At 47.8% G+C, this 72089-nt stretch overlaps 1 pseudogene; it reads left to right on the forward strand.

Moving 5' to 3' along the window:
• The first annotated feature begins 19126 nt into the window (after nucleotides 1–19126).
• Nucleotides 19127–59967, forward strand: LOC134948138 (histo-blood group ABO system transferase-like; annotated as a pseudogene).
• Nucleotides 59968–72089: the final 12122 nt, after the last annotated feature.

Consider the following 72089-nt stretch of genomic DNA (forward strand, 5'->3'; position numbering starts at 1 on the left):
ACACCACGGGGGAAGTGAACATTGAAGAAAGGCAAATACGCAGAAGAGCTTCACAAAGAGAGTTTGCATTAGATCAAGTAGTGGCCTTGCAGGAAGAAAAATGTACACTGACAGAACAGGAGTGCTGTACTTACATATCTAGTGATGAGGAAATAAAGAATGGAATTGTCAGAGCGAGGAATGATAGAGAAATTTGGATCCCATAGTAAGAAGCGGAATGAAGTAAAGGGTTAACGCTGTTTAAATTGTAGTGATAAGATCTATGGATAGAACTTTCTGTACCTCATGGGCTCATGGTATCTCTTACTTATGTCTGCAAGTCTGTTAGAACAAATGTACTTTGAACAGGACTTGCATGGCGGTTATACAGGGGTCAGATGTATAGCAAATGATGGATGTAGTGTCCTCTTGACAGGTGACCTGTGTTTGACTACCATTTGGTCCTTCATGCTTATAATTATAAATAGTGCTGTGTCTAGATATTAGCGATAAGTCTTTTTAAGGTATACAGGCCCTCATTCCGAGTTGATCGCTCGCTGCCGTTTTTCGTAGCGCAGCGAACAGGTGAAAAAACGGCATTTATGCGCATGGTACGCAGCGCGCATGCACTAAGTACTTTCACACAAAACTTTGCAGTTTTACACAAGCTCGAGCGATGCTTTTCAGTCGCTCGAGTGGTCAGTGTTTGACAGGAAGTGGGTGTTTCTGGGCGGCAACTCAGCGTTTTCAGGGAGTGTGCTAAAAAATGCAGGCGTGCCAGGTAAAAACGCAGGAGTGGCTGGAGAAACGGGGGAGTGGCTGGCCGAACGCAGGGCGTGTTTGTGACGTCAAACCAGGAACTAAACATTCTGCAGTCTTCGCAAGCTAGGAGTAAGTATCGAGCCACTCTGAAACTGCATGACATTTTTTAGTAGCAGAACTGCTAACCTTTCGTTCGCACTTCTGCTAAGCTAAGATACACTCCCAGAGGGAGGCGGCTTAGCGTGTGCACTGCTGCTAAAAGCAGCTAGCGAGCGATCAACTCGGAGTGAGGGCCACTGTGTGATTAGTTATACTCACATATGTTACCATATGTGGATGAGAATTTGCCTATTTAAGCTCACTGTACTACGTTCAAAAGGGTCTCCTTTCATTCTGACTTTAAGAGGGACAGGACACCCATACATGTATGTAATTGTAATTCTGGATAAGTTGTTATGCTGTTTTCATTTGATCTTTGCTCAAGTCATTTATATAATAATTTCTCTTTCACAGCATAAGCTGAGGGCCCTGCTAAAGTGCCTTTATAATGCTGCAGGAGTGTTGCTTACACTTGCTTTAGTTGGAGTTTGGGTTAGCATAGCTGTAGTTGTATGGGAGACACAGCTCAAGTTAGGCCAACAACATGGTCGCTCCTCAGACCACCTTATTACTTACAAACGATCACATTTGCGAATATACTGAGTATTTGACTACGGCATCTATGGGGTATCCGTTCTCCCGTCTCCCTCCGCATGCTCAGCACACATCTCTCCCCAAATCGGGCCGTGAATACGGGCCTTAACTGTCATGTCACAGGCTATGTTTGAAAAATGACAGGAGCCGATTGGCTGGTACTTTATCTCCGTCCAACGCTTAGTAAATAGACCCCCCAGTGCCTTAACTGTGAGAGTGTGCAGTAAGAGTTGCCGGACAGTGTCTCTGTCTACGCCCTGGCTCCTGGGTGCAGGTCACAGTGGGAAGCCCATTCAGCGGGGCATACTCTCCCCCTCCCATCTTGTCATTTTGTAACATTTTTTTTTACAAAGGAAGGTGCGCTGCGATCGTCAGGTGTTTGCGCCTTTCCAATCCATGTGGTTCCGCCTTCACCAATAAAGGCAGTTTACACATGCACAGAATGGTGTACATCACACATTTGATGATACCACATGGTTTGCTGCCTGACCCTGATCCTATCTAATCTCCAACAGGTAAGTCACTTCCTGTCCTTTTTTTAAATTATCTTTCCTTTAGTGCCTGTCAGTCTCTCTCTGCCCTTTTCTCATCTATGCCAGCCTCCTTCTTGTTTCCTCTCTGTTCCAGTCTGTCTTCCCTCCCTATGTTAGCATTACTGCCCATCCTCTTTACCAACCTCTTTGCCCTTCCTCTTCACCAGCCTCTCTGCCCTTCCTCTCCACCAGCCTCTCTGCCCTTCCTCTGTCTGCACCAGCCTCTCTGCCCTGCCTCTGTCTGTGCCAACCTCTCTGCCCTTCCTCTTCACCAGCCTCTCTGCCCTTCTTCTGTCTGCACCAGCCTCTCTGCCCTTCTTCTGTCTGCACCAGCCTCTCTGCCCTGCCTCTGTCTGCACCAGCCTCTCTGCCCTTTCTCTGCCTGTACCAGCCTCTCTGCCCTTCCTCTCCACCAGCCTCTCTGCCCTTCCTTTGCCTGTACCAGCCTCTCTGCCCTTCCTCTGTCTGCACCAGCCTCTCTGCCCTTCCCCTGCCTGTACCAGCCTCTCTGCCCTTCCTCTTCACCAGCCTCTCTGCCCTTTCTCTGCCTGTACCAGCCTCTCTGCCCTTCTTCTCCACCAGCCCCTCTGCCCTTCCTCTGCCTGTACCAGCCTCTCAGCCCTTACTCTGTCTGCACCAGTCTGTCTGCCCTTCCTCTTCGCCAGCCTCTCTGCCCTTCCTCTGTCTGTGCCAGCCTCTCTGCCCTTCCTCTGTGCCAGCCTCTCTGCCCTTCTGTTTGTGCCAGCCTCTCTGCCCTTCCTCTGTCTGTACCAGCCTCTCTGCCCTTCCTCTTCACCAGCCTCTCAGCCCTTCCTCTGTCTGCACCAGCCTCTCTGCCCTTCCTCTGCACCAGCCTCTCTGCCCTTCCTCTGTGCCAGCCTCTCTGCCCTTCCTCTGCACCAGCCTCTCTGCCCTTCCTCTGCACCAGCCTCTCTGCCCTTCCTCTGCACCAGCCTCTCTGCCCTTCCTCTGTCTGCACCAGCCTCTCTGCCCTTCCTCTGCACCAGCCTCTCTGCCCTTCCTCTGTCTGCACCAGCCTCTCTGCCCTTCCTCTGCACCAGCCTCTCTGCCCTTCCTCTGCACCAGCCTCTCTGCCCTTCCTCTGTCTGTGCCAGCCTCTCTGCCCTTCCTCTCCACCAGCCTCTCTGCCCTTCCTCTGTCTGTGCCAGCCTCTCTGCCCTTCCTCTGTCTGTGCCAGCCTCTCTGCCCTTCCTCTGTCTGCCAGCTTATGCTAATCCTTCTCTGTTCTTCTCAAGTCTACACCAGCTATTTTGCTCTTTTCTGTCTGCTCTGACCTCTCTGCCTGACCCCCTACTGCGCCAGTCTCTCTGTCCTACCTCTATCTGTTCCAGCCTCTGCATTTGCCCTGTTTGCAGGACCTCTCAGCCCTTGCCCTGTCTGCGCCAACCTCTTTCCTTCTGTATATGCCTTCTACTGTGCCCTACTGTCTGTGTTGTCTCCTCCCCCCTTTCTCTGTGTCTATTTTCTCTCGATCTGTCCCCCTCTTTGTGTATTTGTCATTTTGTATGTACAGCTCTACCTGTCCACCTGTCTCTCTTTGCCTCCCTGCCATTGTGCTTGTATACCTCTGCATTGTCTGCCCTTTTTCTCCCCCCTATGTATGCCTGTCTCTGTCTCCATGTACTCCTCTTATTATATCTGCCCTCCACACCAGCTTCTGCATTTGCATAATAGCCCATTTTTACCATAGTGCCCCTCACACATTTCCTCTTCTCCTACCCTTCTTCCATCACTATCTTTCTCTTGTTCTGAAGTTAGTGGAGGGGGGGGGGGGGGGGGGAAGGGGGGTGGAGGAGGAGGAGGAGGCCTGTACTGGGCACATGCCAGACCCCTGCTCTGTCCCCTGGACATTGGTGTGTAGTAAGCAGTGGCAGCCCCAGAGGTGGGACTGCGCTACAGCGCAGTCCAAAATTCAAATAGGGGAACCACACCAACTGTCACTCCAAACTGACTCACTGGCAGTTGATGTGCCTCCCCTATTTGAAATTTGGACTGCGCTGTGACGTCATGAAGAGGAGAAGGGAGCCGGGCACCACTGTACACCCTAAGGGCACCATGAGCACTTTTTCAGGCAGCCCACAAGCTGGAGAAGGATGCCACTGGGGCAGCAACAGTGAAACCCTTCAGCATTGCTCTCAGGGCGTGCACCACTCCTTCTGCCCTGGGGCAGTGTGATCTTCTCTTTGTTGCCCTTATTTATCAATGAGTGATACATTTCACTGTGAGTGATAAATTGCACGAGCCAATCACCTCCTAACTGTCATTTTTCAAACACAGTCTGTAACATGGAAGTTAGGAGCTGATTGGCTGGTGCAATTTATCACTCACAGTGAAATGTATCACTCATTGATAAATAAGGGCATAAGTTTCATGTCAATGTGTGTAAGTAATTTGTATGACTGCCCTCTTCAATGTACAAGGAATGTACAAGGCTGAGATATATATACCTGATAAAGCTAAATATTTATCTTATATAAAACCCTTTATGAGGTCTAAGAACACTGTACGTTATTCACGTATGGAGTACCGTAAGGGTACGCTCGTTGCGTAGCAATCGCTTAGCCGTAGTCGAGACGCTCAAGCGTCACGTTCGCTCACGGCCAAGAGATCACAGGCAGGCACGCTATTGGCTGCCGTCTAACGTAATGATTCGCTATAGCGTAGCGGACGCTCGGGACCACGAGGAGATCACCAGCGGCGCTGACGCTCACAATGTTAAACCTTTATATCTAAACCATAAACAGTATATTATGCAGTAAAACCTTAGTGTAGAAATAGGGTGTAGATGCAACCTAGTGTAACCTTATTAACTCAAATGCTGTTCGAGCGTCACCGACGCTCTGAGAATACTAAACACTATAAGAAATACACAGATACCGTGCTTAGGGTCCAACGCCTAATATATATATTATGAATGATATACTTGCAAAAGAATTAACACAATACAAGTCATACACTACAATATAACATAGACTACCTAACCAGATAACTATACATGAAATACAATACAATACTATTACGTTCAAGGGATTACGAGAGAAAAAGGAGAAGAGAGAGAGAGAGAGATATGGCCCATAACAACAAGGAAAGACAATATGATTGCGGAGAAAACTTACGCACAAAGGAAACGATCACATGCGCCTCTGGACATCCAGCTCCCGATTTTCAGCAATGATAACCGTTGAAGAGTGAGCTGGATGTGATCGGCTTGTCTATTTATGCCCCACACACAATACAATTCAATGGTCCCTACAATCTCATTGTTCATTGGACACAGGAATTCGGCTTCGCATTATAACAAAAGGTCATAGGTTGATTCATACAGGTGGGCTGTGACTATTTCCAACAGCTCAGGTGGGAGGGAAACTGGGTTTCCCGCCGCATGGATAATTAAGTGCAAATAATAGTAAATGGACATAAACTTCTTATGTCCATAATTATTCGCACGAGCGATTAATCCGCTTCAAACCAACACCGGAATATTGCTAATTAGATACTCTTCCGATGGATACTAAACACCACTGTATTACTCCTGTCTGACCCTTCGTATCAAACAAAGGGGGATTTCTCTGTTCATGAACATTCTACATTAACCAAACTTTCAGAATCTATCAGAGGGACCATGATCTACAAAATACATTATATAGTGAAAATGTGTAACGATTGAGTCGCACGCTATGAACACATGAACTCTACCGTAAATGCACATACCGCGCGCCCGTGGGTGCCCGCAACAGCGAGTATGCGCACGCACGGGAGAGCGCACGCATGCGCAGCGCAGACCTGTGTGAGGTGCAAATATGGCAGTGTGCATAGAGATATTTTTCTGACTTTGACAGTCCACCCTTTGGCAGTCAACAATAACTGCCACTTCCTAAAACATTTCAAAAGGAGAAAAATATATGTCAGGGGTTAATACATTTACATGGTTGGGTAGGGGAGGAGAGGAGAAGGTAGGAAAAAGGGTATGACCTAGTGAGATAGCAGAAGCAAGTGTGTATGAATCCGTGCTTGGGGGTCATGTATCATCGTGCCGTACGTGTTTTAAATCAAGCTTCGAGGTATTGCGAAGTATACATTTGAATTCCTTCTTATCCCGTGGTACGGGTCTGTGGATGGGCTGTCAAACTTTACCGAGCTCTTTTCGGCTGTGGTTGTAACAAAATGGGGGAGCACATTTTAGTTGATGATACATGAATGGGGGAGATATGTGATTGCTGATATCTGTGCCTGTATTCCCTATCGACTATGTGTGTCATTACCTGAGGGTTGTAGAAATGAAGAAAAGACATAATTACGGTAAATGCGGTGGTATTCTATGTCAGGTAAATGTACATTCGTCGATTGAGGTCTTGTTTGGTGTCTGTTGAATGCAGTCTTCTTTGTGCTTTTGCCCATAAGGTGCGAGCAAAAGCTTTGTCAATGTCCATAGATTTACAAAAGTGTTGGGCTAGCGTAATTTTAAAATTTCTAGGGAAACTGGGGATCTATGGCAAAGTTCATCAAAAATCTGTGTATCAGGTTGTCAAAACTTCTTCTTTAATCCATCTGTTGTCTATATATCGGCTCATCAAATTCCTCGTCCAAGTGGGTCTTTTTACCTTGGAGAAAATGGAAAAACAGGTGAAAGAAACGGACCGTAGAAATCGCATTTTCATCACATCATTGTTTCTACATTTGGGTCATAAATCAGATCCATGGGAATTACAGTTTCCTCACTCCTTAAACTCATTACCTCAGGTAGTACTTTTCCAATATAACACAATCCTTCAGAGTTTGGGGCAGGCCACTTTATACGCCTTTCTCCCGCATATGAAATATGCATCATCGGGGAGAACATATGGGACGGAATAGGACATAACCATATTACACACCTTCCATGTGAAATCTCCTAACCCTAATTCTTCCATCTGCTTAGTACACGTATCAGGTTGTACGATATGTGCACAGTATCCTGGTGATACCTCTCCAACTCTCGTAATCCTATTTCCTAAGGTATACCTATACCGGAAAGATTTTCCTCTACTGGCTATGTGGCGAATAAGCTCTGTATCTGTAGGCATTCTATCTGCTCTATGCGAAAAGGTCATGGTTTGGTTACTCCATGACACTTCCCAATTTCCCGGCTTTCGGGGATTGGAGATGTTAAAACATAATAGGGACCTATCCACATGGTATTGGTGGAGCTTCAAACTAGGAGGACTGGAGATATTAAACCTCCTGTCCACCGGCCTCCCACCCTTTAGCTCAAGTACCTCCCCTACTGTTAAAGGAAATGGTACTAGCCCTGATTTGCTATGACCTTGAGGTACTTGAGAGCATACCCAACAATCTGTTTGATTTAACACACTACCCACTAAGGAGTGATAGTCACTCAATGGATGCCGGTCCATATGGATATTAAAACTGGATTGGCATTTCTTAATGCACCCATCCTCAACTACATTGTCACGGAGCCTACAGATACAGTTTTCTTCAACTAACAATCCTTCACAATGTTTACAAATAACATGGCTGCTAGATTGTTTCCGGTACTCGCCTTTGCTTGGTGGTTGTGTTGCTATTGGAAATTTACACCTCCGTCTCATTCATCGGAACCTTTCTGGATCCTTTCTCGACCTCCATGGTACTCTCGCCGGAACAGACTGCTCGGGTCAACATCATGGTCAACAGGAAAATCCATATCACAGTCTCTTTGGGCAAGTCCATCTTACAGGAGGAGAAAAGAAGAAATTTGTAATGGGGGTACAGAAAAACAGTTTGAGGGGGAGAGAAACTTGTCACGATAATTAAGTTCTCTAGTCTTGTTGTTCTTCTTGTTCTGCTGTCATCTCAAAGGTGCTGTCTCTCAGTCTTCCAAACGAACATTCCGGTGATGCAATATTCCCTCCAAACCAGCGATCTTCCTGTAAGGAGCAAAAAAAAATCTTGCATCACCATTTGTCTAACTGAGGTGTGACATACCGTCTTTAAAACATAAAACATGAGTGAGAAGAGGGAGAGGAAAAAAAACAAAAGAGAGAGAGAACAATTCATATATGTATATATAACATAACACATCAATAAACAACAGAAAAGAAAAAAAAAAGAAACATTTTTCAAACATAAACATTTTCTAAAACATTGTCAGATCATCAGGCTGTCATATCTACATGTCCAATGGTTTCCTTGCGCAGTCCCTCCCCCCCAGTACTTCCATATTCCACTGTCTGTATCTGGCCAGAATACATTGATGCGGATAGGTCATACTGGGGTTTGGTAGACTTCTGCAAAGACCAAGTATATATGCAATGTTTGAATCCTACCAATAATCGTCAGAGATGGGGAGAGAGAAAAAGAAACATTTCACAGATACATTTACAACGTTTCACCCGGTCATTCCTGTGTCTTCAGGGAATGACCTCCCAATTTTATTAACTATTAACCTCAGGCTTACCATCAGTCCTAATGATCACCTTTCCTGACTACATATCATGGGTGTGGCTCAAAATTCTTCCTATGTGATCCCTGATTGTAATTTGGTGTGTCATATTCATTGTCTAGGGGGTCTGACCTTACGTGGGATGTTACAGTTACTGGCATAATGCCCTTCTCTTTCACAATGATAACAAACCCTGGGCTTCCTCCAAGTGTCAGTGAAATGGGGTCTTGGCTGATTTGATGCCTCCTCAAACGCTTGGATGCTCATCACCATCAACCGCTTTCCCTGTACTTCCCTGCTTCCTTGGATATCATGGTTATGTTGTTGTCTAGGGGATTGATATGACTTTTGTATTTCTCTTGATCTACAATCTCTCGCAAAGTGTCCTTTTTTATGACAATTGTAACAGACTTCCACATTTAAATTTCTCGCAGGGGTTTGGGGCTTATGCTGGAGTGGTCTTGTGGTTAGGGCCTGTATACTTGCGGCCATTAATTTATCACTTTGTGACTCTCTGTATCTGGTGATATTTCGATCAATATCAATAGCGGCCTCTCTTAATGCGGCCACCGAGATATTTCTCCAGTTTGGGTTGATGGTCTGTACCCTTGTTCTCAATACCTCCTTTAAACCATTCATTAATACCTTAACCGCTATTTCTCTATGCTGTGCGCATGTTTTGATGTCTGTGATCCCAGTGTTCCTAGCCATTACTTGCAGTGCTCGATTGAAATAATTAGAAATACTTTCCCCTTTGTTTTGTCTTATGGAGAAGATTTTGTTCCACTCGGCAATGGCTGGGAAATATATTTCTAACTGTCGGTTGATCTGCTTAATACATTCCTGATTGTGTTCCTCCGTACAAGGTACTTCTGTGTCTAATTGGCAATCAGCAATGAATTTTTCAGGGTCAACACTGGAGGGCAAACATGTCCTCAGCACTGCTCGCCACTCTTTGTTGGTGGGTTCTGTGGAGTTTCCTAGTTCTTTAACAAACCTTTGACATGCTACTAGATTTTTCCTAGGATCAGGAAATTCAGACATAATTGATCTTAATTCGGTCCGGGATCAGAGACAGCGCATTGCACTGTCCTTGACGGGAATGATTCCCTGATCGTCAGTCTTCCCATTGGGGACTGCGATCACCCTGACCGGATCAAACTCAACTACATCATTTTGTGTTGATCTTACAATATGGGGTACATCTGTTTGTGCGTGATATAAAACATTGTACGTACCTGTGGACACGACCTCACCTGACCCTCCGTTAGGGGGTTTGATTATTGCCTTTACCGATTTGGTCGCGTCCACCTGGATGTCTTGTAGGATGGCTTCTGGAAGAGGTGCCGACATTGTTCTAGGCTCACTTTCTTGTTTGTATTCCTGAGGGAAGTTTGACATGGGGTGCAACTTGCATAGGTTAATAGTTGTACATTTAACAGTATTACAATTATCATTGTTACATTTATTACTCTTATTCTTATCATCTATACTACAGTTGCTAAGAGCGTTTTTATTGTTCAACCTTGTGCTTTTCTCCGCAACCATAATCCTCTCCATTGCCATGTCTCTCCTCTTAAGATAAGAGTCAGATAAGTCAATTAAATCTCTTTGCAATTCACTTTCCTGTTGCCATGACTGCAAATAATCATAATGTTTGATTCGTCTCTTTGCTGGTTTAATAAGACCTATCCTTCTCCTTAAATTCATGAACACTTCTGGGCTGAAGCTACCTATTCTTGGGAATTTCTCCCCGTCATGCATTGTCATTCTCTCCCATTCATCACATAAAATTTCTGTGTGCCTTCCGTATTTTTCACACATTACGTACCTTGCCGACCCGATTGGTCGGTTTATAGAATCAACCCGAACCGAGGTTGATCGCCCCCTTCCTGAACAACTGGCCCCCATAATTTGCAGGTGTTACGGAACCTTACAAAAAACCAAGATATTCACGATAGGTTGGCGGTGAAGTTTACCGAGCACCTCACTCACTCGCCCACGCCGACCAATACGACCTGATCACACTGATATAGTGCTGGCGTACTCGACCCAGGGCCCCTATTAACCTTTGTTTACTGGAACATGTGGGTGTGATCCGAAAAGCATTAACCCTTTCCAGTAAAGGTGTGGTTGTCAGATAGTTCCTGAGTGACCAGCGAACTTCCCTTTTTGAAAAAATAAAAAATTACACAAATCACGTTAGAATGTACAAATAGCGTTTATGACCTTCGTACACAAATAGTACCGGTCAGGTTTACTAATGCACACAATTACGTGCGGTACAATCGTTCAGCACATAAGCAACTAATCTTATGTACGGAGCGACCAGCGGAATCGAAAATTGCGGCTGCGAATTCCTTCAGCAAGAGCTTGTATGGCCTATATGGGTGTTGCACCAACCCTTTTTTTGGTGTTGTGCCTGTGGACTCTATAGCGGACTTCCTTGTCTGCTGTACCTAGACCTCCTGGTCTGTTATGACCTCCTGGTCTGCTACAGTATGACCTCCTGGTCTGCTATACTCTATTGCTCAAATTTTTATGTTTAACCAAGGATGCCTCCCTAGCCACCGTGCATGTCACTTACACGTATGTACCTCACGAGAACTCGATGATTTCTTTTGGTTCAATCCTCAAAATTGTAAAAACAAACACTCACTCACCACATATACACTTTTGTTTCTATTTCTATTTCTGCGCAGAAATTTCTCTTTAGACCAGATGTGTTACAAATTAGGAGAAGGATCTATTAATTTAAATTTCGAATTTAAAATAGATTTTCGCTATTTATCGCCTGTTTGCGCTATTTATCGCTTGTTGCGCTATTTATCGCCTGTTGCGTTACTTATCGCCTGTTGCGTTACTTAAAAATCAACACTATCGTGTGACTTGAGTTACGTGGGCGTACCCAGACGCTCCGTTGCGTAATTTACGCTGCGTGCGTCGGCCTTTGCGTACGCGAGTCTCAGCCCTTTGTTAGAGACACGTGTACACAAAACCAATGTCCACCGTAACACAACTAACACGTTTATCAATGTAGATGATCCTCGATCATCTACCGCACACCACACCAATCTCTCCTTTTACCTTTAGGTAGAGCTGTGTGTATTTCTATACCTTAACTGTATTACCTTTACTCTTTAACTATGAAATAGCGGCAAATCTCTCTTAGTACGTTTATCAATTATACAATGGCAAACAGGAGAGTGATATATGAAAATACACGAATGAAAAGAAATGCAGATATGCGTGCGTGTGTACGCAAGACAGAAATAAACAGTTTTAAAAAGACACTATCGTTTTGTTCTTACCTCCGGTCCCGGATTCCTTCAGCACCCTTTACTAAGCGAAGCAGACGCTTATCCAAACAGCACTACGAGGAATATGACCTCCCGCCCTTTGCTGCTGGATAATGTCTGCTGAAATTACCTAGTGCAGATATGTGAAGGACGGGCGAGCCGCCAATTGATAAAGCTAAATATTTATCTTATATAAAACCCTTTGAGGTCTAAGAACACTGTACATTATTCACGTATGGAGTACCGTAAGGGTACGCTCGTTGCGTAGCAATCGCTTAGCCGTAGTCGAGACGCTCAAGCATCACGTTCGCTCACGGCCAAGAGATCACAGGCAGGCACGCTATTGGCTGCCGTCTAACGTAATGATTCGCTATAGCGTAGCGGACGCTCGGGACCACGAGGAGATCACCAGCGGCGCTGACGCTCACAATGTTAAACCTTTATATCTAAACCATAAACAGTATATTATGCAGTAAAACCTTAGTGTAGAAATAGGGTGTAGATGCAACCTAGTGTAACCTTATTAACTCAAATGCTGTTCGAGCGTCACCGACGCTCTGAGAATACTAAACACTATAAGAAATACACAGATACCGTGCTTAGGGTCCAACGCCTAATATATATATTATGAATGATATACTTGCAAAAGAATTAACACAATACAAGTCATACACTACAATATAACATAGACTACCTAACCAGATAACTATACATGAAATACAATACAATACTATTACGTTCAAGGGATTACGAGAGAAAAAGGAGAAGAGAGAGAGAGATATGGCCCATAACAACAAGGAAAGACAATATGATTGCAGAGAAAACTTACGCACAAAGGAAACGATCGCATGCGCCTCTGGACATCCAGCTCCCGATTTTCAGCAATGATAACCGTTGAAGAGTGAGCTGGATGTGATCGGCTTGTCTATTTATGCCCCACACACAATACAATTCAATGGTCCCTACAATCTCATTGTTCATTGGACACAGGAATTCGGCTTCGCATTATAACAAAAGGTCATAGGTTGATTCATACAGGTGGGCTGTGACTATTTCCAACAGCTCAGGTGGGAGGGAAACTGGGTTTCCCGCTGCATGGATAATTAAGTGCAAATAATAGTAAATGGACATAAACTTCTTATGTCCATAATTATTCGCACGAGCGATTAATCCGCTTCAAACCAACACCGGAATATTGCTAATTAGATACTCTTCCGATGGATACTAAACACCACTGTATTACTCCTGTCTGACCCTTCGTATCAAACAAAGGGGGATTTCTCTGTTCATGAACATTCTACATTAACCAAACTTTCAGAATCTATCAGAGGGACCATGATCTACAAAATACATTATATAGTGAAAATGTGTAACGATTGAGTCGCACGCTATGAACACATGAACTCTACCGTAAATGCACATACCGCGCGCCCGCGGGTGCCCGCAACAGCGAGTATGCGCACGCACGGGAGAGCGCACGCATGCGCAGCGCAGACCTGTGTGAGGTGCAAATATGGCAGTGTGCATAGAGATATTTTTCTGACTTTGACATACCTGTGGTGTAACATCATGACAATGAGAGAAAAGAAACAGGTTTTTTTCATTTAATTCCAGATCATTCTCCAGGGTTCTAGACTAGATGTTTATATTTCTCATACGTCCTAGAGGATGCTGGGGTCACCATAGAACCATGGGGTATAGATGGGATTCGCAGGAGACATGGGCACTTTAAGACTTTGAAAGGGTGTGAACTGGCTCCTCCCTCTATGCCCCTCCTCCAGACTCCAGTTTTAGAATTGTGCCCAGTGAGACTGGACGCACTACAGGGAACTCTACTGAGTTTCTCTGAAAAAGACAGTCTCCGTGCTTTGTGGGACTTAGAGGAGAGAAGTATGACCCACTTCCAGTGAGTTCAAGGGCTCTGCTTCTGGCTACAGGACACCATTAGCTCCTGAGGGTGCTGATCGCTGGGTACGCTCAGACGCTTGCTCCCACAGCCGGCCATCACCCCCTTACAGAGCCAGAAGTCAGAAGACAGGTGAGTAACAGAAGAAAAGAAGACTTCTTCTTCAGTGACTGCATTTTCTGAGGTACCACGCAGTGGGCAGACGCTGTGCGCCAAGCTCCCACACACAGAACTACAGGGTGTGTGTGGGGGGGGGGGTGGGGGCACCCTGGGCAGCTAAAAAACATTCTCAATATCCACTGGCAAGAGGGGACATTAGTGCCACGGCACTGTCCTAACCCCCGCCAGTATAAATATCAGAAAGCGGGACAGAAGCGCGCCATTAAGGGGGCGGGGCTTCTTCCTCACTGCTCACGTCGCCATTTCCTCTCCACAAGCTGCAGAGACGCTGGTCCTCCTCACACTGACAAGTACCAGGGGTACAAAACGGGGGGGGGGGGGGAGGCATGTAAATTGGTGCAATATATGTAATAAAAGCGCTACAGGTCTGAGGCAATTTCTGGGTGATTTCAGACCCGTTGATTTAGCGCTGGGTTGTGAGCTGGCAAATCCCCTCTGTGTCTCTCTGACAGGCTTTACTGTCCCCTATATGCCCGGTGTGTCTGTGGGTGTTTGGTGCACGTGTGTCGACATGTCTGAGGCTGAAGGCTCTTCCCAGGAGGAGGCTGTATTAGGGACACAAACGGCTGCGGGGGTGACCATGTCGGCACCGCCGACGCCTGATTGGGTAAATGTGTTCAACGCTTTGAATGCTAATGTGGCTCTTATTAGTAAGAGGCTAGATAAGTGGGAGTCTCAGACCCAGGCATGGAAGAAATCTGTGGAAGATATGTTATTGCAAAGTCAGGTTCCCTCAGGGTCACAAAAACGTACGTTGGCCCAGTTGGCAGACACTGCTACCGACACGGACTCTGATTCCAGTGTCGACTATAGCGATTCCAGATTAGATCCAAAATTGGCAAAAAGCATTCAGTACATGATTGTGGCGGTTAAAGAGGTATTACACTGAGGACCCTGCTGTCCCTGATAAAAGGGTCTGTATGTATAAGGGAAGGAAACCTGAAATAACGTTTCCTCCCTCTCATGAACTGAACACGGTATTTGAAAAACTCTGGGAAGGTCCTGACAGAAAGTTTCAGATTCCCAAAAGAATTACGGTAGCTTATCCGTTTTCCTCGGCGGATAGGGAAAAGTGGGAGTCACCCCCCACTGTGGACAAGGCCCTGTCACGTTTGTCTAAAAAGGTGGCTCTCCCGTCACCTGACACGGCGCCCTTAAGGATCCTGCGGATCGTAAACAAGAAACTACGTTAAAGTCCATTTATACGACCACAGGTACGCTACTCAGACCTGTCATTGCGTCTGCGTGGGTAAGAAGTGCTATCGAAAAGTGGGCAGACAACTTGTCTTCTGAAATAGATACCCTAGATAGGGATAGCATCCTCTTGACGCTGGGTTATATCAAGGACGCTGCAGCATACCTTAAGGAAGCTGCGAGAGATATTGGTTTTTTGGGATCAAAGGCCAATGCCATGGCAGTCTCAGCTAGGCGAGCGTTGTGGATTCACCAATGGAATGCTGATGCTGATTCCAAGAAAAGTATGGAATCTCTACCATATAAAGGTAAGGCCTTATTTGGCGACGGCCTTGATGATTTGGTATCTACAGCTACCGCGGGTAAGTCATCCTTTTTGCCTTATGTTCCTCCACAACAAAAGAAAACGCACCACTATCAGATGCAGTCCTTTCGGCCCAATAAATACAAAAAGGGCCGAGGTGCTTCCTTCCTTGCTACTAGAGGAAGGGGAAGAGGTAACCGATCACCAGCCTTGTCAGGCTTCCAGGAGCAGAAGTCCTCCCAGGCTTCTGCCAATTCCACCGAATGACGTTGGGGCTCCTATGCGGGAGTCCGCACCGGTGGGGGCACGTCTCAAACTCTTCAGTCAGTTTTGGGTTCGTTCGGACCTAGACCCATTGATTTTACAAATAGTATCCCAATGATACAAGCTGGAGTTTCAAGACATTCCCCCTCGCCGTTTTTTCAAATCGGCCTTACCAGCTTCTCTTCCGGACAGGGAGGTAGTTTGCGACGCAATACAAAAGTTGTGTCAAAATCAAGTTATTGTCAGGGTTCCCCAGTCACAACAGGGAGAAGGTTTTTATTCGAGCCTGTTTTTGGTCCCGAAGCCGGACGGCTCGGTCAGACCAATCCTAAACATAAACTCCCTAAATTTCTTCCTAAAGAAATTCAAATTCAAGATGGAGTCTCTCCGAGCAGTGATCTCCAGTCTGGAGGAAGGGGATTTTATGGTGTCGGTGGACATAAAGGATGCCTACTTACATGTTCCCATTTATCCTCCACATCAGGCTTACCTGAGGTTTGCAATTCAGGATTGTCATTAGCAATTTCAAACGTTGCCGTTTTGTCTGTCCACGGCTCCGAGGATTTTCACCAAAGTGATGGCGGAGATGATGGTTCTCCTTCGCAAGCAAGGAGTCACGATTATCCCGTACTTGGACGATCTTCTGATAAAGGCGAGATCCAGGGACCCCTTGGTGCAAAACGTTGCACTCTCCCTGACAGTTCTTCAGCAACATGGTTGGCTCCTAAACTTACCAAAATCACAGTTGATTCCGACGACGCAGTTGTCATTTTTGGGAATGATATTGGACACAGAACTACAGAGAGTCTTTCTTCCGGTGGAAAAGGCTCTGGAACTTCAGAGTCTGGTCAAACATATTCTGAAACCAGCAAGAGTGTCAATCCATCAATGCATTCGGTTGCTGGGGAAGATGGTTGCGGCCTACGAGGCCATTCAGTTTGGCAGGTTCCATGCCAGAGTATTCCAGTGGGACCTGTTGGACAAGTGGTCCGGGTCCCACGTACACATGCACCGGAGTATAATCCTGTCTTCCAAGACCAGGGTATCACTCCTGTGGTGGCTGCACAGCTCTCACCTCCTAGAGGGGCACAGGTTCGGGATACAGGACTGGATCCTAGTGACCACGGATGCAAGCCTCCGAGGCTGGGGGGCAGTCACAATGGGAGAAAACCTCCAAGGAAGATGGTCAAGTCAGGAAACTTGTCTCCACATAAATGTTCTGGAGTTGAGGGCCATTTACAACGGCCTTCTGCAAGCGGAACATCTTCTTCGAAATCTGCCTGTACTGATCCAGTCGGACAATGTAACAGCAGTAGCGTACATAAACCGTTAGGGCGGAACGAAAAACAGAGCAGCAATGCCAGAAGCCACAAGGATTTTCCGTTGGGCAGAAAAGCATACAAGCGCTCTGTCAGCGATCTTCATTCCAGGAGTGGACAACTGGGAAGCAGACTTCCTCAGCAGACTCGATCTCCATCCAGGAGAGTGGGGCCTCCACCAAGAAGTCTTCGCAGAGGTGACAGGTCGTTGGGGGGTTCCTCAAGTAGACATGATGGCATCTTGTCTCAACAAGAAGCTTCAGAGATATTGTTCCAGGTCAAGGGACCCTCAAGCAATTGCAGTGGATGCTCTGGTGACACCGTGGGTGTTTCAGTCGGTGTATGTATTCCCTCCACTTCCTCTCATTCCAAAAGTTCTAAAGATCATAAGAACAAGGATCCGGGTGATCCTCATTGTCCCAGACTGGCCAAGGAGGGCTAGGTATCCAGATCTTCAGGAATTACTCATAGGAGATCCCTAGCCTCTTCCTCTGTGCGAGGACCTGTTACAACAGGGGCCGTGCGTGTATCAGGACTTACCGCGGCTACGTTTGACGGCATGGCAGTTGAGCGCAAAATCCTAGCCCGTAAGGGTATTCCCAGGGAAGTCATTCCCACACTTATTCAGGCCAGAAAAGGGGTAACGTCTAAACATTACCACCGTATTTGGAGGAAATATGTTTCTTGGTGTGAATCCAAGGGGGCTCCTACGGAAGAGTTTCGGCTAGGACGTTTTCTCCATTTTCTACAAGCAGGTGTGGATGCGGGCCTAAAATTGGGCTCAATTAAGGTACAGATTTCAGCCTTATCGGTTTTCTTTCAGAAACAATTGGCCTCCCTTCCAGAAGTTCAGACTTTCGTGAAAGGCGTGTTGCACATCCAACCTCCATTTGTGCCTCCAGTGGCACCATGGGATCTTAATGTGGTGTTGCAGTTCCTTCAATCACATTGGTTTGAACCTTTACGGAAGGTGGAGTTGAAATTCCTCACTTGGAAACTGGTCATCCTGTTGGCCTTGGCATCTGCAAGGCGGGTGTCTGAGTTGGCGGCCTTGTCTCACAACAGCCCTTATTTGATCTTCCATGAAGATAGAGCTGAATTGAGGACACATCAACAATTTCTACCGAAGGTGGTTTCCTCTTTCCACATGAACCAATCTATTGTGGTGCCTGTGGCTACTGACGCCTTCGCTGAGTCAAAATCTCTGAATGTGGTCAGAGTTTTGAAGATTTATGTCGCCAGAACGAATCAGATTAGGAAAACAGAGGCTCTGTTTGTCCTGTATGCTCCCAACAAGGTTGGGTGTCCTGCTTCCAAGCAGACCATTGCACACTGGATCTGTAACACGATTCAGCAGGCTCATTTCACGGCTGGATTGCTGTTACCAGAATCGGTGAAGGCCCATTCTACTAGAAAGGTGGGCTCATCCTGGGTGGTTGCCCGGGGGGTCTCGGCATTGCAACTTTGCCGAGCAGCTACTTGGTCGGGGTCAAACACATTTGAAAAGTTCTACAAGTTTGACACCTTGGCCGATGACTGAACTTAAGGTCTTCAATCGGTGCTGCAGAGTCATCCGCACTCTCCCGTCCGTTCTAGAGCTTTGGTATAACCCCATGGTTCTATGGTGACACCAGCATCCTCTAGGACGTATGAGAAAATAGGATTTTAATACCTACCGGTAAATCCTTTTCTCTTAGTCCGTAGAGGATGCTGGGCGCCCGTCCCAGTGCGTACTGTATCTGCAGTTATTAGTTGTGGTTACACACATGTTGTGTTACGTTTATTGTCAGCATGCTGCTGCAATTGTTCATGCCGTTGGCTTGTGTTCTGTTGAATGCCACGTTGTGCTGCATGCATGAGGTGTGAGCTGGTATGAATCTCACCTTAGTTTAACAATAAATCCTTTCCTCGAAATGTCCGTCTCCCTGGGCACAGTTCCTATAACTGGAGTCTGGAGGTGGGGCATAGAGGGAGGAGCCAGTTCACACCCTTTCAAAGTCTTAAAGTGCCCATGTCTCCTGCGGATCCCGTCTATACCCCATGGTTCTATGGTGACCCCAGCATCCTCTACGGACTAAGAGAAAAGGATTTACCGGTAGGTATTATAATCCTATTTTTAGCTTTAAGAATTGTGGAAGCAACTTCCACTAACGTTACGAAACATCTGACTTCCATTATAATCAGTAAGAAACCCCCTGATATAAAGTAATTAATGAATAGGATCCACAGCCTCTAGAATAAACCAAACAATAGGAATATTCCAAAGCTTTAGCCCTGCATTGTTGATGAGAGAATGCACCTTTCTTTGAGGCAGAAGCTGCTTGCCACAGATTAGCAGCACCTGCTCCCATTCCCAGGTGATCAGAAGGCGGAGCCAGCCTGTAACACACCTGTCGCCCTGTCAGCAGCAGGACCACAGCACACTTCCAGCCCTGGTAATATGTTCCTGGAGATATGTAAGTACACTGGGTACCGGGTGTGGTCACTAGTAGGATGGTACAGACAAAGCTGGGTCACACGTTTAGCATTCTATGAAGGTGGCAGATGGTGATGTGTTGAGTAGTGTTATCTTCTGACAATAATACCTTTACATCATATATTTACTGGTGTAAGTATGCTGCAGATCCATCCACAGTGCAAATATATGTAGGATTATACATTTACGGTATTCTTGCATTTGTTGCACTTGCAATCTATATATTTAATCGGCTCAGCAATTGTTTTGTGAGAGCAAGTACTTTGCGATGACAACACAGATTTTGCTGGTCCAGGTGCCATTTGATAGGCTGTGTGATGTAGATGTGCAGTAAGGTCGCAGAATTTTGACAAGTGGTCAGGTTGTTAAGGAATAATGCGTCAGAGTCGTGATTTTTTTCCCCATAGAAAAAGCATGTGGGGCGCACTTTTTCCGTTTGGGCTGTAAGTTGTAGCAAAGCCCTTGCCAATTTTTGTCTGCCCTAACCTCAGTGGATGTAATAAATTCTTTCTAAATACTGTATCCCAAAGGTTTACACTTTCAGGATGCAGCGAACTTTAGACAAACGCATTGTAGAACGCACAATCATTTTTATTTATTTTTGCTCTGTTTGGAGCAATGAAGATATTAATTCTGCCCTCTGGCGTGGAACCAAAACATGTATGTAGGACTCTTGTAAAAGTAATGCTGATTTTGCTTTGTCTACTTCATCATCTAATATTGGGTTGGGTATAAAATCACACTTTAAGCACTAAAACTATTGTTAGAAGCTTTGCAGTAATATAAATACTATAATTTAACTACTGAAATAACTGTGGGTTCCCCTCTACCAGGAGTTGGGGGGCGTATTCTGCTGGGATACTATACTAAAAATATGTAATGCGGAGTCATCCCTTAAGGTAGAGGTTCCCAAACGCGGTCCTCAAGGCACCCCAACAGTCTAGGATTTAGGTCATACTTTCCTACTCTCCCGGAATGGCCGGGAGGCTCCCGAAAATTGGGTGACGCTCCTGGCCCCCCGGAAGAGTGGGCAAGTCTCCCGGCCGAGCGCCAGCCACCTGCAAACCCCTCACCCCCTCTGTATCCCCTAGCAACCTCCCCGACGGCGTAGTTCAAAGAGGGTGGTCTGGGGGTCAGAAGACGCGATTCGCGTCATCCCAGCCCTGCCCCCTGCCTTGCTATGCCAGTATTATTAGCATTGCTAGACAGGGGGCGGGGCCATGGTGACGCGATCATGCGGTCACGCCCTCAATCAATGCACAAGTGCCTCTGCAATATTTATTCTCATACTCCAATAGGAATCTACACTATCCTGGTAATCAGGAGTGCAAAACACATGCATACTTGCCTACTCTCCCGGATTCTGCAGGAGACACATGGTTTCTCAGGTAGTCCCCCGTAGCCCCGGAAGAGTGGGCACCCCTCCCGCATTCTGCCCACTTCCTAGGTAAGTGGGCAGAATGGGAAGCTAAATAGTGACAAATCGCAGACCTGACGGAGGGGGGGGGGGGCTTAATGACGAGATTATAGGCTAATTGTGTCGACGAAGCTCCGCCCATATGCAAATACCGTCCAATAGCGGTATCTGCTTGTGTAGTGGGTGGGGCCTAATGACGGCATTGTCTCTGCCCCACCTCCGTCGCCACCCACCTGCTCTTCCTCTCCGAGTATCTCCCGGAGAGGAGAAAAGAAATGTAGGTAAGTATGGGTCTACTAGGTGCTTCATCGCGCCCTACGGGCGCTCTTCACACCGTCGAAAGGGGCTACGCCCCCTTAACCCCTGCACGCCTTGCTGCGGTTCAATATTTGTATGAGTGGATAGAGGGGATAGAGAGACGCGGGCCGGTAGGGAGGGGATAGATAGAAGGGGGGCGGTAGGGAGAGGATAGAGAGACGCAGGGCGGCAGGGAGGGGTTAGAGAGACGCAGGGCCGTAGGGAGGGGATAGAGAGATGCAGGGCGGTAGGGAGGGGATATATAGAGAAGCGGGGCGGTAGGGAGGGGATAGAAAGACGCGGGGCAGTATGAAGGGGATAGAGAGACGCGGGTCGGCAGGGAGGGGATAGAGAGACGCGGGGCGGTAGGGAAGGGATAGAGAGACCCGGGGCGATAGGGAGGGGATACAGAGAGGCGGGCGGCTGGGAGGGGATACAGAGACGCGGGGCGGTAGGGAGGGGATACAGAGACGCGGGGCGGTAGGAGGGGATACAGAGACACGGGGCGGTAGGGAGGTGATACAGAGACGCAGAGCGGTAGGGAGGGGATACTGAGACGCGGGCGGTAGGGAGGGGATACAGAGGCATAGGGAGGAGGGGATAGAGAGAGGCGGGGCGGTAGGGAGGGGATATAGAGACGCGGGCGGTAGGGAGGGGATAGAGAGACGCGGGGCGGCTGGGAGGGGATATAGAGACGCGGGGCGGTAGGGAGGGGATAGAGAGACGCAGGGCGGCTGGGAGGGGATATAGAGACGCGGGGCGGTAGGGAGGGGATAGAGAGACGTGGGGCGGTAGGGAGGGGATAGAGAGACGCGGGGCGGCTGGGAGGGGATATAGAGACGCGGGGCGGTGGGGAGGGGATAGAGAGACGCGAGGCGGTAGGGAGGGGATAGAGAGACGCGGGGCGGTAGGGAGGGGATATAGAGACGCGGGGCGGTAGGGAGGGGATAGAGAGACGCGGGGCGGTAGGGAGGGGATATAGAGACGCGGGTCGGCAGGGAGGGTCCCCAGTGAGGAAGCTGATGAAGAGAGGGGGGAAAGTAGTGGAGGGGGAGGGCACCAGAAGAGGAGACTTGTGTAAAGTGGCGAGCAGACATAGAAACAGTGGGTAGGATGGCCGGAGGGACTCACCGTTGGGGCTGTGGGCGGCTGCTGCAGGCTGGTAAACAGTAGTGTCCAGAGGCGTCACCGGGTCAGCATTTCAGCATTACTGTTACACACATCTCTCCCCCCCCCCCCCCCCCTGCGGCCGAAAAGGGGCGTGGCCTGATGTGAAAGGGGCGTGGCCTCGCGGGTCTGTTCTCTCTCGCTCCGGGGGTGTTTCTAGCCTGCCTGTAGATGCTGGCAGCCCCCGGAGACTGGAGAGTGTGTGCCGGCTGTGTGACAGGAGGAGAGTGCTGCAGGAGATGACGTCACTGCAGCACTCGCCTCCTGTCACAGCAGGAGAGCTGACAGCAGGATTTGTGCGGAGGAGGCGGCGGGTCTGTGTACACGGCGCAGGGAGGGCTATGAGAGCCTTCTCCTGCGCCACCCGTCCCTCCTAATGTGTATGCCGGGGGCGGCATCAGCCGTTGTTGTTGGGCCGGCGCCGCGGCCGGGGAATCAGAGCTGCTGATGGGTGGGGGGATGGGAGAGAGAGAGATGGACTTGCTGACTCCGCCCACCGCTGTGACTCCTCCCAGCGTTACGGGCACAGAGTCACAGATTTAGACAAATATATAGGAGATGTAGGAAGCATTGGAGAGAGATAAAGTGGACCAGATAGAGTACCAGCCAATAAGCTCCTGTCATTTTGCAAACACAGCCTGTAACATGACAGTTGGGAGCTGATTGGCTGGAACTTTCTCTCCATCCACTTTATCTCTCCACAAGGGTCATATTTATCACAATCTGCATCTTAAATGCGGATGGAATGTGATCAATCACTCCAGTTCGCACTGTGGTATATAATTGAATATATCGCAGGGATGTATCTATTATCGCATGCATGGACAGAGCTTGTGAGAAAGCTGATGTCACACCAATGGATTCAGCAGACGTTGTGTAGTTGCAGAAGGCAGGGGGTTTATCGAACCCAGTCCTTATGGAACCCTAACAGTGCATGTTTTCCAGATTATCTAGCTGATACACTGTTGTGTTAACTGACTCACGCAATAGATGTACAGGTGGTACCAATTAGTCTTTAGGATACCTTGAAACCCATCACTGCCAGGGTTCCATGAGGACCATGTTTTAGAAACACTAGTATAGAGTATCCAACACTAAGGGCAAATTCAATTGAGCAGGAAATAAAAAAAACCTGTACTGGGTTTTTCCTCCGCCACAGGGTTTTCTTATTCAATTGCAGGAGGGAAAATGAGACACGGTGATTTCTATAGAATTTATAGTTACTTTATTTCACGCACCCCCAGAACAAGTCTGATTGTTTTTGTTTTTTTCCCTAAAATCGTTATGTTTAGGAAAAGTCTACGAAACTTGGTCTAAGAGTGGGGAACTAATATGGACCAGGTTCGGATAAGATCAGAGAGGCAGACCCGACTTACACCGCAGACACAATGACCACACAAGAGTACAGGATCCAACTCTACTTTATTGAAACATAAAACAGATAAAGTAGAAACCTTACTTCTCACCAAAAGACATCTCGATTATGCAATAGTAACAGTTTAAATGACCTAACACAGAGCTTAACTAATTAGCATGTACTTGAATATGAAAATCCAATTTTACATCCCACTCCCTGCGGTTCCGGTATGAATGGTCGACCATGTTATGGTCGACAGTCATTAGTTCGACCACTATTGGTCGACATGGACGACACATAAAAATGGTCGACACATGAAAGGTCGACACGTGAAAAGGTCGACATGAGTTTTGTAACTTTTTATGGTGTCGTTTTTTGCGTAAAGTGACGGGGTACCCCAATTAGTGCACCGCGTCCCCTCGCATGGCTCGCTTCGCTTGCCATGCTTCGGGCATGGTGCCTTCGCTCCGCTACCGCTTCGCTCGGCACAGATTACCATTCCAATCGTAGTCCACGTGGATCGTAAAGTATGGAAAAGTTCCCGAAAAGAAAAAAAAGTTAAAAAGTGCATGTCGATCTTTTCATGCGTCGACCTTTCATATGTCGACCATTTTCACGTGTCGACCATGTGTCCATGTCGACCATGTCAATGTCGACCAATAGTGGTCGACCTAATGACTGTCGACCATAACATGGTCGACCATGTGAACGGATACCCTCCCTGCGATGTAAGCAGTACGCATGCACGGTCCAGTGTTTAGGGAAAAGATAAACATTCAGAGAGCAAAAGTATTGGCTTTCAGTCCGTGCACGGATAGCTCTTTAGCATATAGAGTCCAACATTTATAAGGCAAAAGCATGAGCGTAAAGTGCTGCCAGTTTGGCTCTTCGCACATACGGGGTCATTCAGATCTGATCGTTGCTGTGCATTTTCGCAAAGTAGGCAATCAGGTCCTAACTGCGCATGCGTATGCATCGCAATGCACATCGGACAACAATGGCCATTGCCGGTCAGCCACGTGCCCAAGCGTTGTCAGGGAGGGTGTGTGACGTCCGCTGCGGCCCCGATCAGCCTGTTCTCATCGCACTGTAGGAGTAAGTCCTCGGCTGCGCACACACTGCACACAGTGGATATTCGCAGCTCTGCGTACACATGGGATCGCCCACTTGCACAGAGAATTTACACTCCCCCTGGAGGCGGCGACCAGGGCCGTTTCTTGGGGCAGGCCGTGGCACTAACTGCGGCTCCCTGCTTCCCCCTCCTATTTCTTCCCGAGTAACCCGCTCGGGGGGCGGAGTTTCACGGTATGACACGGTTGTGTCGTTACGTCACGATGCAACCCCGAAACTCCCCCCCCCCCCCTCCCCGAGCGGAGTACGGAGGGGGATCCAAGTTAGGAAGAGGGAAAGGCCGGCGCGAGGAGCGACTGGTGAGGCGGGGCCATAGAGCGGTAATCACCTCTGTAAGTATTCTCTCTCTCTCAATGTGTAAAATGGGGACACCTGCCGTAATGTGTGAAATGGGGACTCTTGCCTGCCGTAGTGTGGGGATTTAATGTATCAAGGGCATTACTGTGTGGGGCTTAATATGGTAGAATTTTTTTTTTTCCTGTGGTGGTCGTGATCTGTTGGAGCAGGGTCAAAAACTGGATTGTGAGGTAGTCTTTTCAGACGAGGCCACACCCATTTAGATGAGGCCACGCCCCCTTACCGGGTGCGCGCTCACGGTTTTTTTTAATCTAGTGGTGGGGGTCACATTTTTAAATCTCGCACTGGGAGCCAAATTGGATAGAAACAGCCCTGACGGCGACTATCTGAACGCAGGACAGCAAAATTAGCAGCCCAGCAATCAGGTCTGAATTACCCCCCATAAAGCCTAGCTATGAGAAAGCACAAGCCATATCATAAAGCCCTGCATTTTAACAAGCGTTTTCGGAGATAGGTCTGCTTCATCACACTCCACATTTAGGAGCACACCTTTGCATTAACCTGTCTGCATTTTAAACATACACTTTGGCATGAACACATTAGCAATTAAATAAAATAAATTTACATCAACACACTTTAGCATTTAGCACATTAACCTCAATGGGGAAGAGAAGTGAAACAAGGGAACCTATCCCTGTCGCTTGTCATGAACGTAAAGCACTGTCAGTAGGGTGCCTACCCCTTAAATGACTTAAAAACTGGAGGCAAGTTAGACGAAGGGGAACCTAACCTCTAGAATTCTTTTCTGGCACGGGGTAAAACAGGAGGGGTGTGTACCTTCCTTCCTTATCACAATTAGGCAGAGTTCTGCAGTGGAAGGTGTTAACAGGGGCACAAAAGAAGGGATGCCTCCTTACTTTTAAATGTTCCTGAGGCAACTGGAGAAGGGGGGAAAGGAGAGTCTACCCCTATATTACTCCTGTAGAAGTGGGTAATAAGGTACTAAGAGGGGACATTTACTAAGCAGTGATAAAAGTGGAGAAGTGAGCCAGCGGAGAAGTTGCCCAAGGCAACCAATCAGTATTGATGTAACATTTCTAATTTGTATACTTTAAAAGTATACAGAGCAGCTGATTGGTTGCCATGGGCACTTCTCCACTGACTCACTTCTCCGCTCTTATCACTGCTTAGTAAATGTCCTCCTAAGAGAGGAGCCTACACTTTAGTACAGTTAGGCAGAGTGTTGCAGTGGAAGGGATTAGCAGGAGCCGAGCACTTCTCTTCTGTGACTACATTTCTGAATGGTTCACCAGGTAAACTCCCATCTGTGCCTCCCCCCTCATTTTCCCTGGCTGCTCCTTTTATTTCCCCTCTGGAGCCTTACAGCCCTCCTCCCCCTTGGGGCTCATTGAAGATAACTGGGTCCCAGAACACCAGTAACAGCACACCTCTGGCCAGTCTACCCTAGGGATGGCCATCGACCCTTGATGATTCCTAATCATCGATGGTTTAAGGCCGATCTTGAATGGTTTTGTCATCGATGGGAGAGAATCAGATGGTTTCCCTCCATCGATAGCTCAGCCTAAACAAATATCTTTTTTTTCCTTTACAAGACGCCGAGACATGGAGCATAGCCCCGCCCCTGACATCACAAAGCCCCGCCCCAGGCTGTGATTGTCCCGCGGGTCATTCACAGAAATAATCGGGAAACCATCAATGGTCTCCCGTAGCATAGTTAGTGATCATCGATGGCCACTCGCAGTTTCGCCATTGATAGCGAACACACTGTTGCCCATCCATAGTCTGCCCTGCGACCTAAGCCTCCCATCCTCTGGGGGGGGGGGGTTCCTGAGTAAAGGCTTTTGCTGGCCAATCCTGAAGATCTTTGATGGTCTCATGCGTCTCGTAGTATAAATATAAAATAAGATAAAGACATGAAAGCAATCATAGCGTAGTACATGTAACGAACAAACCGCGAGAACCCCACCCCAAAGTGCTGAGGTGTTATCTTTATCCGTGTCAACAAAATACTGCGTACCCAACACACAGGAAGATGAAAGATCCACACATAACGGTATGATGGGGGTTATACAGAGATGGATGCAGATCTTGCTATCCACCTTCAAGACCCATATACCATCACAGAAGGATCAAGCGTACCATACTCCCTCTATCCGGAGTAGCTCTCCTCACATCTGAGGAGAAATCACCAGGAAAATGTCACGGCGGCCATTTTCCCTGCATTTCGCACATGCGCAGTAAGAAAATCACTGGTAAAATGGCCACCGCGCCATTTTCCCGGAGACCTGGGACAGTGCTAGGGTCCCCTAGTGCCCAGAGTCTAGAGCGCAGCCAGCTAGGGAGGAGGGGGCCCAGAACGAGTCAGCACACGGTCCTCCTCCTCTCTGGAATCGTCCCTGGCAGCTACCCCCCAAAAACACCAGTCTTCTGGGAATATCCCGCAAATATTTAATGATAAAAGACCCCTTAGTAACTTGCAGAAGTCCAGTTGTTCTAATATTCTTCTCTTCCAGATGATAAGGGCTGTGGGAAGAAATATTGTTGTTTCCTCAACTATGCCGTGATTCTCCTTCTGATCTCCTTCGTGTGGTGAGTTGGTGTAATGATAAACGCTCCATTTGTTCTATATATATTTTCACTCTAAGATTAGCCAGCACCACATCCACATGGTAAGAATATAGGTTCCGGTATGAATGGTCGACCATGTTATGGTCGACAGTCATTAGGTCGACCACTATTGGTCGACATGGACAAATGGTCGACACGTGAAAAGGTCGACGCGTGAAAAGGTTGACATGAGGTTTTTTTACTGTTTTCGGCGTAAAGTGACAGGGAACCCCAATTAGTGCACCGCGTCCGCTCGCCATGCTTCGGGCCAGGTTACCGTTCCCAATCATAGTCCATGTGGATCGTAAAGTATGGAAAAGTTCCCCAAAAGAAAAAAAAATGTGAAAAACTCATGTCGACCTTTTCATGTGTCGACCATGTCAATGTTGACCTGGTCAAACATCCAAACGGATACCAAGAATATAATATCAATGAGCCCGTAGACTGCTTTAGGCCCATTACCCACTGGTGTCAAACTACATGATTACAGGAGGCCCCATCATGTCCACTGACCCCTGACCCCCGCCTGCAGGTGGAATCGCTCATTAGTACCGTAGGATGCAACAAACTTGGTTTTTAGATTTTTTTTTTTAATTATAATTTACATTTTTCCTGTATAACATAATATATTTAGTATTATTAATTTGCTTCCAAAGCCTTTGTAGTAAACCGTAACCGTGAAGTTATTATGGATTATTAATAGGAAAGGGATTGATTTATGTGATTGGCTGTTTCAGGTACGGAATGAGAAGCGTTGCATGGCGTTCCCAGGTGACACTGTCCTGTGAACCGCAGTGAGTAGTATCCTTCTATATGTACTTTGTTATGTATGTATAATGTGTGTCAGGCTGGTTATACAGTAACATAGAAACATGGAATTTGACAGCAGATAAGAACCACTTGGCCCATCTAGTCTGCCCCTTTTTTTTTATCCTTTATGTAATCTCAACCCTGTTTAAACCTTAATTCTTTGTAAGGATATTCATATGCCTATCCCAAGCATGTTTAGATTGCTCTACAGTCTTAGCTTCTACCACCTCTGATGGGAGGCTATTCCACTTATCCACTACCCTTTCTGTGAAGTAATTTTTCCTTAAATTTCCCCTGAACCCCCCCCCCCCCCCTCCAGTCTTAGAGTATGTCCTCGAGTTCTAATACTTATCTTCCTTTGAAGAATGTTTCCCTCCTGAACTTTGTTAAGAGTCAGACCCTTGATATGTATGAAAATTTCTATCATGTCCCCCCTTTCCCTTCTCTCCTCCACACTATACATGTTAAGATCTTTTAGTCTTTCTGGGTAAGTTTTGTGATGTAGGCCATGCACCATTTTAGTTGCCCTTCTTTGTACACTCTCTAATGTATTTATATACTTCTGGAGATATGGTCTCCAGAACTGGACACAGTAGATACCCTGTTGCTAATATGCCCACTATACAATGTATAGGAGCAGACGTGTGTCTCTCTTACCAGAGTTGCGCTCAGGTGACTGCTGATGTCATCAGCGCGCCATATTCAAACAAGGTGGTTGTTGGTTTCCTCATGATTCGGCTTCCCGGGCAGCTACCATCCTGGCACTAAAGATGGTAAAGCCAATCTATTAGCATAGACTTTTGACTCCTCCGACTCTGGGCCTCCGTCTCAGCTGGAATCAATACTTACTGTAATGCACATTCTGGTCCTCCTGGACTTCCACATGGAGGAAACCTATCTCTCCTGATCTTCTGCACAATTTTTTTTACTGTGGGCAAACTCCTCCCGGTTTGCCGGCATTCAAGTGTTCATTACCTGGTCAGAACTATATGTGGATTTCACTTTGTCAGTGATTTTGTTCCATCCTGTGCCCAGCAGGAAGTATCTCATGAAATACCTATTGGGCCCTCATCTATCGCCAGCCAAACCCTGACCTTTCTTTGGATAGCTATGGACCACTTCCATAACATGGCTCTTCTATAGTTTCTTTATTCATCAAGGAGGTTTTGCCCTACATGGCTGTCCTCTCGAGGTTTGGCTCTGACCAATGGAGTAATCTGTTGCCAAATTCTGGTGGGCGTTCTGTAAGAATATCGGTATCGCACTGTATTATTAGCGTTGTAGTAAATATCTTCCAATGGGAAAACGAGGGATTAATCGGGAACTCAGTCTCATGATTCCATTTCCATGACTCTTTCTTTCTTTTTCTATATAGTTATCCTCCTCATCTACCTCGTTTGCTCTGTCTTCCAAAATTCCTGCAGTTGATTCTCTTCTCCAAGGAGATATATTTATTAAAGGTCGATTTTCAACAATTTTAAACCGAATGTAAATCGATGTTGTTTCAGGGACAAAAACACACATTTATTAACATTTAAAGTTATAATAAAAAATTGTCTGTTAGTAAATGTGTGTTTTGGCCTATGAAACATAACATCGATTGAGATCGATTTCCATTAAAATAGATAAAAATTGACCTTTTTGTAAATAAATTCTCTGTTGAAATCTTTTGCTCATTTACCGCTTTCTGGGGGTCATTGAGACCTGATCGAACGCTTTGTTTATTCGCAGCGCTGCGATCAGGTCAGAACTGCGCATGCGTATGCACCGCAATGCGCACGCGCGTCGCACGGGTACAAAGCGTATCATTGCTGTGCGATGGGTTTTTACGAGGAATCCATTCGCACAGCCGATCGCAAGGAGATTGACAGGAAGAAGGCGTTTGTGGGTGTCAACTGACCATTTTCAGGGAGTGGTTGGAAAAACGCAGGCGTGTCCAAGCGTTTGCAGGGTGGGTGTCTGACCTCAATTCCGATCCCAGACAGGCTGAAGTGATCGCAGCGGCTGAGTGAGTTCTGGGCTGCGCAGAGACTGCACAAAATGTTTTTTTGTACCGCTCGGCTGCACACGCGATCGCACACTCGTATAGCTAAAATACACTCCCCTATAGGCGGCGACTATCTGATCGCAGCGCTGCAAAAAACTGCTAGCGAGCGATCAGGTCTGAATTAGGCCCTCTGTCTACTGACCATCATTCTCTGTAAGGATAATAGGAGCTTGAGATCAAGAAAATCCTGGATTCTCAAACATCCAAAGGTGCTTTACAATACCTTCTGGATTGGAATAGGTATGGACTCTAATAGGCCCTACACACTTGGCGATAACACTGAAAGATATGAATGATCTCGTTCATTAATGAACGAGATACCGTTCATATCTTTGAGTGTGAATGCAGCAGCGATGAATGATGCGCAGCCTCGCGCTCGTTCATCGCTGGTGCCCCATCGCTTATGCATGCAGGCCAATATGGACGATCTAGTCCATATTTGCCTGCACTGCTATCGTGACGGGGGGGGGGGGGGGGGTTAAAAAACTTCACTCCCCCCGTCACTGCTTCCCCGCCGCCGGGTCGCCCGTCGGCCGTATCCGCCGTCAGGCAGCTCGGCGGCGGATCGACAAAAGTGTAGGGCCCATAAGAGGCACCTGGGTCAAGGCTTCTCACTGTTTTTTTTTTTTTTTTTTACTTTTTATTGAGACATCATTGATACCATATTACAAAGTAAAGATGTACAAGAAATGTATAATACAGTAACATACAAGGATTATAGCCAGGGGTCGTACAGCGCATTCATATATGCCAAACCATAAAGACTTTTGCATTATAATTGAGTAAACTGTCAATACACTGATGGTGTTATACATCACAGACGTATATAAGGGGAGCCGTCATAATTGTCTATTCTTACACTAAAGATAGAGGCTGGTCCTGTGCAGCCAGCCTAGTTAAGTACCATGTAGTGTTCTTGAGGCTGTCATGAATGTGTAGCCGTGTAGTGAGGGGCAAAGTGGATATATAAGATTCCCAAAGATTGAAAAACCTGTCTACTTGTTTACCTCTATCTACAATAGCCTCCACCCAGTCCATCCTGAAGGCTTCTCACTGTTAATTGGCACGCTAAAACAAGACGCCTTCTGATGCATTAGCATATTTCAGCACAGACGCTGCGTACAAAGACGTACGTCAATCTACTGCATTCATTCCTGAATCAGCCACAGTATTACGGAAGGGGGGGAGCTATTGTTCAGAAAGTAATTTTTTATTTATTAATAATCATTTGTTTTCATTTTAAATTTGGAATTAGGATTTCTCTTGGGATTTAGCATTTTATTAGAGCTATAGTATTACTGTTACATGTGTCCAATTCAAATGACCTTCAAGGTAACCAACCAACTTCATAACGCAGATTTCCCTCTATGAAATATAAAGGGCACACATGTCCTATATGGACTGTCCTATATACTGTATCTCTATTACTCTGCCAGTTACTAAGCAGCTGCGGCGTGAGTTATGTCTCCTCGTTTATCTTTTGATAGAAGTGTCGGACAATCTGTGATGTAAAATGTGGGTTCGGCTTAAAGTGCAATTACTGTCGGGTAAACAGTTAAGAAAAACGATTTGGGGTCAGAGCACGTCATGAATCTGGGGTCTAATAGTGGAAATAGGGGGGAGTCCTTTTACCTGCTGAGAATAGTGATGTGTAATGCTCACTCTCTCCACACAGGGGCAGCATACGTCAAGTCTCTACAAATTTCTCACAGCTGGACCTAGTTAAAGACATTGCTCTGCAAAGGTAAAACGTCTCGCCAGAGGGCGCTATAGATCATCACCCCCTTTGTGGTGTTTAAAATTGTAACTTGCTGTCTGTACATTGTTCCAAAAAGCACCCTCCCATCCTCTTTGTGTCAGTTTGGCCTACAACCTTGGCTCCCATTTCTGCCCCCTCTTTTTGGTGCATATCCATAAATATATTAAAGAAATTGCCCTTAGGAGGATGTTTTCTGGTCATATAACATTAAGTCTGCCCCCGAGCCTTTCCCTCAAGCTGAGCAGGGAACTGTGTTTTTCCTGTAATGTTTACCTCCACTGATTGCACACCCTGCCATTGCACATCATACTACTACACTCGTGTCAGTTTTCCCATATATGCACTGGGCCCTTGTATGGCTCACCTCCCGCAGTGTAACCTTCGAAGTGCGCCCAACATGGCTGCCTCATCTGGTGCGCTTGTGGATGGGATGAGAAATACATGGACCTGACGGTTTTGTTGGAACCCTACTCTGAACTTTAGGACTCTACAATCTCCCCATTTTGTGTCATCTCTTCTAGGGGTGGACTATTCCACCCTGTGTAATCCTACGCAGTGCACCCAAGATGGCTGCCGCACCTGGTAACTTGTGAGGGTGGAATACACAGCCCTTGGAAGTTATTACCCAAAATGCCTACACCAATCCTGTATTATGCTTCTGTGTGCTCAAGGTTTACTTTTATGTCTGTGTGGCTGATCTATTGCTGTATTACTTACATCTTCTGTGTTATGTGAATTGTTTTTGATGCCTGTAAAGCGCCTTGAGTCCTGTTGGAGAAAGAGCGCTATATAAATAAAATTATTATATATTTTTTTACTTAAATAATACCGAATAAGAGTCACAAAATGTCACCAAATTCACTTGACTCGTTTACCATACATATATATCATTATTACAAATGTCTACAATTTATAGAAGATTTTAAACAGACCCCCCCCCATCCCTCCAATACCAACACCAACACAAATATACTCAGTGTTTCCACGTATCAGGGAGGACAGAGGGCGCCCTCTGCTGTGCAGTTGTGGTAGTGACATCACAATATGACATCATCAGCTTGTATGGGGCAGGAGCCAATCGCCTTGCATCTGGTCTAGAGTTTGGACCCCAGACCGGTTTAGCAGGTTCTAGTGATGGTGGCTGCATTTGGTACATGTTGGCATTCTTTAATCCACGGAAGGTGTTCCGTTAGAACAGGTGGAAGGAGATGTCCTGATGGTCAGAAATGGTTAGAGAGTAATATTTCTCAGTAAATTTACTGACATTGGGCCTAATTCAGACCTGATCACAAACCTCTGCAAATTCGCACAACAGTGATCGGATAGTCGCTGCCCAGACAGAGTGAAAACCCGCTCTGTGCAATTCTGCGTACGCCGTGCGAAAAGCTTTGCAAATGCCGCTCAGCTGCAAATCCGTTCACAACTCACTCACCATCAAATGATTTTTCCAGTCTGTGTGTAGCCCAGGACTTACTCCTATAGTGCAATACACACAGGCTGATCGGGACCGGAGCCGACGTCACACACCCTGCCTGACAACTCTTGGGCACGCCCGCGTTTTTCCTTACTCTCCCAGAAAACGTCCAGTTACCACCCACAAACGTCCTCTTCCTGTCAATCATCTTGCGTTCGCCTAGCAATTAAAAAAGACGCAGGATTTTTTTCACAGTTTGGCCTCGCGTCTGCACGTTACGATCCGTACGCATGCGCAGTCGTTCCATAATCGGGCGCTGTGCGATTTCACACAACAGAGATCAGCTGAATTAGGCCCATAGTTCCTCTCAACCTTCAGGTTACTTTAACATCCTCTAGATAAAGCTTTGTGTTATGTATTTGAGAATGAAGGCAGATTGTCTTATGGAGAACATTTCCTATCCCATCCCAGAAATAATAGGCGTCAGTAAAAGGCCTGACACCGCTCTGGCAGTACTATACAGCACGTATATAAATGCTGATTTGGAGGCATTTATATACTGCCTCTTGCCTCTCTTCACTAGCTCCCCGACTCTCTGCATGTAGTTACATCTTTCAGTTTATGCTTAAATTGTGCAGAGAATTGAAAAACCTGTTTAATAATGTTCCCTGATATTTTTTATTTCCCCTCTGCAGTATGGTGTATGAGAAGCCAGACGCGCTCCATCCCCCGTGAGTAAAAATAGGATTTTGATAACCTACCGGTAAATCCTTTTCTCCTAGTCCGTAGAGGATGCTGGGGACGACATCAAGACCATGGGGTATAGACGGGATCCGCAGGAGACATGGGCACTCTAAAGACTTTTCATTGGGTGTGAACTGGCTCCTCCCTCTATGCCCCTCCTGCAGACCTCAGTTGTAGGAACTGTGCCCAGGGAGACTGACATTTCGAGGAAAGGATTTACTTAACTAGTGGTGAGATACATACGCGGATTCAGGGGGGGGGGGCACCAAGGCACGTGCCCCCCCCTGTCATTTAGGACGTTTTTTTTTTTTTTAATGCTGCACTGCCAATGAGGCCGCCGGCTGTCAGTCCCTCCTTCCTGTAGCAGCTTACCTAGGAACGAACAGCCCAGCTCCGCCTCCTGCATTCTGATTCGCGGGCTGGGCTTAATCCGGACTTTAGTGTCACCCTCTCCCTGGCTGCACTAGTACACGGGGGAGGAGGGGCTCCGCGGAACGCTGATTGCAGGGGAGTGAAAGCCGTCAATGCCGCCGTCTGTTAGATGGAGCAAGCTGCCGCCTGATGGAGCCAGCCGGATCCGCCACCAGGAGACAGATCCCTGCACCTGAGTTGGCAGTGCAGGGGTGATTGAGCTGAGCTGGGGACCGAGGAAGCAGGTAGGGTGCAGGGACACGGGAAGGGCTACTGAGTGAGTGTGCGGTGCAGCACTCGCATGTGCAGGGCCAGACAGAAACAGCAGCAGAACAGTGCTCTCTCAGTGTCTGCCCCCTTCTCCGGCCTGGTGCCCCCACCATTACTGCCCCCAGCCCCAGTATCTCCCATCCTGCCAGCCCATTGTTTCCCCTTCCCTCCCCAACCAGCCCACTGTTCCCATCTCGCTGCTCTCCCATCTAGAACCCCCCAGTGACTCTAGACATACTGATCCCTCCTCACCAGCCCAGTTTTACCCCTTTCACTGCCCCCTTCCCATCCTGCCATGTGCCATCCCATTCATAGTGCCCTGGCCCCCCCAATCCAGCCCAGTGTCCCCCACCATCTCACTAACTCCCTTATCCCAGAATCTACCACCCTGCCTGCCCAGTGTCTCCCCTCTCCCAGCCCTCTGCCCCCATCTCACTGCCCCTCAGCAAGAACATCCCCTCATTCAGCCCAGTGTACCCCCTTCTACAGCCTAGTGTTTCCCCCTCCCACCACCATATCTCTGCCCCATTCCTATCTAGACCGGTGTCCCATATATAGATCCCACTGCCTGTCACCCACTGCCTTTCTGTCTCCAACTATCTCTCTCCATCACTTTTCTCTCCTGTCACCCATTGCCTTTTACTCTCTACCTGACATCACCCACTGCCTCTCCCCGTCACATTCTCCCTGTCACCCACTGCCTTTCTGTCTCCCACTATTTCTCCCCATCACTTCTCCCTCCTGTCTGCCTCTCCCTGTCACCCACTATCTCTCCCCGTCATCCACTATGTCACAAACAATCTCCCCATGTCACATTCTGTGGCGTCACCCACTGCCTCATGGATATGGCATTCTCTTTGAAGCCACACCTATTGTTGCAAGGCCAAACCCACTTTTCTGGAGCACGTGCGTCTTATGTGCGCTCTAAAGTACCTCCCCCTCATTTCCTCTGTCATGGTGCCCCCCCTGTCATTTTGTTCTGGATCCGCCCCTGGTGAGATATCTACCAACTCGCACCCTCAACCATGCCGCACACATGGCATTCAACATAACACACGCCAACAGGCATGAACTAATTGCAGCAACATGCTGAAACCAAGATAACACAACTTGTGTAACTGTAATAACTAAACTGCAGGTAAAGTACGCACTGGGAAGGGCGCCCAGCATCCTCTACGGACTAGGAGAAAAGGATTTACCATTAGGTTATCAAAATCCTATTTTCTCATACGTCCTAGAGGATGCTGGGGACGATATCAAGACCATGGGGTCTATACCAAAGCTCCAGTACGGGCGGGAGAGTGCGGATGACTCTGCAGCACCGATTGACCAAACTTTAGGTCCTCATCGGCCAAGGTGTCAAACTTGTAGAACTTAGCAAATGTGTTTTACCCTGACCAAGTAGCTGCTCGGCAAAGTTGTAATGCCGAGACCCCCCGGGCAGCTGCCCAGGATGAGCCCATCTTCCTAGTGGAGTGGGCCTTTACCGATGTCGGTAACGGCAATCCAGCCGTAGTATGATCTTGCTGAATCGTATTCCTAATCCAACGTGCAATAGTCTGCTTGGAAGCAGGACAGCCAATCTTGTTGTGATCATACAGGACAAACAGAGCCTCTGTTTTCCGTATACGAGCTGTTCTAGCAACATAGGTTTTCAAAGCTCTAACCACATCTAGAGACTTTAAATCAGTGAATGTGTCAGTAATTACTGGCACCACAATAGGTTGGTTTATGTGAAAAGCAGAAACCACCTTTGGAAGAAAATGTTGGCGAGTTCGCAACTCTGCCCTATCTTCATGGAAAATCAGGTAAGGGCTCTTGTGAGACAAGGCCCCCAATTCCGACACCCGTCTTGCGGATGCCAATGCCAAAAGCATCACCACTTTCCAAGTGAGAAACTTCAACTCTATCTTTTGTAGAGGCTCAAACCAATCCGATTGAAGGAACTGCAATACCACGTTAAGGAGGTCCCATGGTGCCACTGGAGGCACGAATGGAGGCTGGATGTGCAGAACCCCTTTCACGAAGGTCTGAACCTCTGGAAGAGAGGCCAATTGTTTTTGGAAGAACACTGACAAGGCCGAAATCTGGACCTTGATTGATCCCAATCGTAGACCCGTCTCCACACCATCCTGCAAAAAATGGAGAAAACGTCCTAAGTGAAACTCTTCCGTAGGAGCTTTCTTGGATTCACACCAAGACACATATTTTCTCCAAATACGGTGGTAATGTTTTGACGTTACTCCCTTTCTGGCCTGAATAAGGGTGGGGATGACTTCCTTAGGAATACCCTTCCTGGCTAGGATATGGCGCTCAACAGTCATGCCGTCAAACGTAGCCGCGGTAAGTCTTGGTACACACATGGCCCCTGCTGCAGCAGGTCCTCCCGAGGAGGAAGAGGCTGAGGATCTCCTATGAGTAACTGCTGAAGACCTGGGTACCAAGCCCTTCTTGGCCAGTCTGGGGCAATGAAGATTGCTCGAACCCTTGTCTTTCTTATGATCCTGAGTACTTTTGGGATCAGCGGAAGTGGAGGGAAAACATACACTGACGGAAACACCCACTGGGTCACCAGTGCATCCACTGCTACTGCTTGAGGTTCTCTCAACTTGGAACTGTATCTCTGAAGCTTCTTGTTGAGACGAGATGCCATCATGTCTATTTGAGGAACTCCCCAAAGACTTGTCACCTCTGCGAAGACTTCTTGGTGGAGGCCCCACTCTCCTGGATGGAGATCGTGTCTGCTGAGGAAGTCTGCTTCCCAGTTGTCTACTCCCGGATTGAATATTGCCGACAGAGCTTTGTAGATGTTTTTCTGCCCAGCAGAGGATTTTTGTCGCCTCTGCCATTGCCGCTCTGCTTTTCATTCCGCCCCGCCTGTTTATGTATGCGACTGTTCTTACATTGTCTGCCTGGATCTGCACGGGACGGTCTTGAAGAAGATGTACCGCTTGTTGAAGGCTATTGTAAATGGCTCTTAGCTCCAGAACGTTTATGTGAAGGCAGGCTTCCTGTTGTGAGCAACGTCCCTGGAAGTTTTCTCCCTGAGAGACTGCTCCCCAGCCTCGGTGTTAGGGTCTCCTGCCCTGTGCTGCCACGTCGTCATGGCAACCGGGAGACAAGTGCTAGCGGAGTAACCTGAGCGCAGCTGATACTCCGGTTCGGGTCTTTTGCTGTGCAGTGGTTACAGGCTTTGTGCACAGCAGGGGATCCGGTGCTGGTTTTTGTGCTCACAGTCTGTGAGGTCTGAGTGGGGCGTGGACAGCACCTGCTATATAAACCCTCTTCTCAGGTTAAGCAGATGCTGCTGAATCTTTGTTGGTTAGTCAGTTCCTGAAAGTTAGCCAGTACTGTGTAGCTTTGTATTTGTTTGTTGCTTACTGCAAATAGGCCTTGGGATTTGGTACTACACTCTGCCAATCCAGACCTAGCAGTAAGACTGGAGTCAGTCGTTTAACTTGCTGGGGTTCTTTTGCTACTCTGTGAACTTAGCAAGTTTGCGGCTGTATTCTCAGACTTGCCTGCCAAAATCCTTTCTCACTGTGCAAGGTGTTCAGGTGTCAGTTTAGTGGCAGTAAGCTGAACCAGTGCACTGCAAGTGAGGACTAGGACTGTGGAGACTCTCCTTGTGTCTATTATTCCATCTCTGACCAAGGAGTTTACTGCCACACCCGTTGGTAACCCTTTGGGGTTTTGCTGTTGCCCTTAGCAACGGCATTTCGGTTCTCTACGTATTAAAACACAACATCTCGCTTCTTTCCATCTGAGCATTCCTAATACTAGGGAGACACCCAGTTTCTTAGCCTCTGGGCTTCTCTGTTCACTTTGTGTTGATTTTGTTACCCTATCACCTTCTGTGTACGTAATGTCATATTCCCCAGTCTGTCTGTGAGTTCATTTGTTTTGCAACCCTCTCCGTTCAGACACCAGTACATTCCTGCAGGCACTGGTGTGTATAACACTCGGAGACTTGCATCCGTGGTTACTAGGACCCAGTCCTGAATCCAGAACCTGCGTCCCTCTAGCAGGTGAGAGCTGTGCAACCACCACAGGAGCGAAATCCTGTTTTTTGACGACAGGATTATCTTTCTGTGCATGTGTAGGTGTGACCCCGACCACTTGTCCAACAGGTCCCACTGGAATACTCTGGCATGGAACCTGCCAAACTGTATGGCCTCGTAGGTCGCCACCATCCTTCCCAACAACCGAATGCACTGATGGATCGACACACTTGATGGTTTCAATATCTGTTTTACCATTTTCTGGATTTCCAGAGCCTTTTCCAGTGGAAGAAATACTCTCTGAACTTCTGTGTCCAGAATCATCCCGAGGAAAGACAACCTTGTCGTCGGTTCCAACTGTGACTTTGGGTAATTTATGATCCACCCGTGTTGTTGGAGTATTGACAGGGAAAGGGATTTGTTTTGTAATAACTGCTCCCTGGATCTCGCCTCTATCAGAAGGTCGTCCAGATAAGGGATTATATTGACTCCTTTCTGACGAAGGAGGACCATCAACTCCTCCATCACCTTGGTGAATACCCTCGGCGCCGTGGAGAGACCGAAAGGTAACGTCTGGAATTGGTAATGGCAATCCTGAACCGCGAATCTCAGATAAGCCTGGTGAGGAGGATAAATGGGAACATGCAGGTAAACATCCTTTATGTCCACCGACACTAAGTAGTCCCCCTCCTCCAGACTGGCAATCACCGCCCGAAGTGATTCCATCTTGAACTTGAACCTTTTCAGGAAGAAATTCAGATCTTTTAGATTTAGGATCGGTCTGACCGAGCCGTCCGGCTTTGGAACAACAAAGAGGCTTGAATAAAAACCCCGCCCTTGTTGTGACAACGGTACCAGGACTATAACCTGGTCTTGACATAATTTTTGGATTGCCGCTGTTACTGCTTCTCTCTCTGGCGGAGAAGCTGGCACGGTCGATTTGAAAAATCGGCATGGGGGAACGTCTTGAAACTCTAGTTTGTATCCCTGGGATACTATTTGCAACACCCAGGGATCCAGGCCAGACAGAATCCAATCCTGGCTGAAGAGTTTGAGACGTGCCCCCACCCGAGTGGCCTCCCGCAAGGGAGTTCCAGCGTCATGCTGGGGATTTGGCAGAATTAGGGGTAGACTTCTGCTCTTGGGAACCTGGAGCCGGTGTGGGCTTCTTTCCCCTTCCCCTTCCCCTAACTGCAAAGAAGGGGGAACCTCTCGCCTTTTTGTATTTATTGGGCCGAAAGGACTGCATTTGCGGGTGATGGGTCTTTTTTGCCGGTGCAGGCGCAGAGGGCAAAAATGTTGACTTACCTGCAGTAGCCGCCAAGACTAACGCATCCAGGCCATCACCAAATAAGGCCTCACCTTTATATGGGAGAGCCTCCATGTTTCTTTTGGAATCTGCATCTGCGTTCCACTGGCGAATCCATAACGCCCGCCTAGCCGATACTGCCATGGTAGCGGCTTGTGAACTCGAGTCCAATATCCTTCATTGCTTCCAGCATGTAGGCGGCAGCGTCCTTGATATTCCCTAACTTAAGGAGTATCTCATCTTTATCAATCGTGTCAATTTCTGATGACACGCTTTCTGACCATATTTCAATAGTGCGACTCACCTATGCGCAGGCAATAGTGGGCCTGATCAGTGTACCATTGGTAACATAAATGGATTTTAATGTCGTTTCCATTTTGCGGTCTGCCGGCTCTTTAAGAGAAGCCGTGCCAGGAGCATGGAGAATTACCTTCTTTGTCAACCTGGAAAGTGCACTGTCTAACACAGGGGGTGACTCCCATTTTTTCCTGTCTTCATCCGGGAAAGGATAAGCTATGTGAATCTTTTTGGGAATACAATTTTTTTTTTTAATCAGGATTCACCCACATCCCTTCAAACAGAGCATTTAGTTCGTGTGAAGGAGGGAACGTGACTTTGGATTTCTTTTCCTTACATAAATAAGCTTTCTCCTGAGGTACAGGAGTGCTTTCTGTAACCACCAACACGTCCCTTATAGCCACAATCATATATTGTATACTTTTTGCCAATTTATGATCTTATCTCTCTGGATTCACTATTGTCGACACAAGAATCAGAATCCGTGTCGGTATCAGTGTTTACAACATTTGCAAATGGTCTCTTATGTGACCCAGAGGGGCCGCCCGCATAAGGAATAACAGCATCCTGAAAAATCACATCTTCCACAGATTTTCCCCAGCATGCAGCCTTAGATTCAGACTTATCTAATCTACGGTTAATCAGATGCATACTGTCACGTAGCTCTTTCACCCATGCAGGCTCTTGGTGTGCCGGTAGCGCCACCACATTACAACTCTGTGTCCCTAAAATGGCTTCCTCCGGGGAGGAACTCCCTGCCTCAGACATGCCTCACACGTGTACACCACACTCACAGACACACTGGGACTTATTTTGGGGACAGACCCACAGTAAAATCTGTCAGAGGAACACAGGATAGGAGCAGCCAGCTCACAAACCCAGCGCCAGTATTGCCTGTGAACACAGTATGTCCACAGCCCAAAAGCGCTTTTAAATAGTAATATACACTATCAAATGCACCACAATCGCTTTGTGCCCCCTCTTTATAGCACCCTGTACTTGTCAGAAGTGGAGGAGAGGACCAGCGTGTTCTCTGCAGCCTGAGGAGAGAGAGATGGTGCTGAGTAGTGTGCTGGCTGCCTGAGGAAGAAGCTCCGCCCCTCAGTATCCATGACAATATTTATACTGGCGGGGGTAGGGCATCTTATGCCCCCTTTTAGCCAGTTTTGAGGTATTTTTCTTGCTGCCCAGGGCGCCTTCCGCGCCCTGCACCCTGCAGTGCCTGTGTGTGTGGGCAGCAATGGCGCGCTGCGCTCCCGCCAGCCGCGCCGCACCTCAGCCGTCACTTACTTGATTGAAGATCATTCTTCTCATACTCAGCTGTCTTCTGACTTCTGGCTCTGTGAGGGGGGTGACGGCGTGCTGTGGGAGTGAGCATCTAGACACGGCTAGCATTCAGTTCCCTTCAGGAGCTAATGGTGTCCTGTCAGCCAGAAGCAGAGCCATGAAACTCTGAGGAAGTTGGTTCTGCTTCTGCCCCCTCAGTCCCACGAAGCAGGGAGTCTGATGCCAGCAGATCTACCTGAAAATAAAAAACCTAACATAAGTCTTTACAGAGAAACTCAGTAGAGCTCCTCAGAGTGCATCCAGTCGACCTGGGCACACTCTAAAACTGAGGTCTGGAGGAGGGGCATAGAGGGAGGAGCCAGTTCACACCCAATGAAAAGTCTTTAGAGTGCCCATGTCTCCTGCGGATCCCGTCTATACCCCATGGTCTTGATGTCGTCCCCAGAATTCTCTAGAACGTATGAGAAAATAGTATTACAGACCTTTCCCCTAAAATCCATATACGTTAAGACAGAATGGAGGGGTGATATCTGTCTGTCTCCTTCCAGGAGACTCGACGTCTTGATGATGACTCCTTGGTTTGCGCCGATTGTGTGGAACGGCACCTATAACCTTGAGATACTGAACGCACAGTTCCACCAGCGAGACGTCCACATTGGCCTCACCGCCTTTGCAATTAAAAGGTTGGTTCAAGTAAACTGTGTTGGGAGAAGGGGTATATAGTGACCCCTCGTGTCACATAGCGGCGGCTAATGGGCGTGAAGTGGCAAATCGTAGCTCTGCAAGTCAGAGTCTGTGGTTGGGGTTCTCGGGAACCAACAGTCCATTCTCTTAAGAAGCGCACATTAATTATTCTCCCAAATCCAACTGTACGCCTTGTCCTGGGTTTCAAGCAGTAGATCCTCTGCAGGATATATTGCCAGGTGTTTACAGATGAGGAATAGTCTGCAGATTGTTATCGCGTGGAAGGGCGATATGGCTGCAGAACAGTAGGGGGGGATGGGATTGGTACTAGGGTGGGAATAAGCAGGCAATGTCATAGTAGCTGCAGCCACTTTTGAGGACCCTACCACTTACAGGCCGCGCCAATGCTTTACTCAACGAATGTTTGGCGCATGTGGCTGGTACAGGATGTCACTTGGCGTCAGCCCTTTTCCTTGACTTGCGTCATCTTCTGAATACCCAGGACCTGACTCAGGGTTAGGAACAACTTTTTTTTTTTCAAAAAGGAGCAATTTCCAACTTGGTGAAGCCGTGCAGATGAGGGGCAGGGCCGGTTCCGGGGCTTCTGGCGCCCCGGGTGGCATTAGGGGGCATGGCTTCATACAGGGGGCGTGGTCAGTTATGCCCCCTGTACTGTAGTAGGATGTGCGGTGCGCGATGACGTCATCGCGCACCGCACAGCAAAGGTCCTCTCCACGAAGGAAAACTAGACGCTAAGTGTCTAGTTCCCTTCGTGGAGAGGACCTTTGCTGTGCGGTGCGCGATGACGTCAACGCGCACCGCACATCATTACAGTGAAGGTCCTCTCCAGGAAGGGAAACTAGACGCGTAGCGTCTAGTTTCCCTTCACAGCGGACAGCGGGCCGCGGCAGCGGGGAGCAACACAGCGGATCTTGCCATGGTGCGGCGCCCTCCGGATGGCGCCGCCCCGGGCAAAAGTCCTGCTTGCCCGTGGCAAGATCCGCTACTGATGGGGAGGCAGATATAAAATGCGCCGGCAGATTTGTAATTTGTAGGGGCGTTTCCTGGCTGAATTCTAAATCACAGCATAAAAACAAAGCTGCCCAAACACAGCATGCAAAAATGGAAATTCACTTTCATCGTTTGCATTCCAACATGATTTGTTCCAGGGGCAAATTTTATTTAATTTGCTCCCAACTAATGCGCATGCACGGCAGCCATTGCCAGGTAACCCTCTCCCTTCTAAGAGTGCAGTGTGTAGCCCTAATACACTAAAATGGGCTACTGCCATCTTCAGATGGCGGTATCTGTGGGGGGCAGTATCGGGAATGCTTTGCATTCCGGATCTTGGTATATCTGGTAGCATTGAATCCGCCGTAGAAACCTATGGGGGTTGCGGCTGCTGGCAGGAACGCAGCAGGTATCTGCCAGTGGCGTGCGGTGAGGTCAGTGGCTGGTGAGGCACTGTAACCATAATGTCCACTAAGTCCCGCCGATGCCCGCTACCACCCTCAAGCCAGTGCTCCCTACCGCCACTACCAAAGGCCTTCAAAATCGCCGCCATCAGCCCCCTGGACCCTCTTGCCGCTAATTTGCATCTCAGGGTGACAGGAAGAGGGTGACACCATGGAGAGGGTGACAGGGAGAGAGTGACGTCAGGGAGAGTGTGACAGCGGTGTGTGCTAGGAGTGGGTGACAGCAATATGTGACGCCAGGGAGAGGATGACACCAGGGAGAGGGTAACAGCAGTGGATGACAGGGAGAGGGTGACAGCAGTGACAGGGAAAAGGTGACGCAGGGAAGAGGGTAACCCAAGGGAGAGGGTGACAGCAGTAGGTGACGCCAGGGAGAGGGTAACCGCAGAGGATGACAGGGAGTGGGTGACGCCAGAGAGATTGTGAGAGGGAGTGGGTGACGCCAGGGAGATTGTGACAGGGAGCGGGTGATGCCAGGGAGAGGGTGACAGCGGTGGGTGACGGAGAGATTGACAACATACACTGCATACCCCTCTACCCAACAACATACCTTACTCCCCCCCCCCCCCACATACAATAAATATCCCTCTGCTCCAATATACCCAGCACTCCGTCCCCCCACATACACCTCATATCCCTCTACCACTCACACACCCTAATCCATCTGTCTCCTCACATAAAACCCATAAACTCTACACCACCTCACAAACCCTAGTCTTCCTACATACAACCCTCTACCCCAACACATAAGCTAGTCCCCCTGTTCCCTTACATACACCCAATAATCCACTACCCCCACCACACACCCCACTCCCACTGTCCCTCCACATGGTCATGCACACCCCATAATCCCACTTCCCTGTGTAGCCCGCACCTGGGTAGTGATCTCCTGATCTCGGGCGCAGCGGGGGAGCTGAGACAGCCGCGAACAGGGAGCAAAGCAGTGTCCAGCCGGAGATACTGCTGCTGGCAGCGTCCGTCCTCCGGACGGTAGGCGGGTGTGTGAGGGTGACGCCGCCGGAGGGCATAAGGTATGTTCAGGCGCCGGGTGGAAGGAGGGAGGGAGGGAGGGGGGGGGAGCGGCAGGCTATGGACGCTGCACAGCTTAGTGCTACCCCCTACCACTGCCCAATCACAGCTAACTGTGACGCCCCTGTCAAAGAGGCACTTTATAGTAAGTGCCGCGTCAGGAGCTTTTTTCAATAGGCTTTTGCTGCTCATTTCTTAGCTCCGCCCCCCGCTTCCGGCCATTTCATATGAATAGCGTGAGGCACCGAGAGTGGTGCCTCCTATACACATTTAAAACACTATTTACAATGTAAAAAATATTAAAATAATACAAAGTCTAAAACATATACCTCTTTGTATTATTTTAATCATTAATGACAGGGGAGGCACTGCCTCCCCTGACTGCACGTCCCTGGTATCTGCTACTGTCCCTCCGTGATATGGGTTATGCCCCATAGTGGGAGTGACTGCTGGTTACACCCCATAGGATTGGCTCATTAGTCAGGGGGCGGGCTCATGTGCTGGCGTGTGCTCCTCCTTATATGTGACCGGTATATTTGCATCCTGTAACGATATGTGGGCGCTACCATTGTGCCCAGATCACAATAGTAGATTGTCCATTCCGTTTTATTTCAGCCGGCCAATGAAACACCTTCTACAGCGCTATTAATATCTTGTAAATGCTAAATACAGTATACTAGGTGACTCATCGCACCCTACGGGTGCTCTTCACACTGTCGCAAGGGGCTACGCCCCCTTAACCCCTGAACGGCTTTCTGGCGTTCAATGTTTGTATTATATGGAGTATTACCTGCATTCCTAATTTTGTTAGTGGTTAAATATTGCACAACGAAAGGGTGTCCATTGGTGAAGGTGGTATAGCCCCTTGCGACAGGGAGGGGGGCGGGGGAGTGCGGTCCGGATGGGCTGCGGTGGTTCCGTGGGTGGTGGAGGGGCAGGTGCGGGACTGTTGCAGATGGGGGAGGGATTCTGGAGACGCTGCGGGTGGGGAAGGGGCGGGAGCGGGTGTGCCGCGGGTGGTGTAGGCGGTCCGCAGGTGTTGCAGGTGGGGGAGGAGCAGGGTGCTGCAGGCGGGGGAGGGGCAGGTATGTAGAGTGTGTGTGTGTGTGGGGGGGGGGGGGTGTAACACTGAATGTCATAGCCAGTGAAGTCTCCACTGAAGGGCTGTGGAGTATGGAGACACCTCACAGCTGCCTTGCCATCTCAGCATATAGTAAGAGGAAGGTGGTAACATAAAGTGACAGTTGTAGACACGTCATCTCTCCCCGTCCACAAATGCCGGCGTCAGGTGACACCTCAGGTTCCGCCCTCCCTGGCTTCTAGGTCTGGCAGTGACGGGGCAATGTCCTGATGTCACCACCAGCTGCCCCTGACGTCTTACTCTGTACCCTGCCACCAGAGCAAGGAGTTCTGGGCCCATACGGGTGACGGGTAACCACCGGTCACTTTCATACAGTGGCGGACTCGTGGTAATTCCCGCAACCTGACATCCTCACGCCCCTCCTCCACCCTGCCCCTGCACATCAGTTCTATCCGGATCCTTCCACCCAGCCGCAGTGTCCCGAAGCCGAGGAGAGAGCAGCAGCACCGGACGTAAGAGTGACAGGGCCTGGGAGAAGGGGGTCAGCAGCCAGTCAGGTGGCGCGGGCACAGCCAGCGGCGGCTGAGAGGGGTACTCGGTGCCAGATTAAGTTCCACATGGGCCTGGAGCTGAGTTTTAGGAAGGGCCTATTGTGTGCCACCGCAGGTAGTGTGATCAGCGCCGTAGAGAGGTTTTCCCAGGTGGGAAGAGGGGCTGCGGTGACATACTACATCACTGAACTACCAACCCACATTACATTACTGTGCTACTTCCCCACACTACATCCCCACACTGTATTACTATGATACTTCCCCACACTACATCCCCACACTATATCACTATGATACTTCCCCACACTACATCCCCCACACTATATCACTATGATACTTCCCCACACTACATCCCCACACTGTATCACTATGATACTTCCCCACACTACATCCCCACACTGTATCACTATGATACTTCCCCACACTACATCCCCCACACTATATCACTATGATACTTCCCCACACTACATCCCCACACTATATCACTATGATACTTCCCCACACTACATCCCCACACTGTATCACTATGATACTTCCCCACACTACATCCCCACACTATATCACTATGATACTTCCCCACACTACATCCCCACACTGTATCACTATGCTACATCCCCACACTACATCCCCACACTGTATCACTATGATACTTCCCCACACTACATCACTATGATACTTCCCAACACTACATCCCCACACTATATCACTATGATACTTCCCCACACTACATCCCCACACTATATCACTATGATACTTCCCCACACTACATCCCCACACTGTATCACTATGACACTTCCCCACACTACATCCCCACACTATATCACTATGATACTTCCCCACACTACATCCCCACACTGTATCACTATGATACTTCCCCACACTACATCACTATGATACTTCCCAACACTACATCCCCACACTATATCACTATGATACTTCCCCACACTACATCCCCACACTATATCACTATGATACTTCCCCACACTACATCCCCACACTATATCACTATGATACTTCCCCACACTACATCCCCACACTGTATCACTATGATACTTCCCCACACTACATCACTATACTTCCCCACACTACATCCCCACACTATATCACTATGAAACTTCCCCACACTACATCCCCACACTATATCACTATGATACTTCCCCACACTACATCCCCACACTATGGGGGTAATTCCAAGTTGATCGCAGCAGGAATTTTTTTAGCAATTCGGCAAAACCATGTGCACTGCAGGGGGAGCAGATATAACATGTGCAGAGAGAGTTAGATTTGGGTGGGGTGTGTTCAATCTGCAGTCTAATTTGCAGTGTAAAAATAAAGCAGCCAGTATTGACCCTGCACAGAAATAAAATAACCCACCCAAATCTAACTCTCTCTGCAAATTTTATATCTGCCACACCTGCAGTGCACATGGTTTTGCCCAGTTGCTAACTTTTTGGCTGCTGCGATCAACTCAGAATTACCCCCTATATCACTATGATACTTCCCCACACTACATCCCCACACTATATCACTATGATACTTCCCCACACTACATCCCCACACTATATCACTATGATACTTCCCCACACTACATCACTATGATACTTCCCCACACTACATCCCCACACTATATCACTATGATACTTCCCCACACTACATCCCCACACTATATCACTATGATACTTCCCCACACTACATCCCCACACTATATGACTATGATACTTCCCCACACTACATCCCCACACTGTATCACTATGATACTTCCCCACACTACATCCCCACACTGTATCACTATGATACTTCCCCACACTACATCCCCACACTGTATCACTATGATACTTCCCCACACTACATCCCCACACTGTATCACTATATACTTCCCCACACTACATCCCTATGATACTTCCCCACACTACATCACTATGATACTTCCCCACACTACATCACTATACTTCCCCACACTACATCAATATGATACTTCCCCACACTACATCCCCACACTATATCACTATGATACTTCCCCACACTACATCCCCACACTGTATCACTATGATACTTCCCCACACTACATCCCCACACTGTATCACTATACTTCCCCACACTATATCACTATGATACTTCCCCACACTACATCCCCACACTATATCACTATGATACTTCCCCACACTACATCCCCACACTGTATCACTATGATACTTCCCCACACTACATCCCCACACTGTATCACTATGATACTTCCCCACACTACATCCCCACACTATATCACTATGATACTTCCCCACACTACATCCCCACACTACATCACTATGATACTTCCCCACACTACATCCCCACACTATATCACTATGATACTTCCCCACACTACATCCCCACGTTATATCACTATGATACTTCCCCACACTACATCCCCACACTGTATCACTATGATACTTCCCCACACTACATCCCCACATTATATCACTATGATACTTCCCCACACTATATCACTATGATACTTCCCCACACTATATCACTGTGCTACTTCCCCACACTACATCACTATGATACTTCCCCACACTACATCACTATGATACTTCCCCACACTACATCACTATGATACTTCCCCACACTACATTCCCACACTATATCACTATACTTCCCCACACTACATCCCTACACTATATCACTATGATACTTCCCCACACTACATCCCCACACTATATCACTATGATACTTCCCCACACTACATCCCCACACTGTATCACTATGATACTTCCCCACACTACATCCCCACACTATATCACTATGATACTTCCCCACACTACATCCCCACGTTATATCACTATGATACTTCCCCACACTACATCCCCACGTTATATCACTATGATACTTCCCCACACTACATCCCCACACTGTATCACTATGATACTTCCCCACACTACATCCCCACACTATATCACTATGATACTTCCCCACACTACATCCCCACGTTATATCACTATGATACTTCCCCACACTACATCCCCACGTTATATCACTATGATACTTCCCCACACTACATCCCCACACTGTATCACTATGATACTTCCCCACACTACATCCCCACATTATATCACTATGATACTTCCCCACACTATATCACTATGATACTTCCCCACACTATATCACTGTGCTACTTCCCCACACTACATCACTATGATACTTCCCCACACTACATCACTATGATACTTCCCCACACTACATTCCCACACTATATCACTATACTTCCCCACACTACATCCCCACACTACATCCCTACACTATATCACTATGATACTTCCCCACACTACATCCCTATGATACTTCCCCACACTACATCACTATGATACTTCCCCACACTACATCACTATACTTCCCCACACTACATCACTGATACTTCCCCACACTACATCCCCACACTATATCACTATGATACTTCCCCACACTACATCCCCACACTGTATCACTATGATACTTCCCCACACTACATCCCCACACTGTATCACTATGATACTTCCCCACACTATATCACTATGATACTTCCCCACACTACATCCCCACACTACATCACTATGATACTTCCCCACACTACATCACTATACTTCCCCACACTACATCCCCACACTATATCACTATGATGCTTCCCCACACTACATCCCTACACTATATCACTATGATACTTCCCCACACTACATCCCTACACTATATCACTATGATACTTCCCCACACTACATCCCCATACTATATCACTATGATACTTCCCCACACTACATCCCTATACTTCCCCACACTACATCCCTATGATACTTCCCCACACTACATCACTATACTTTCCCACACTACATCCCCACACTATATCACTATGATACTTCCCCACACTATATCACTATGATACTTCCCCACACTACATCCCCACATTATATCACTATGATACTTCCCCACACTATATTACTATGATACTTCCCCACACTACATCCCCACATTATATCACTATGATACTTCCCCACACTACATCCCCACACTATATCACTATGATACTTCCCCACACTACATCCCCACATTATATCACTATGATACTTCCCCACACTATATCACTATGATACTTCCCCACACTACATCCCCACACTATATCACTATGATACTTCCCCACACTACATCCCCACATTATATCACTATACTTCCCCACACTATATCACTATGATACTTCCCCACACTATATCACTGTGCTACTTCCCCACACTACATCACTATGATACTTCCCCACACTACATCACTTTGATACTTCCCCACACTACATCACTATGATACTTCCCCACACTACATCCCCACACTATATCACTATGATACTTCCCCACACTACATCCCCACATTATATCCCTATGATACTTCCCCACACTACATCCCTATGATACTTCCCCACACTACATCACTATGATACTTCCCCACACTACATCACTATGATACTTCCCCACACTACATCACTATACTTTCCCACACTACATCTCCACACTATATCACTGATACTTCCCGACACTACATCCCCACACTGTATCACTATGATACTTCCCCACACTACATCCCCACGTTATATCGCTATGATACTTCCCCACATTTTATCACTATGATACTTCCCCACACTATATCACTGTGCTACTACCCCACACTACATCACTATGATACTTCCCCACACTACATCACTATGATACTTCCCCACACTACATCACTATGATAGCACAGGGCCGTGGTGCGGGAAGGTCTCTGCTTGAGTGTAGCAGGGTGTGGAGGGGTTATCCAGCATCCATTCAGAGCATGTTGCAGTTGGACTCTACACCAGGGGAGGCGGGTGAGAGGAGGTGAGCACCAGGACGGCAGTTCCAGCAGCTAGTTACACTGCACGGGGGCGTCACATTGCAGAGGATCCTTTGGGCCTGTTTTCATTGGGGGCTTGGAGCTGCAGCTCCATCCTTTAGTGGTGTCCTGTAACACGGACACGAATGGAGGGGCTGAGGTCCAGGGACGTGGAGGGGAAGGGGCAGGAGCTGAGAGGCGACAACATCTGCAGCTGCAGCCTCATAACCTAACCTCCTATTTGCCCAACTCTGTGACTCTGACTCCGCCCATCGCTGAGACTCCGCCCAGCGTTAGCCACACAGTCACAGAGTGACAGATCTGGGCAATTATATAGGAGACATTTAAAAAAGTATATACAATGTAAAACCCAAATAACATTTTTCCATGATAACATTTATTCTAAACCTTAAAATGATCTCCCATCTTCTTCCCCTAGACACAGCGCCTTATGGGCCCGATTCAGCATGGAACGCTGCTCCAACAGCGCTCGCCTGCTGAATCCCACTACAGTGCGCACACGCTCAGAAGCTGCACTGCGCGTGTGCACACAGTGAGACGGGCAGAGGCATGTGACGTCACACACAGCCGCTGCGAGTCAAAACATGGTAGGTGGCCATCTGCCTTCAAAGCCAGGCTGCGTAGACAGAGGGCAACCTCAAACATGCGAGAACATCACCGTCATGTGATGCGCTCACATGTTTCCGGGGGAGGGGGGGGCAGGACGTCCCCCCGCATGTCAGCGTAAAGTGTTGTAGGTGTGCGGTTTTTCGCACGTCTACAACTCATGCTGAATCAGGCCCTACTGCATGTTCCTTGACCCCCCCCCCTCCCTCCCCCACCCATACATTCTATAGCGCCTTGGCACACTAATTATAGGAAGGGACCTGGTGACCAGTGAGGTGTGCTGCTGTGGGTAACCCGGGGGTACCGAGTTGAAATGCGCATAAAGAGACCCATTACTTTCATCGGGTTTAGGTGCTTTGCACTGGTGTAATGGACGCGATCAGCGCGATAACTGGGGGCAATTGAATCTCACCCCTCGATCTTCTGTCTTATTGTGGGTGTGATAACATATATATCCCCCCCCCCCCCCCCCACAGGATCTATACGCTGTCTTATGGCTGATGCCCCCCACCCCTCTCTTCTCAGCCCAGATTACACCACCCCATGAACTTCAACTCAAATAAAGACAAGGAGACGGATGTAGAGGGAAAAGGGATCAGAGATTTTATTTACAACTTGGATCTTTTGGTAATTTAAGTCTCGGGACTCAGGAAGAGTCATCCTCAGAGTAAAACCCCCTGTGGGGGAAACCTCTGGGAAACCTATGCCGTGCTGTTATTGGCTAGGCTGATAGGCCAGTCTGGGATTGGCTAGTCACCGGGCTGGAACTGGCTATTCTGGTATAGCGGGATGGAACGGCTATGTTGGAGTAGTTCATTGGAATGGAAGCAGCTGGAGGTCATCAGAGCCCTGGAGACCTCCTCAGCCACGGAGAGGTAAGTGGCTGGCAGCGGTGCCATAAGCCATGACACTTACGCTGTGCTGCATTCAGCTTTACAACAGGCACCACAGTAATCCTGGTGCGCTGTAGCAGTCACTCAAATCTGCGATCGCTTCATCTACGAATTTAACAAATCTGCCCATCCAATTGATTTTCTTGACCTTCTTTCCTCTGGCTCTCTGTGGGAGAACAATGCGATCTGCGTGGGCGATCTCAATACTATCTGCATGTAGGATTTCTACGCGAGCTGCGTGCGAGATTATAACATGCGCTGCGTGTGATATTTCAACCCTATCTGCGTGTGAGATAACACTACGCTTACTGGCAGATGCGCCACTCAGATACTCTTCCGGATCTACGGAAGATGCGCCATTCTTATTCTCTTCCAGATCTACGGCAGATGCGCCATTCTCATTCTCTTCCAGATCTACGGCAGATGCGCCATTCTGATACTCTTCCGGATCTACGGCAGATGCGCCACACTGATTCTCTGCCGGATCTATGACAGATGCGCCATTCTGATTCTCCGCCGGATCTATGACAGATGCTCCATTCTGAGGAACTGGTGATGGGACTATGGCAGATGTTGATCTCTGAACTGCTGATAATATGGCAGATGCGGCACACTGAACTGCTGATGCTGGTAATATTGCAGATGCGGCATGATGAGGAACTGGTGATACAGCAGGTGTGGCATTATCTGCTGGTCCTCTGCTAGATGCGGCGTGCTGAACTGCTGGTGCTGGTCTGTAAAACATAAAGAGTGAGTAAATCATTTGCTCATTAGTGCTGTGCTCACTAGTTGAACAATTAGGGCCTTTTCCTAACATACTATTAAGCTGCCCTCGCCTACTCTTCTGGAACATCCACATTTACTTAAGAAGTCCAGCGGTCTCCCTACTGAAGTGGGAGAAATGGGAGACACGATGACCTGATTCTCAGAGAATCGCATCATCTTGGCCCTGTCCCCTCCCGACACCTGTAATTTACAGCGTTATGTTGTGAGGGGGTGGGTCCAGCCACGCCCCCTCAGTGACCCGCTGCATGTCCTCTCCTGGAATATTCCAGAGGCGGAAGATGGCAAATATGCAAGTCATATGTACCTGGTTCAGGGCCGTGCAAGCTCAAGTTACAGATGTAGCCATGCTCATCCGGCCTGCGGCATTGGTGCGGGCAGATGCGCCATGCCTAGGTACGTGGGCAACTTAGTGCACTGAGCCGTGCCTTTGTATGCCGCCCATGTATTCCCTTGGGCACGTACTAAATAGTCACTTGCATTAGCGCTATTTTCTGCTTGTTATGTTCCACCTGATGTGGCAGCGTTATCATATACACATGGCTGAGTCCTAAATGTGCACACGCAGTAATGATAATAACAATAGGAACCATTCTAGTATATAACATTATGGCTGTGTATTGTTACAGTATACATTGGTCATATATAGATAGCGCTTATATGGAACTCACCCTTCCTCTGACGAATCATCTACTCGTAAAGTTGAACCTTCTGGGCGACCGCGGTACACTAATATCTTGATCTTATCTCCAGGCTTGGTGTTCCTCTCATGAGCCCAGAATTCCTTCACGGTCCATCCCAGAACTTTTTTGTTGTTAAACTTTATTATTTCGTCTCCTGTAAATGATAACATAGTTGAATATAAAATATAATCAGAAACAGTATAAACAATAGAAGAAAGCAGCGACTTACAGGCCAGACTATAGCAGGACATGGATTATACACGTTGCTGCATCAGCGGTCATTATAGCCAAATAAGCAGCAGGGCGGCAGAACCCGAGGGTTATGTGCCGCTGTAGGGAGTAGATGGCAGTATAAGGGAAGGAGAAGCACATGAGGGCAGAGGGCCCTGCACGTGAGAGCTTACAGCATGCCATATACTGCCATTGTCATATAAGTGCCTTTTTACTCTTACTTTGTACTAATACTTATACTTTACGTTCTTATTTAGATAATACTTAATGTGCTGTTACATATATGAAGGATTATATTACCTATATGTAGTACATTGAAGAGTGGTCCTTTCTGTACTATGTGGGAAACCTCGAGGAAGTTCTCGTCATTCTGAATCAGCCTCATTCCAAGATGTCCATCCCCCTTTACCAGAGAGACTGTTACTGTGTCAGCCAAGTTGTATCTGGAGACCTGTTACAGAAAGACACAATTCACTATCTAGTTACATACACAGCTATTGTGTAACAGCTACACACTAATGTAGCCACATATCTGTATATAATACATGACAGATATAGGGCTATAGTAGCAGATCTAACCCCTCATTCCAGGGTTCTCAGCTCCAGGCCTGAACTACTAACAGGTTTCTGGCTAGAACAGCAGGGCCGGCTCCAGGGTTTTGAGCGCCCCGGGCAGGCGATGGGGGCGTGGCTTCATACAGGGGGCGTTGTCACTTACGCCCCCTGTACAGTAGTAGCGTCTATGAAAGATGTGCGGTGCGCGATGACGTCATCGCGCACCGCACAGCAAAGGTCCTCTCCACGAAGGGGAACTAGACGCTACGCGTCTAGTTCCCTTCACGGCGGGGGACAGCGGGCAGCGGTGGGCGCACGGCACATCAGCAGCGGATCTTGCCGTGGTGCGGCGCCCTCCGGAAGGCGGCGCCCCGGGCAAAAGTCCTGCTTGCCCGTGGCAAGATCCGCTACTGTAGAACAGCCATTTCCGCTCCTATGTAACGCCTACTGAGAACCAGAAATGCTGTAAATAATAATAATACTCTCTTAGCTTAGTCAGATGTAGGCACAGACACCTCCTGACATTTAGGCCTACTAAATTGGGACAAAGCACCGCCTTCTGTCCCCGGACACGCCCACTTTCAGGTGAGCCCCACCCCTCTTGAGAACCGTGAAAACCCCTAATTGTGCAAATATCAAAGTACAATAAATAAAAATAACATCTCACCTTATCCCGGAGGATCGGCCAGCGAAACTTTATCGGCAAAGCTCCACCCATGTCTAAAGCCTCCTCACTTCTGATCCAAAAAAAAACCTGTATATAATAAGTAGCTATCCTTACACGAAGGGCGCTTCTCAATACTGGAACCTGATAAATACTCGGTAATTGAGCTTCAGCAATCGCTTCCTACTCTACTGAGGTCAGGCAACAGAATAAGCCCCTACTGTGCTGCGCTGGCTGATAACATACCGTGTGGGACCATTGTGATGTCATAGCACATAGGATCATTATGATGTCACAGCACATAGGGCCATTATGATGTCATAGCACAGACATTAGCAGCAGCCATACAGGGAAATAAATGTATGACATAAAGTATTAGACTGTGTATAGGGGTAAGCAGGGTCAGAATAGCATACAGAAATTCACAGATTTGTAAATAAGGGTAATCCAAGTACCCCACAATTATCCGCGTATTCCCGGCCATTAGCCAAATATTGATCCGATCTTGTCCGTTTGGGCGTTATCGTTCAGGTAACCCAAGCCACGCATCAGTAATGACGTCATTATGCCAACCCCTTTTTATCCCCGTAGGGGAGATTTATTCAAATTCACGTGATATAGTTTTCCTATTTCCCACCTGAAGAATACCTGTGTAACATCTTCCTAACATATTGGGAAGTAAGAGAATTAGTGATGAGTGAGTGAGTCTGAGTGGGTGAGTGAGTCGGTGAGTGAGTTAGGGCTATATAGATCGGCCGTGTGGAAATCTAAACGCAATATGACTATTTTCATTGCGCCCATCTTCAAGTTTAAGTTCACTACCCAACCCCGAAAAGAATTGGCGTTAAGATCCATAGCCTATATGTTAACGGACAGTCTAAGGAACATATCAATTTTCAACATGTGATCAACTTAGGGTCCCCAAAAACTATGGATTTGACACCAATGTTGGTAATTTTGGACATTTTATTTTTCACCCCTTCCCCCCCCCACCCCCAGGCTGATGGGGGCTGAACTTGGATTTAAACGGCATTGGCAGTGTCACTACTCATTTCAGTGACCCGAAAACTATGGATTTTTACATGTCATCCCCTCCCCACCCCCACCCGTAGGGGTGTCTTACCCCCGCAGTATTTGTTTCTAGATTGTAAATCATATGTGTACCAAGTTTGGTGTAAATTGCTCCAGGCATTCCAGAGTTATGCTGGAACATACATACACACATATATACATTTGTATATGTGTGTGTGTGTGTGTGTGTGTGTGTGTATGTATATGTATATATATATATATATATATATATATACTGCATATAGTTGCTCAGCCCCCCATCCACTTTCTGCCCATGAAATCACCCTGTAAGAAGTGACTGGAGGGGCTGAGAAACAATGATGCCATCCGTATTTTTGATGTGCCCTGTGCAGCACGGCAATACAGACGTGTCCTCTTACATCTCTCCTGCCTGTTATGCCAAATAGAACCTCCTGGCACGCCAGTTCCCATGAGACACTGCCAGAGTCGGGCGTCTTTTTTGCAGAAAATGAGTCTTACTCGCTATGCGATGCGACGAAGATGAACACGGAGACTGCACTGATTAATGTGATATATGACACTTGTATACCTGCGTGCGATGGAGTCTCTGAATCTGTATAAGAGGTGCTACAATGTAGCAGCCGCAGCTTCTTCCCTTGCCAAGTTCCGTTGTGCTTCATAAACAAACTCGGTCACACACAAATATACAAGTGTCGAATATGAAATTATTCAGCACAGTCTCCCGCTGCGTCCTAGAGCATTTCGACAAATAAGACGCCCGATTTTAGCTGAGTTGCACAGGACCAGTCGGCTCACATGTGCCCGTCATCTCCCGCTGTGCGGCGTATTGAAGCCAGATGTATGAAGACACATCTGTATGTCATCGCTGCACTTTTGTACTGATCTAATGTATTTTAAAACGCTGATGACTTGTTCTTCAGGTATACCGTCTTCATCCCGACTTTCATCAAAACCGCTGAAAAGTATTTCATGAAGGGATACAAAGTGATCTACTACGTGTTTACTGACCGTGTCGGGGACATCCCCAACATTACCCTCAGCGAGGGGAGACAGATGGTCGTCCTGAAAGTTCCCAGCTACCAGAGGTGGCAGGAGGTGTCTATGAGGCGCATGGAGATGATCCGAGAATATTCCCGCCAGCGATTCGTCAACGAGGTGGACTATTTGGTGTGCGTGGACGTGGACATGAGGTTCAGCGATGACGTTGGGGTGGAGATCTTAAGCGACCTGTTTGGGACGTTGCATCCTGGCCTGTACGACACATCACGTCCGGGCTTCACTTACGAGCGCAGATCAGAGTCTGCGGCCTACGTTCCCGAAGATGAGGGAGACTTTTATTATGCAGGGGGTTTTTTCGGGGGTATTGTAGAAGAAGTCTATAAGTTAAGCAACTTCTGTTATCACGCCATGATGGCGGACAAGAAAAATGGGATCGAAGCCATTTGGCATGACGAGAGCTACTTGAACAAATATTTTATTTATCACAAGCCGACGAAAATTCTTTCTCCGGAATATTTGTGGGACAATGACTACGGCGTTCCAGGCTTCCTCAAGAGAAGAAGATTTGTTGCAGTTCCAAAAAATCATAAGGCAATTCGGAACAGAAGGGCACTGCGGGTCTGAGGGCCAGACAGAACTTTTATAGCAAACGTGGGGATACATGTACTAAGCTTCTATTAATGAAAAGTGGACGTGTTGCTTATGGCAATCAATCAGAATCTAGCTAATATTTCTATACTGCATTCTAGAAAAAATATAGAATTTGGTTGCCAAGGGTAAATCTACCCCTTGATCTTATGGGGGGAGTTCAATTAGGTGAGAGTTTGGTCCTGCAAGGAAAATGTAACCCAAATCTAACTATCTCTGCCCATGTTACATCTGTCCCACTTGCAGTGCACATGGGGGGTCATTCCGACCCGATCGCTCGCTGCAGTTTCTTCCAGCGCAGCGATCGGGTCGGAACTGCGCATGCCGCAGTGCTCCGGCGCATGCCAGCCATCGTTGCCTAGTGATCGCCTCTGAGGCGGTCACTGGGCGGGAGGGGGCTGGATGGCGGCGTTAAGCCACCGTTTAGGGGGCGCGGTCCAGCCAACGCAGGTGTGATGTCACACGCAGCCGCTGCGGGCCGGGGAGCAACGAGTAGCTCCCAGCCAGAAAGCTAAAGCTGCGCTGGTCGGGAGCTACTCCTGAAGTGCAAAGGCATCGCCGCTGTACGATGCCTTTGCACTTCTGCGGGGGGGGGGGGGGCGGCACTGACATGCGTCCCCCCTCAGCACAGCACAGCTACGATCAACTCTGAATGACCCCCATGGTTCTGCCCAATTGCTAACTTTTTTGGATTGCTAACCAATCTGAATAACCCCCGTAGTGTGGTAATATACCCCAAATTGTCTTGGTTGTGTTTTTCATATTGTGAAAGTCCTTTTATCACCGTATTTTTACTATCCTTTGTATAGGTTAGACATGCACAGATTACACAAATAAATACATAGAACCTGTCAAAATCTATAATTGGATATTAAGATGAGTTTGTTATACTACTGATTCAGAAATCTGGCTTTTAGGAAGACATGTTTTTTATTCTACAGTATACTAACATAAGAACGTTGTGTTTCTCTGTTCCAAGTTGGCGCAAAAACGTCTGAACTGAATTTCATGAAAACTGCATCATATTGTAGCGGAAACTCCTAGAAATAACATGCACTCTGTTTCGTCTCCATCCGTCAAAATAAAACTGAGCAGTTACAAAAAAAACATTTATTAGCATCATCAATGCAAGAGATAGGTGTGATACAGATTATAGTGAGGGTCCAGCAGGCCTATGCACTAAGAGATAGGTGTGATACAGATTATACTGAGGGTCCAGCAGACCTAGGCACTGAGAGATAGGTGTGATACAGATTATACTGAGGGTCCAGCAGACCTATGCACTAAGAGAAAGGTGTGATACAGATTATAGTGAGGGTCCATCAGACCTATGCACTGAGAGATAGGTGTGATACAGATTATAGTGAGGGTCCAGCAGGCCTATGCACTGAGAGATAGGTGTGATACAGATTATAGTGAGGGTCCAGCAGACCTATGCACTGAGAGATAGGTGTGATACAGATTATAGTGAGAGTCCAGCAGGCCTATGCACTAAGAGATAGGTGTGATACAGATTATAGTGAGTGTCCAGCAGGCCTATGCACTGAGATAGGTGTGATACAGATTATAGTGAGTGTCCAGCAGGCCTATGCACTGAGAGATAGGTGTGATACAGATTATACTGAGGGTCCAGCAGGCCTATGCACTGAGAGATAGGTGTGATACAGATTATACTGAGGGTCCAGCAGACCTATGCACTAAGAGATAGGTGTGATACAGATTATACTGAGGGTCCAGCAGGCCTATGCACTGAGAGATAGGTGTGATACAGATTATACTGAGGGTCCAGCAGACCTATGCACTGAGAGATAGGTGTGATACAGATTATACTGAGTGTCCAGCAGGCCTATGCACTAAGAGATAGGTGTGATACAGATTATAGTGAGGGTCCAGCAGGCCTATGCACTGAGAGATAGGTGTGATACAGATTATACTGAGGGTCCAGCAGGCCTATGCACTGAGAGATAGGTGTGATACAGATTATACTGAGGGTCCAGCAGGCCCAGCAGACCTATGCACTGAGAGATAGGTGTGATACACATTATACTGAGGGTCCAGCAGGCCTATGCACTGAGAGATAGGTGTGATACACATTATACTGAGGGTCCAGCAGACCTATACACTAAGAGATAGGTGTGATACAGATTATAGTGAGGGTCCAGCAGGCCTATGCACTGAGAGATAGGTGTGATACAGATTATACTGCGGGTCCAGCAGACCTATGCACTAAGAGATAGGTGTGATACAGATTATAGTGAGGGTCCAGCAGGCCTATGCACTGAGAGATAGGTGTGATACAGATTATACTGAGGGTCCAGCAGGCCTATGCACTGAGAGATAGGTGTGATACAGATTATACTGAGGGTCCAGCAGACCTATGCACTGAGAGATAGGTGTGATACAGATTATACTGAGGGTCCAGCAGGCCTATGCACTAAGAGATAGGTGTGATACAGATTATACTGAGGGTCCAGCAGACCTATGCACTAAGAGATAGGTGTGATACAGATATACGGGGGGTCCAGCAGGCCTATGCACTGAGAGATAGGTGTGATACAGATTATACTGAGGGTCCAGCAGGCCTATGCACTGAGAGATAGGTGTGATACAGATTATACTGAGGGTCCAGCAGACCTATGCACTGAGAGATAGGTGTGATACAGATTATACCGAGGGTCCAGCAGGCCTATGCACTAAGAGATAGGTGTGATACAGATTATACTGAGGGTCCAGCAGGCCTATGCACTGAGAGATAGGTGTGATATAGATTATACTGAGGGTCCGGCAGACCTATGCACTGAGAGATAGGTGTGATATATATTATACTGAGGGTCCAGCAGGCCTATGCACTAAGAGATAGGTGTGATACAGATTATAGTGAGGGTCCGGCAGACCTATGCACTAAGAGATAGGTGTGATACAGATTATACTGAGGGTCCAGCAGGCCTATGCACTGAGAGATAGGGTGTGATACAGATTATACTGAGGGTCCAGCAGGCCTATGCACTGAGAGATAGGTGTGATACAGATTATAGTGAGGGTCCAGCAGGCCTATGCACTGAGAGATAGGTGTGATACAGATTATAGTGAGGGTCCAGCAGACCTATGCACTGAGAGATAGGTGTGATACAGATTATAGTGAGAGTCCAGCAGGCCTATGCACTAAGAGATAGGTGTGATACAGATTATAGTGAGTGTCCAGCAGGCCTATGCACTAAGAGATAGGTGTGATACAGATTATACTGAGGGTCCAGCAGGCCTATGCACTAAGAGATAGGTGTGATCCAGATTATAGTGAGGGTCCAGCAGGCCTATGCACTGAGAGATAGGTGTGATACAGATTATAGTGAGTGTCCAGCAGGCCTATGCACTGAGAGATAGGTGTGATACAGATTATAGTGAGTGTCCAGCAGGCCTATGCACTGAGAGATAGGTGTGATACAGATTATAGTGAGTGTCCAGCAGACCTATGCACTGAGAGATAGGTGTGATACAGATTATACTGAGGGTCCAGCAGGCCTATGCACTGAGAGATAGGTGTGATACAGATTATACTGAGGGTCCAGCAGACCTATGCACTGAGAGATAGGTGTGATACAGATTATACTGAGGGTCCAGCAGGCCTATGCACTGAGAGATAGGTGTGATACAGATTATAGTGAGTGTCCAGCAGGCCTATGCACTGAGAGATAGGTGTGATACAGATTATAGTGAGTGTCCAGCAGGCCTATGTACTGAGAGATAGGTGTGATACAGATTATAGTGAGGGTCCAGCAGACCTATGCACCATCTCTGAACACAGTGACAGGGCAAAAGGTATCCCTGACTCAGGGGCAGATGTATTAAGCTTGGGTAATTATTAGGTGAGAGACTTCAATTCCCAGTAAACCTCTGCTGTGCTATAATATTTAACAAGATCAGACTCTACGTGAAGGGGTGGACCTGAGAACTGGTCGCCTTTTCATGGTCTACTTCATGTATAGTATCCTGTTCTCGAGTCAGTACATGCAATACAGCCAAAACATCAAATATTGTATACAGTAACATTGCCAACTGCATAATATGCTAAATACCCGCAGGCAAAGACGAAGGTAGTAGCTAGTTAGTAATAAAACCATATACTCACTGTTTTTACTTGAAAACATATTGGCTGTATAAAATCCACCAGTCAGACTATTTGATCAGATACTAGAAATCCTCTAATGGAATTTTAGGATAGATATTTGTATTACTTTAATAATCTTCAGATGTACCAAATCCAGCAGTCCTCTGCCACCTGATACTTATTCCAGTGTTATCTGCTGATGTAACTATGTTTATTTACCCTGTACTTGTCCTATATTGTCATCAACTGTAAGTTGCTGTTTTCCTGTTTGATTATTTATGTACTCTGTAATTGGGCGCTGCAGAACCCTTGTTGCGCCAAATATAAGTAAAGGATGATAATAATAATAATAATAATAATAATAATAATAATATATAGGTCTTTAATGTTAATCCAGCAAATGGGAGTAAGTCAAGTACCTGGAGCCTAGATCCGAGAAGTATTTATTAAGGTAGGATGTTATTTTGGATGTCTTAGATGACATCTCGCCACCTCAAGCTTAATATTTCCAAAACAGAGCTACTTATATTTCCACAGGCCAATAGTAGTTACCAACCTGATATCTCTATCACTAGTGAGAACTCGACAATCTACCCTACCCCACAAGCTCGCTGCCTAGGTGTCATCCTTTACTCTGATCTGTCCTTTGTTCCCCACATTCAATCATGTTACATACATCTAAGAAACATATCCAACATACGACCATACCTAACACAAGACACAGCAAACACTCTAATCCACGCTCTCCTTATCTCCCGCATTGATTATTGTAATAGTCTCCTGACCGGTCTTCCCAAACATAGGCTCTCACCACTACAATCCATTCTGACTGCAGCTGCAAGGCTAATCTTCCTCGCTAGACGTTCATCGTCTGCAGATCCGCTCTGTCAGTTCCTCCATCGGTTACCGGTATTCTACCGTATTCAATCTAAAATACTTTTACTGACATACAAGGCCATTAACCAAACTGCACCATCATACATCACTTCTCTATCTCATAATATCTCCCAACCCGACCTCTCCACTCTGCACAAGATCTACGTCTCTCATCCACACTCATTACTCGCTCCCAAGCATGATTGCACGACTTTCTTTGTGCTGCACCCACTCTGTGGAATGCCCTCCCACGCACAGTAAGACTCTCCCCTAGTCTCCAAACCTTCAAAAGTTCCCTGAAAACTCACCTCTTCAGGCAGCTTATCACATTCCAGAACCGCTCACACAACCTTCATAAGCTTTCCTATCCTATCCGATTATGGGGTCATTCAGTTGATCGCTCGCTAGCCGTGCTAACGCTACACCACCGCCCACTGGGAGTGTATTTTAGCTTAGCAGAATTGTGAACGAATGTATCGCAGAGCGGCTACAACATTTTTTAGTGTAGTTTCAGAGTAGATCAAAACCTACTCAGCGCTTGCCATCACTTCAGCCTATTCAGTTCCGGATTTGATGTCACCCACCCGCCCAGCGTTCGCCCAGCCACACCTGCGTTTTCCCAAACACTCCCTTTAAAACAGTCAGTTGCCACCCAGAAACGCCCACTTCATGTCAATCACTCTGCGGCAACCAGTGCAACTGAATGCATCGCTAGACCCTGTGCAAAACGACATTATTCGTTGTGCCCGTACGTTGCGCATGCGCATTGCTCCGCATGTGCAGAACTGCCATTTTTTAGCCTGATTGCTGCGCTGCAAACAAATGCAGCTAGCGATCAACTCGGAATGACCCCCTATATCCCCACTGTACAGTCCGCACATATCCTCCACATATTTTCTTTTTCTTCACTTTCTCTTCTTTCTGACCAGGGTTCATCATTGCTGTGATGTGATATCAGGCAACCCACCTAGAAGTTACCTTTGCAATCCGGTGGGCAAATATGCAGTATATAGTGCCTTTCCTTGTATATCCATGCCTATTTCCCTGTAGATTGTAAACTTGCGAGCAGGGCCTTCCTACCTCTGACTGTTTGTTTATTACCCAGTTTTGTTTTATAATTGGATTGAATTCAATTGTTGGAAAAGTTGGTTGGGTGTCTGTTTTTTCCTGTCTATTAGATAGGAAAAAAGAGACACCCAACTGACTATTCAAACAATTGAATACCCCCCATTGTGTCCAATTGTAAAGCGCCACGGAATTTGCTGCGCTATAAAAGAAACTGTTAAATAAATAAATAATAGTTTTATTTTGAACATTACAGTACTTCTAGTTTAAACCTACAGTACTCCTCATCATCCACAAGATGGCGCCTTAGGACATGTTTCTTCCAAGCTTTTGTGGTGACCTCCACTGGAATCTCACAAAGGGGTACATTCCGAGTTGTTCGCTCGTTGCCGTTTTTTGCAACGGAGCAATTAGGTGGAAAATGCGCATGCGCATGGTACGCAGCGCGCTTGCGCTTAGTAAGTTTACACAAAACTTTGGAGATTTACACAAGCTCGAGCGACGTTTTCTCAACGCTCGAGTGATCGTAGTGTGATTGACAGGAAGTGGGTGTTTCTGGGCGGAAACTGGCCGTTTTCAGGAAGTGTGCTAAAAAACGCAGGCGTGCCAGGTAAAAACGCTGGAGTGGCTGGAAAAACGGGGGAGTGGCTGGCCGAACGCAGGGCGTGTTTGTGACGTCAAACCAGGAACTAAACGGACCGAGGTGATCGCAATCTGTGAGTAGGTCCGGAGCTACTCAGAAACTGCTAAGAATTATGTAGTAGCAATTCTGCTAATCTTTCGTTCGCTATTCTGCTATGCTAAGATACACTCCCAGAGGGCGGCGGCCTAGCGTGTGCAATGCTGCTAAAAGCAGCTAGCGAGCGAACAACCCGGAATGAGGGCCAAAAAGCCCATTGCACATATAACTGATCAATGCCATGCATACACAAGAGTAGCGGCAGCACAAGTATTGGGGATACCCAAGCACCCAAAGCGATTATGTGTGTGTCTGGCAGTGCACCTTATTCAGACACGTCTGCAACTGAGACTGTGCAAACATGCTACATACGTGTAAATCATACTCGCCAACTTTGCTGCCCCGTCTCGTTGGTGCATAGCGGGTGTGGTGGCTGCAAAGGTGGACTGTGCTGGCAAGGGGGGGGGGGGGGTGAAGGCACTATTGCGTCATTGTGGCTCCACCCCCTGCTATACAGTACAGAGAATAACTGGGGGAGGGGCTACGATGATTCAGCACGAATCACGTCATCGGGCCCTCTTAGACCGCCCACTTGTGCTCTGTAAGCGAGTGGCTACAGGGGGGTACGAGCGACTGGGTGGGGCACGGGAGACTTGCCCACCTTTCCGGATGGCTGGGACACAGGTGCCCACATGCAGTCAGTGGCATCCACGTGGGGAAAGGTGACATTTCAGTACAAAAGCCATTGGGGCACTCATAGGAGTATGTTGGATTCATACCGATGTGAAATTGGGGTACAATAACGGGAAAGATGTTGTGTGAGTTTCTCTCAATTGAAAACTCGGATTTACTAAGATTCACATTATACGGACAATGTCGGACTGGGGCATGTAGGGCCCACCGGGGGAATGCAGTGGTAGGGGCCTATGTTTAGGGGTGTGACCAGTCTGCAGAGGGGGTGTGTCCTGCCACATCATTGGTTTGACTAACCATTATAGAGTGTAACGTCTGGGCCTCTTCATAAATATATACAGTAATTCAGTGGCTGCATGCATGATAACGTACCAGATTAATAACAGCAATGCACTGTATGATGTATAATTCAATTGCACAGTCTGGAACCTGATCCTTTGAGCAGGAGGTTGGCCCCCAGGCAGTGGGGCCCACCGGTGGTTTCCCCTGTACCCTGTGGGCCAGTCCAAGCCTGTATACGGAATTGTGTTTTTCGCCCTATGCCAGTGGTCCCCAAACTCAGTCCTTAAGGAGGACTAACAGGTCATGTTTTCCAGGTCACCTGTGGATATTTACAAATGTTAGTGAGAGGAGATTCCGCACAATACGGCGTAAAGGCTTCTTCACGGTAAGGACAATACGTGTTTGGAATTCTCTGCCGGAGGGAGTTGTAATGGCGGAATCTGTCAACACCTTTAAGAATGGGTTAGATAAATTCTAATGGATAAGGATATCCAGGGGTATGGTGCATAGTCATGCATTATAGTTACTATAAATAGGGATAAAATGCAACGGCTGACAGCAGCATCAGTCAGAAATTTTAGTCAAATCATCATGCATAGTAGACCACAAATAGGTTGAACTCGATGGACAATTGTCTTTTTTCAACCTCAGATACTATGTTACTATAGTTATGCTGCTACAATAGTGACTTTTTTATTTGATTTCTTCTTTAAAGTCCAGTTTTATTCGTTGTTGTTTTTGGCTTGTTGGAGACGCCGCGGCATGTAATGCGAGATATTTCCATAAACCTTTTACAATCTTTGCAAGAATGTACTTTATTACTTTACCGTTCCATCTCCCTGCCTGAGGGATGTTATGATGCTTCTAGATCTTTTGAACTTACTGACTACCATCCGTGCTGCCCGTTCCAGCTCTCACCGCTTCCTGGTCCCGGACACTACACAGCAGCTTTGCACCTCATTGGGCGGAGCCTGCAGGTTAGCCCTTTTGCTGCCTGGTAAGGGGGAATCCGGTAGTGCGGGAACCGGGTGAGGATCCGGGGGCACCACTAGCGCAACCTGAATTGCAGCGGGTGCCCGGCAATATCAATTGTGGCAGCGGGTGACAAAGGTGGGTTCTGCCCTCGGGGCACCCCGCTCTGTATGGCAGAACTGGCAGTACCACCCTCCTTATGGCCCTGACAAATTTACTTTATCATGGAAAAAACTATTTCTTAAACATATTTACCATTTTACGACCAGGGATGGGGCTGCCCAGTCAGCGCATAGGGGGCAATGCCGGTGGGCGCTGGGCTCGCCGGGGGTGTGGTCGGCTGGACCGCATGGCGGGGGCATGGCCTTGATAATGTGTCATTATAGTTCGGCCTCCCGCTCTACAGTGCCAAGGAAACAGGTACTGTGGAGCAGGGGGCGGGGCTACGATTACGCAATTCAGCATGAATTGGTCATCGTCCCCCAGCACCACCCACTTTCACTTAAAGGGAAGGGGGCGGGGGGGTGCTGGCCAGATCTGGGACACTTGCTTGCCATTCCAGTGGGCCGGGAGGGTTACTGGAGGGTTTACTGGAGCCTCCTGGCCGTGCCGGGAGGGTAGGCAAGTCTGGATACATGGAGTGGGTCTACTTACTTACTGGCTCCTCTTACTCCAATCTCCCCTATTAATGTGTGTGGATGTAGGGGGGTTATTCAGAGTTGTTAGCAAACCAAAAAAGCACCGTGTGCACTCCTCTCACCCTCCCTATCCTCCTCCCTACCCCTTCTCCTCTCACCCTCCCTATCCTCCTCTCTACCCTTTCTCCTCTCACCCTCCCCATCCTCGCTCTACCTCTTCTTTTCTCACCCTCCCTATCCTTCTCCCTACCCCTACTCCACTCACTCTCCCTATCCTCCTCTCTACCCATTCTCCTCTCACCCTCCCTATCCTCCTCTCTACCCTTTCTCCTCTCACCCTCCCTATCCTCCTCTCTACCCTTTCCTCCCCTCTACCCTCTCTCCTCTCACCCTCCCTATCCTCTTCTCTACCCTTTCTCCTCTCTCACCCTCCCTATCCTCCTCTCTACCCTTTCTCCTCTCACCTCCCTATCCTCCTCTCTACCCTTTCCTCCCCTCTACCCTTTCTCCTCTCACCTCCCTATCCTCCTCTCTACCCTTTGCTCCCCTCTACCCTTTCTCCTCTCACCCTCCCTATCCTCCTCTCTACCCTTTCTCCTCTCACCCTCCCTATCCTCCTCTCTACCCTTTCTCCTCTCACCCTCTCTATCCTCCTCCCTACCCCTTCTCCTCTCACCCACCCTATCCTCCTCTCTACCTCTTCTCCTCTCACCCTCCCTATCCTTCTCCCTACCCCTACTCCACTCACTCTCCCTATCCTCCTCTCAACCCTTTCTCCTCTCACCCTCCCTATCCTCCTCTCTAACCTTTCCTCCCCTCTACCCTTTCTTCTCTCACCCTCCCTATCCTCCTCTCTACCCTTTCTCCTCTCACCCTCCCCATCCTCCGCTCTACCTTTTCTCCTCTCACCCTCCCTATCCTTCTCCCTACCCCTACTCCACTCACTCTCCCTATCCTCCTCCCTACCCCTTCTCCTCTCACCCTCCCTATCCTCCGCTCTACCTTTTCTCCTCTCACCCTCCCTATCCTTCTCCCTACCCCTACTCCACTCACTCTCCCTATCCTCCTCTCTACCCTTTCTCCTCTCACTCTCCCTATCCTCCTCTCTACCCTTTCTCCTCTCACCCTACCTATCCTCCTCTCTACCCTTTCTCCTCTCACCCTCCCCATCCTCCGCTCTACCTTTTCTCCTCTCACTCTCCCTATCCTTCTCCCTACCCCTACTCCACTCACTCTCCCTATCCTCCTCTCTACCCTTTCTCCTCTCACCCTCCCTATCCTCCTCTCTAACCTTTCCTCCCCTCTACCCTTTCTCCTCTCACCCTCCCTATCCTCCTCTCTACCCTTTCTCCTCTCACCCTACCTATCCTCCTCTCTACCCTTTCTCCTCTCACCCTCCCTATCCTCCTCCCTATCCCTTCTCCTCTCACCCTCCCTATCCTCCTCCCTACCCTTTCTCCTCACCCTCCCTATACTCCCCTCTACCCTTTCTCCTCTCACCCTCCCTATCCTCCTCCCTACCCCTTCTCCTCTCACCCTCCCTATCCTCCCCTCTACCCTTTCTCCTCTCACCCTCCCTATTCTCCTATCTACCCTTTCTCCTCTCACCCTCCCTATCCTCCTCCCTACCCCTTCTCCTCTCACCCTCCCTATCCTCCCCTCTACCCTTTCTCCTCTCACCTTCCCTATCCTCATCCCTACCCCTTCTTTTCTCACCCTCCCTATCCTCTTCCCTACCCCTTCTCCTCTCAGCCGCCCTATCACCCCCCTCCTTTCTGACCCTTCTCCTCTCACCCTCCCTATCCTCCCCTCTACCCTTTCTCCTCTCACCTTCCCTATCCTCATCCCTACCCCTTCTTTTCTCACCGTCCCTAACCTCCTCCCTACCCTTTCTCCTCTCACCCAACCTATCTTCCTCTGTAACCCTTCTGCTCTCACCTTCGCTATACTCCTCCCTTCCCCTTCTCCTCTCACCCACCCTATTCTCCTCCCTACCCTTTCTCCTCTCACCCTCCCTATCCTCTCTACCCCTTCTCCTCTCACCCTCCCTATCCCCCCTCCGTACCTCTACCGGCTGAGAGGGAGGAGAGAAGAACTCCAAAAGTTCCCTGGCAGAATGCTGAAGATTGGCATCGGCTGGGAGAACAGGAGAGGTGGTGCTGTTGGCCAGGACAGGCCAGTGGCCAAAGAAGGAAACTGAGGTCCAGAGAGTGCTGTAGTGGAGAGAAGCAAAGAACTATAAACAAAGCTCCCCACTGCCGCCTCTTCCTTCAATACCAGTAGGCGGCCTTGGCCACCAGTAACTAACCCCTCCCTAGGCCACCAGGTGCAGACACTAGGCCTGTGGGCACATACAGGCTTCTGGCAAAAGGCGAGCCTTAGGCCGGCACATTAGAGATCTCTGGCAATAGGGGGCCCTGCCACTTGTTGTGTATTAATTTGGCAGGCCACTATGCCTGGGCCTCTGGAGAGTGACCTGGGCATTAGGGTGTGGGGTCTGTCTGACCCCACTTAAATGGAGCCCAAACCACAATATTAGTAAATAAACTACAGCAAGAAGAGGAGCTGATCAGTTCTATAGGTAGGAAGGTTTAAAGAGACACTACCCTTGTACTTGTTGGAAATTGTCTTTGTTGCTGTATCCGTACAGGCCTAAAATATTAGAACAACTGTCGGAATGTTTATATTGCACATTTTGGTCTTTTATATATGTTGCACTAGGCCGGCGAGTCAGGGTCAGTTGCTGATTGTAGGTAGACAGGGTCGTTTTGCAACACATTGCAGGGTTAGTGTAGGGACCTGCACGGTGGTATTTCTGTCTCCTTAAAGGGGATGCGGTCAATTTACCTACAATCAAAATCCCGACGGTCAAAATACCAACAACTATTGACCGATGGTCAAAATACCGACACGGCCAAAATAACTACATTAAAAATGTAAACACGGTCAAAATACGGACATTTAAAATGTTGACAGGTCAAAAAATCTACATGAGTTTTTCATGATTTTTTACATTGAAACCGACTTGTTCATACTTTACCATCCCAGTGGACCTGGGGTTGGAATATAATAGTGTGCTGAGCACAGCAAGGCACCGTGCCTGAAGCATGGTGAGCGGACGCGGTACACTTATAGGGTGTCCGTGTCGACCTATGTTGACATACACACCAAAATGTTGGGTTTTGTTTTTAAAAAAAAAAAAGTGTGTTTACTTTTCGACCTGTTGACATCTTAAATGATGGTATTTTGACCATGTCGCCATTTTAAATGTCAGTATTTTGATCATGTCGTATTTTGACCTTGTCAGTATTTTGACCATCAGTCAATTGTTGTCGGTATTTTGTCCGTCGGAATTTGGATTATAGGTAAATCATACTGATCCCCCTTACAGGGATCCCTGAGGGAGTGAGCAAGTCGGAGAGGTGAAGAGTAGCCATCTCTGTGTTTGTCTGTCCCTTTCTGTCTTTCTTTCTTCTGGGCGGAGAGCTGGCCTTGCACGGTGCAGGGTCGAGTTCTTATCAGGTGCATGAGTAGTTGAAACGCAGAATCTGAGGCCAAAAGGGCCAGTGAATATTTATACTAAAACCCCAAATCTCTATCTTTGGTAGGGTGTGACTGTCGACTCTGAAGTAGAATGGCTTCACAGCTTGTCCTTCCTCCTAGATCTTCTTTCATGTCCGTATTCAGACTACAAACCAGGACTGTCTCCTACTCATACAACCTGAAGGTGAGAGGGAGCCTAGAAGACTACAGCTGCACGGCAGCAGGCAACACGCCTCAATGCCCCTCTTCAGGGCCGGATTAAGGCTGGTGGGGGCCCCGGGCTACGAACATGTGGGGGCACCCACCACTAAAAATTGCGCTAAAAGCAGTCTGTGGGGGCCCCTAATGTGTGGGGGCCCTTGGACAGCCGCCCTTGTCCCAAGGAGAACCTGGCTCTGCCCCTCTTACACATTCTTATACTCAGATGCCAGGCGTCGTCTCCTT

The sequence above is a fragment of the Pseudophryne corroboree genome, chromosome 8, assembly GCF_028390025.1.
Source record: "Pseudophryne corroboree isolate aPseCor3 chromosome 8, aPseCor3.hap2, whole genome shotgun sequence".
NCBI classification, from domain to species: Eukaryota; Metazoa; Chordata; class Amphibia; order Anura; family Myobatrachidae; genus Pseudophryne; species Pseudophryne corroboree.